Source organism: Coregonus lavaretus (genome assembly GCF_964263955.1).
Source record: "Coregonus lavaretus genome assembly, contig: HAP1_SCAFFOLD_774, whole genome shotgun sequence".
Classification (NCBI taxonomy): Eukaryota; Metazoa; Chordata; class Actinopteri; order Salmoniformes; family Salmonidae; genus Coregonus; species Coregonus lavaretus.
In genome coordinates this window covers 186,081-247,221 of record NW_028159628.1, presented here as the reverse complement: position 1 = coordinate 247,221, position 61,141 = coordinate 186,081, and the positions used below count along the sequence as shown (strand labels likewise).

The following is a 61,141-nucleotide window of genomic DNA, read 5'->3' as shown; positions in this document are numbered from 1 at the left end:
AAAGATAAAACAGTACATCATATAACATCATTACACCACTACCTATCTACAATACAAAAACGTATAATACCACCATACAACAATACCACAATGTGTGCGTATGCATGTGTCTGTACCTTTGTGTGTGTCTCTTCACAGTCCCCGTTGTTCCATAAGGTGTATTTTTACCTGTTTTTAAAATCTGATTCTACTGCTTGCATCAGTTACTTGATGTGGAATAGAGTTCCATGTAGTCATGGCTATATGTAGTACTGTGCGCCTCCCATAGTCTGTTCTGGACTTGTGGGCTGTGAAGAGACCTCTGGTGGCATGTCTTGTGGGGTATGCATGGGTGTCCGAGCTGTGTGCTAGTGGTTTAAACAGACAGCTCGGTACATCCAGCTTGTCAACACCTCTTACAAAAACAAGGAGTGATGAAGTCAATCTCTCTTCCACTTTGAGCCATGACAGATTGACATGCATGTCATTAATGTTAGCTCTCCGTGTACTTTTAAGGGCCAGCCGTGCTGCCCTGTTCTGAGCCAACTGCAATTTTCCCAAGTCCCTCTTTGTGGCACTTGACCACACTACTGAACACTAGTCCAGGTGCGACAAAACTATGGCCTGTAGGACCTGCCTTGTTCACAATGTTGTTAAGAAGGCAGAGCAGCGCTTTATTATGGACAGACTTCTCCCCATTTTAGCTACTGTTGTATCAATATGTTTTGACCATGACAGTTTACAATTCAGGGTTACTCCAAGCATTTTAGTCACCTCAACTTACTCAATTTCCACATTATTCATTATGAGATGTAGTTGAGATTTAGGGTCTAGTGAATGATTTGTTCCAAATACAATGCTTTTAGTTAATGGAAATATATAGGACTAACTTATTCCTTGCTACCCATTCCGAAACTAACTGCAGCTCTTTGTTAAGTGTTGCAATTATTTCAGTTGCTGTAGTAGCTGACGTGTGCCTTGCAAAAGTATTCATCCCCCTTGGTGTTTTTCCTATTTTGTTGCATTACAACCTGTAATTTAAATTGATTTTTATTTGGATTTCATATAATGGACATACACAAAATAGTCCAAATTGGTGAAGTGGAATGAAATAAATAACTTGTTTCAAAAAATTCTACAAAATAAATAACTGAAAAGTGGTGCGTGCATATGTATTCACCCCCTTTGCTATGAAGCCCCTAAATAAGATCTCGTGCAACCAATTACCTTCAGAAGTCACATAATTAGTTAAATAAAGTCCACCTGTGTGCAATCTAAATGTCACATGATCTGTCACATGATCTCAGTATAAATACACCTGTTCCTGAAAGGCACCAGAGTCTGCAACACCACTAAGCAAGGGGCACCACCAAGCAAGCAGCACCATGAAGATCAAGGAGCTCTCCAAACAGGTCAGGGACAAAGTTGTGGAGAAGTACAGATCAGGGTTGGGTTATAAAAAAAATATCAGAAACTTTGAACATCCCACAGAGCACCATTAAATCCATTATTAAAAAATGGAAAGAATATGGCAACACAACAAACCTGCCAAGAGATGGCTGCCCACCAAAACTCACGGACCAGGCAAGGAGGGCATTGATCAGAGGCAACAAAGAGACCCAAGATAACCCTGAAGGAGCTGCAAAGCTCCACAGTGGAGATTGGAGTATCTGTCCATAGGACCACTTTAAGCCTTACACTCCACAGAGCTGGGCTTTACGGAAGAGTGGCCAGAAAAAGCCATTGTTTAAAGAAAAAAATAAGCAAACATGTTTGGTGTTCGCCAAAAGGCATGAGGGAGACTCCTCAAACATATGGAAGAAGGTACTCTGGTCAGATGAGACTAAAATTGAGCTTTTTGGCCATCAAGGAAAACGCTATGTCTGGCGCAAACCCAACACCTCTCATCACCCGAGAACACCATCCCCACAGTGAAGCATGGTGGTGGCAGCATCATGCTATGGGGAAGTTTTTCATCGGCAGGGACTGGGAAACTGGTCAGAATTGAAGGAATGATGGATGGCACTAAATACAGGGAAAATCTTCCAGAGATTTGAGACTGGGACGGAGATTCACCTTCTAGCAGGACAAAGACCCTAAGCATACTGCTAAAGCAACACTCGAGTGGTTTAAGGGGAAACATTTAAATGTCTTTGAATGGCCTAGTCAAAGCCCAGACCTCAATCCAATTGAGAATCTGTGGTATGACTTAAAGATTGCTGTACACAAGCGGAACCCATCCAACTTGAAGGAGCTGGAGCAGTTTTGCCTTGAAGAATGGGCAGAAATCCCAGTGGCTAGATGTGCCAAGCTTATAGAGGCATACACCAAGAGACCTGCAGCTGTAATTGCTGCAAAAGGTGTCTCTAGAAAGTGTTGACTTTGGGGGTTGAATAGTTATGCACGCTCAAGTTGTATGTTTTTTTGTCTTATTACTTGTTTGTTTCACAAGAAAACATATTTTGCGTCTTCAAAGTTGTAGGCATGTTGTGTAAATCAAATGATACAAACCCCCCCAAAAATCCATTTTAATTCCAGGTTGTAAGGTAACAAAATAGGAAAAATGCCAAGGGGGGTGAATACTTTCGCAAGCCACTTGTTGAGTCATCCGCATACATAGACACACAGGCTTTACTCAAACACCATTTGATCAAACACCATATCTGGTCAAACACCATTTGATCAAACACCATATCTGGTCAAACACCATTTGATCAAACACCATATCTGGTCAAACACCATTTGATCAAACACCATATCTGGTCAAACACCATTTGATCAAACACCATATCTGGTCAAACACCATTTTTTCAAGAAGTTTACTAAGGGTTGGTAACAGGCTGATTGGTCGGCTATTTGAGCCAGTAAAGGAGGCTTTACTATTATTAGGTAGCGGAATTACTTTTGCTTCCCTCCAGGCCTGAGGGCACACACTTTCTAGTAGGTGTCACGCCCTGGCTCTGGGGACTCTAGTATGTTGAGCCAGGGTGTGAGTTTTCATGTGTGTTGGTTCTAGTTGTTGTATATCTATGTTGGCCAGGGTGGCTCCCAATCAGAGACGGCTGTAGCTCGTTGTCTCTGATTGGGAGTCATACTTAGGTAGCCGTTAGGCATTCATTCATTGTGGTTTCTTGTTCGTGTTGGTTTGTGTTTGACCATTGACTGTCACGTTATCGTTTTGTTGTTTTGATCGTGTGATCATTATATAAATAAATATGTTCGCATTCAACGCTGCGCCTTGGTCCTCCTCTCTCACCGACGAGCGTGACAGTAGGCTTAAATTGAATGTATGGCAAATAGGAATGGCAATATCGTCCGCTGTTATCCTCAGTAATTTTCCATCCAAGTTCTCAGACCCTGGTGGCTTGTCATTGCTGATAGACAACAATCATTTTTTCACCTCTTCCACACTCACTTTACGGATTTCAAAAGAACAATTCTTGTCTTTCATAATTTGGTCAGATATACTTGGATGTGTAGTGTCAGCGTTTGTTGCTGGCATGTCATAACTACATTTGCTAATCTTGCCAATGAAAAAAATCATTAAAGTAGTTGTCAATATCAGTGGGTTTTGTGATGAATGAGCCATCTGATTGCCTTTTTTCCTATCATTCTTTATATCATTTATTTTTGTTTCATAGTATATTTAACTTTTATTTGTATTTAGTTTAGTCACATGATTTCTTAATTTGCAGTACGTTTGCCAATCAGTGTGGCTGCCAGACTTATTTGCCATTCCTTTTGCCTCATCCCTCTAAACCATAACATTTTTAAATTCCTCATCAATCCGAGGGGATTTAACAGTTTTTACAGTCATTTTATTAATGGGTGCATGCTTATTAGTAACTGGAATAAGCAATTTCTTCAAATGTGTCAAGTGCAGCGTCTGGTTGCTCCTCATTACACACCACAGACCTGCAAATATTATTTACATCATCAACATATGAATCACTACAAAACGTATTATATGACTTCTTATACACTATATTAGGCCCAGCCTTTGGAACTTTGGTTTTCCTAGATATGGCTACTATATTGTGATCACTACATCCGATGGATTTGGATACTGCTTTAAATACAATTTCTGCAGCATTAGTAAAGATGTGATCAATACATGTTGATGATTTCACTCCTGTGCTGTTTGTAACTACCCTGGTAGGTTGACTGATAACCTGAACCAGGTTGCAGGCACTGGTTACAGTTTGAGTGGGCAGCTTGATGAGAGCCAGTCAATATATAAAATCGGCCAGAAAATATACTTCTCTGTTAATATCACATACATTATCAAGCATTTCACAAATATTATCTATAAAAGTGATTCCAGCAAAGCGACAGTAATATTTTAGCCAGATGTGTAATGCCAGTAGCCTGCTGAATCTTTCACACCTGCGGCCCAACGATGGTACAGGACCTGAAATGATTGGCCGTGTTTTTGGAGTCTTTTAACACTAAAATCAGTTATTTAAAACAGCCGTGTGATGTCCTGTACTCGTGCTCCTGGGTAGCACAGGGTTTGGTCTGCCATAACACCTCTGCCACACCACCTGTTATGGTCTGCCGTAACACCTTCTTAAAGAAGAAGAAGAAGTCTATGGGAACTAGATGAGCTATTATTAACTAGCTAGCTAGCTAATCCTTCACAATTAAGAGGACATAAACAAACAGCTTTTAGGCCAAGTGTCCTTTATGTCTTGTAATTTCACATTTGGACTGAAACAACTAGCTAGCTAGCATGATTATATAATGTCTATCACAGCCAACTAGCTAGCTAGCATGATTATATCATGTCTACCACAGCCAACTAGCTAGCTAGCATGATTATATCATGTCTATCACAGCCAACTAGCTATCTAGCATGATTATATCATGTCTATCACAGCCTACTAGCTAGCTAGCATGATTATATCATGTCTATCACAGCCAACTAGCTAGCTAGCATGATTATATCATGTATATCACAGCCAACTAGCTAGCTAGCATGATTATATCATGTCTATCACAGCCAACTAGCTAGCTAGCATGATTATATCATGTCTATCACAGCCAACTAGCTAGCTAGCATGATTATATCATGTATATCACAGCCAACTAGCTAGCTAGCATGATTATATAATGTCTATCACAGCCAACTAGCTAGCTAGCATGATTATATCATGTCTATCACAGCCTACTAGCTAGCTAGCTATATGAATGATGCACTGAAATTAGCTACTCTCAAGGGACCACTATTGGTCGCTAGCTAGCGAGGACATGAAATGATGGCAAAGTTGTCCCTTTTCAGGTTTAGAAGAAGTGACTGCTAAATGCTAACTCCCGTTCGTTTAAGCTGGTTAGCATAGCTAGCATACAGAAATCATTGATGGTAGTCAGTCGTTTTTAACTGTAATGCAGTTGATTGGTAACGATGACATGAACATGTGTTGGGGTTGACATCCATACAAGCGTTATACTCAAAACAATTTTTTAGGGGGTAGACTAGCTTTAATATTGCAGATAGATTGTGGCTTCAATCAGTGTAATTGTCTACATCATTTCCAATCCCCCATATTTTTTTGTTTGTAAATATATATAATATATATATATATATATAGATTTAAATATATATATATATATATATATATATATTTCCTTTATTATTTTCCCCAAACCCTACCACCCCTCCCCTAATTGGAGTAAACGAATGAACAACAACACTTAGGCTTCTACTTCCAGCTTATTCATAATACATACATTTTACGGACAGTATATTTTACAAAAGTTATCTTTTGTTTGTTTTTAGTCCCATCCTTCAGCTACCCTCAACTACTCCCATCTGTCTCTGAACACCATCCAGTTTATATTTCTATTTGCCATATATTTTTCAACTGTGCTGTGATGTAGACACATTTTGCTTGGGGTGAATGAGGAGACTCAGGATCTTTTCCCCCACGGCCCTTCACTACGTGTTTCCATGGCAATTCCATTGTTTTGGTCAAGTTCCATTGACCTCTTTACCGCATCTATGAATAGCAACATTTGTTTTGCAGTTGTCTAAATTGCCCAGCTCTCAGACCTGTGTCTGTCTGTCTGTCTGTCTGTCTGTCTGTCTGTCTGTCTGTCTGTCTGTCTGTCTGTCTGTCTGTCTGTCTGCTAGCTTGTCTGCCTGTCTGTCTGTCTGTCTGCTATCATGTCTGTCTGTTATCCTGTCTGCCTGTCTGTCTGTCTGTCTGTCTGTCTGCTAGCCTGTCTGCCAGCTTGCCTGTCTAGGAGTTTCAGATGTGCCTGGAGGAGTGGTGCTGGCTAACTGGAGTGCAACTTTACTGGAGCACATGTAGTATGAAGGTAAATTAATGTCATAAGTGTACAAGCATGTAAAGTATGAGTTGCCATGTAAAGTATGAGTTGCCATGTAAAGTATGAGTTGCCATGTAAAGTATGAATTGCCATGTAAAGTATGAGTTGCACATGTAAAGTATGAGTTGCACATGTAAAGTATGAGTTGCAGTGTAAAGTATTAGTTGCTGTGTAAAGTATGAGTTGCACATGTAAAGTATGAGTTGCCATGTAAAATATGAGTTGCACATGTAAAGTATGAGTTGCACATGTAAAGTATGAGTCGTCATGTAAAGTATGAATTGCCATGTAAAGTATGAGTTGCCATGTAAAGTATGAGTTGCCATGTAAAGTATGAGTTGCACATGTAAAGTATGAGTTGCCATGTAAAGTATGAGTTGCACATGTAAAGTATGAGTTGCCATGTAAAGTATGAGTTGCCATGTAAAATATGAATTGCCATGTAAAGTATGAGTTGCACATGTAAAGTATGAGTTGCACATGTCAAGTATAAGTTGCACATGTAAAGTATGAGTTGCCATGTAAAGTATGAGTTGAACATGTAAAGTATGAGTTGCCATGTAAAGTATGAGTTGCCATGTAAAGTATGAGTTGCACATGTAAAGTATGAGTTGCCATGTAAAGTATGAGTTGCACGTGTAAAGTATGAGTTGCCATGTAAAATATGAGTTGCCATGTAAAGTATGAGTTGCCATGTAAAGTATGAGTTGCCATGTAAAGTATGAGTTGCACATACTAGGGGGCTAGGGTCAGCTTGTCTTATCTGGACCCAGTGCAGACAGATCTAGTGATATGGACTGGTGGGACCTGACCCTTGATCAGCACTCCTGGTGTAATGTGTATCTTAGCCCCTTCACTAATGCCCCCTTGCAGCTTCTACACATCAACATGCATCTTCAAACCCGTCTAGACTTTGAGGGTGATGTGGTTGGCCATTTTTTTCCCCCAGTGAGATATTGATTGTCCCTTCCCTTCCCCTCCCCCAAACCATTTTATCTCCCTCCCTCTCTTGGTTGCAGACTTCTTCCTGGTTAACCTGATCCTGTGGGTGGAGGGCTTCTTGGCAGCCATCCCCTTCACCACGCTGGTGGCCATCTTGGCTTTGTGGTTTGTGTCCCTCACCATCGTGGGCGCCTAGACTACTTCAGCTTCATGAGGCCTGTGAGTTTCACCTATCAATCGCACTGTCTGCATGAATAACTCTTTCAGGTCATCTTACATCATGTGAGTTTCACCTGTGAGTTTCATGTGGTTCCATAGAGAACTGCTATGAGTCAACTGTGTTGGGGGTGTGTTGTGTAAGGGATAGAGAGGGGTCAAATAGAGGGGGTCAAAGAGAGAGGGTCAAAGAGAGGGGGGGAGAGCGAGGGTCAAAGAGAGAGGGAGAGAGAGGCTCAAAGAGGGAGAGGCTCAAAGAGAGAGGGAGAGAGAGGGTCAAAGGGGGAGAGACTCAAAGAGAGAGGGAGAGAGGGGGTCAAAGAGAGAGAGAGAGAGAGAGGGAGATGGAGAGGGTTAAAGAGAGAGGGAGGGAGGGTGAAAGAGAGAGAGGGAGAGAGAGGGTCAAAGAAAGACGTTCAGTGAGAGACAAAGGGGATGACATTAAGGAGATTCAGATGGAATCCCAGCCTAAATGTTTCAAATGAACAATTAGAACTTTGAGGTTCCCTCTATATACGTTTCATATAATGTGATATAATAATATTATTGAAAATAAAATAAAACCAGTCTTTGAAAATTTACTTTTTGTCTGAAAATAAAATTAAACATTATCTCAACTGCGTTTCAAACTCCAGTCAGCAGATGGCGCTGTGGGTCTTTCAGGCAAGTCTGCCAGAGTGTGACGTGGAAGTGAACTGGACGCTTCTTTCAACAACAACAGCTAGTCTGTCGTCACTAGTTACCACAGTCACAAAGTCATAATTATGGCTAAACCCCGCCTATTTCTACAACGTCTGTTCTTAAAATCGGACTTAAAATCTAACCTTAACCGCATTGCTAACCTTATGCCTAACCCTGACCTTAAATGAAGACAAAAAAGGAAATGTTTGTTTTCATGAATTTTTACGATAGCCAATGTTAGCTTTGTGGCTGTGGTAACAAGTGACAACCCAGTCATGTTATTTTATAGTTCAATGACAATGGTCAGCCACCTCGGTAGCTTGATGGCCGAAACATTGAAGATCTTTAGACGCTTTCGTGTATATTAGCCACTGTGTTTTAAACCCACTTCTGTCGTCTAGTTAGTTATCCCATTTAATTTCATATTTACGGTGTTGTTGTTATTGGTCAGCTAGCTGGCTGGTTAAGTTAGCACTAGCCTAGCCTAGCTAGCTAACATTCCCGACCATGAGCTCACTAAGCTACTCTCCTCCTGCTAAAGAAGAGGAGGTCTGCTGGACGGAGAAAGAGGGTCTGTGGCTGAACGTTGTCGTGAAAGAGGAGAAGGAAGAGGAGGATGTCACAGCAAAGAAAGAAGGGGAGGAAGTTACAGTGAAGGAAGAGGAGGAAGTTACAGTGAAGGAAGAGGAGGAAGTTACAGTGAAGGAAGAGGAGGAAGTTACAGTGAAGGAAGATGAGGCTGTTACAGTGAAGGAAGATGAGGCTGTTACAGTGAAGGAAGAGGAGGATACCGTTCTTGGAGTGAAGGAGGAGGGAGAGATAACTGTCATATTGGAAGAAGAGGAGGAGATTGGAGATCTGATTAACACCAGTAAGTCCTGTCTTAAAAACAGAAGCACAACACTGCAGTTGTTGAACTAAAGGACAAGGTCGTGGGGGTAACGGAGTCACACTCCCACTATCAAATAAAATAAAATCAAGCTTTATTTATACAGCACATTTCAGACAAGCTAAAAAGGTGTGTTTTTAAGAGCTATTTTAAAAATGTCCACAGTTTCGGCCCCCCTCAGGTTCTCTGGCTATTCCAGAGGCTGGGAGGCATAGTAACTAAAGGCTGCCTCTCCATGCCCCAGAGGCTGGGGGCATAGTAACTAAAGGCTGCCTCTCCATGCCCCAGAGGCTGGGGGCATAGTAACTAAAGGCTGCCTCTCCATGCCCCAGAGGCTGGGGGCATAGTAACTAAAGGCTGCCTCTCCATGCCCCAGAGGCTGGGGGCATAGTAACTAAAGGCTGCCTCTCCATGCCCCAGAGGCTGGGGGCATAGTAACTAAAGGCTGCCTCTCCATGCCCCAGAGGCTGGGGGCATAGTAACTAAAGGCTGCCTCTCCATGCCCCAGAGGCTGGGGGCATAGTAACTAAAGGCTGCCTCTCCATGCCCCAGAGGCTGGAGGCATAGTAACTAAAGGCTGCCTCTCCATGCCCCAGAGGCTGGGGGCATAGTAACTAAAGGCTGCCTCTCCATGCCCCAGAGGCTGGGGGCATAGTAACTAAAGGCTGCCTCTCCATGCCCCAGAGGCTGGGGGCATAGTAACTAAAGGCTGCCTCTCCATCCCCCAGAGGCTGGGGGCATAGTAACTAAAGGCTGCCTCTCCATCCCCCAGAGGCTGGGGGCATAGTAACTAAAGGCTGCCTCTCCATGCCCCAGAGGCTGGGGGCATAGTAACTAAAGGCTGCCTCTCCATGCCCCAGAGGCTGGGGGCATAGTAACTAAAGGCTGCCTCTCCATGCCCCAGAGGCTGGGGGCATAGTAACTAAAGGCTGCCTCTCCATGCCCCAGAGGCTGGGGGCATAGTAACTAAAGGCTGCCTCTCCATCCCCCAGAGGCTGGGGGCATAGTAACTAAAGGCTGCCTCTCCATCCCCCAGAGGCTGGGGGCATAGTAACTAAAGGCTGCCTCTCCATGCCCCAGAGGCTGGGGGCATAGTAACTAAAGGCTGCCTCTCCATGCCTTAAATTGCACCACCATCTAACCCTGCACCTATACACTAAAAACCCACCAGGCCATCCCAATACTTTGGCCCTAAACGATCCTACACCAGGCCATCCCAATACTTTGGCCCTAAACGATCCTACACCAGGCCATCCCAATACTTTGGCCCTAAACGATCCTACACCAGGCCATCCCACTACTTTGGTCCTAAACGATCCCCCACCAGGCCATCCCACTACTTTGGTCCTAAACGATCCTACACCAGGCCATCCCAATACTTTGGCCCTAAACGATCCTACACCAGGCCATCCCAATACTTTGGCCCTAAACGATCCTACACCAGGCCATCCCACTACTTTGGCCCTAAACGATCCCCCACCAGGCCATCCCACTACTTTGGTCCTAAACGATCCCCCACCAGGCCATCCCAATACTTTGGTCCTAAACGATCCTACACCAGGCCATCCCAATACTTTGGCCCTAAACGATCCTACACCAGGCCATCCCAATACTTTGGCCCTAAACGATCCTACACCAGGCCATCCCACTACTTTGGCCCTAAACGATCCCCCACCAGGCCATCCCAATACTTTGGCCCTAAACGATCCCCCACCAGGCCATCCCAATACTTTGGCCCTAAACGATCCTACACCAGGCCATCCCAATACTTTGGCCCTAAACGATCCTACACCAGGCCATCCCACTACTTTGGCCCTAAACGATCCCCCACCAGGCCATCCCAATACTTTGGCCCTAAACGATCCCCCACCAGGCCATCCCAATACTTTGGCCCTAAACGATCCCCCACCAGGCCATCGACCTGGGAGGATGGAACCCCTTCCCTTAAAACAAAAAAGAACGGCTAGAGAAGAGGGGAAGAGAGCGTCTTTCAGCGGTCCTTTTGCATTTATTGATGGAAAGAAGATCGATTGCCATGACTACAAGTGAACGTCTCAATCTGACTTGAGAGGACTGACTGACTTACACGCTGTGTTCTCAGGTATATTGCTACAATGAATTGAAGTCGATGTGGTCCTACTCTTTCTAAGTCAAATGAAAACGCTAACAGTTTGCTAAATTTTCTCATGAGTAAGTCGATTGTCATTATTAGATTCACACTGTTTTATATCACCAGGTTCGTAAATGTTGTGAAAACGGGTTCATCATATTGATCACAACTACCTCGTTTTACAGCCTGGTCTCATAGACTAGACGTAACATAGTAAATGTAAATGTTGTGAAAACGGGTTCATCATATTGATCACAACTACCTCGTTTTACATCCTGGTCTCATAGACTAGACGTAACATAGTAAATGTAAATCCGGACACTGAAATTATATACTTAACACTGGAATCTCCCTTAAACATTTCTGAATATATACACTACCAGTCAAAAGTTTGGCCAAGAGTGTGCAAAGCTGTCATCAAGGCAAAGGGTGGCTATTTGAAGATAATCAAATATAAAATATTTTTTGATTTGTTTAACACTTTTTTGGTTAGTACATGATTCCATATGTGTTATGTCATAGTTTTGATGTCTTCACTATTATTCTACAATGTAAAAAAATAGTATTTCTGCTTTGATCAGTCTCTATACTTCCACATCCCATGAAAGCAACATTATTATTTAAAAAAACATGATTTGAAGCTTTACATCATTAACAAAAATTGTTATATGGTTTTTAGTTATAATAATAATAATAATAATAATATGCCATTTAGCAGACGCTTTTATCCAAAGCGACTTACAGTCGTGCGTGCATACATTTTTGTGTATGGGTGGTCCCGGGGATCGAACCCACTACCTTGGCGTTACAAGCGCCGTGCTCTACCAGCTGAGCTACAGAGGACCACTTAGTTAAAGTAAGACAGACTGATATGATTGAAATATCTATGGTACCACATCATATAACTTATATTATTACAACCAACTCATGTCTGATTTCAAATGATGAAGAGGACAGAATCAAGACAGGGATCATTTTGATCTGGATTAAATGTTCTATAGAAACTGGCCACAGGTTATTGAAGCAATAAGGCATGACAACCTGTGGATTATTGTGAATAACACACAACTAAGGGCTGATCTATTGTGCCCTATGAACTGAAAATTGACAAAATAGTTCCAATTCATAAAGCTGACACAGGCACACATCATTCTACTGAATTAGGTACTGATTAGGTGATCACATTAACCAAATCTTATTTAACGAGGAAAAGTATAAAAACCACTGCTGTGGTTATCACTATCCTCTTGCAATAGAATCAGCTGGATGACAAAAACAGTGCTAATAGTACCTCAAAAGTAATATTAATCAAAAAATAACTATTGACCATGCCACATTTTTGAGTGAGGAAAAGAAGGGTTCAATTCTGGCTTTACTGGCAGAGGGATACAGTGAGCGTCAGGTTGCTTCCATCCTTAAAATTTCAAAGACGGCGGTTCATAAGAACAAGGTCAAGCAGCAGACATTGGGGACAACAAAGCTACAGACCGGCAGAGGGCGAAAACGACACTCTACTGACCGGGATGACCGCCAACTCATTCGAATGTCACTCAAGAACCGTAGGATGACATCAAGTGACCTACAAAAATAATGGCAAACGGCAGCTGGGGTGAAGTGCACGACGAGGACGGTTCGAAACAGGCTCCTAGAAGCAGGGCTGAAGTCGTGCAAAGCTATAAAAAAGCCCTTCATCAATGAAAAGAAAAGAAAAGCCAGGCTGAGGTTTGCAAAAGACCATTAGGATTGGACCGTAGAGGACTGGAGTAAGGTAATCTTCTCTGTGTCCAATTTTCAGCTTTGCCCAACACCTGGTCGTCTAATGGTTAGACGGAGACCTGGAGAGGCCTACAAGCAACAGTGTCTTGCACCCACTGTGAAATTTGGTGGAGGATCAGTGATGATCTGGGGGTGCTTCAGCAAGGCTGGAAACGGGCAGATTTTTCTTTGTGAAGGACGCATGAATTAAGCCACGTACAATGTTGTCCTGGAAGAAAACTTGCTTCCTTTTTGTCTGACATTGTTCCCCAACTCTGAGGATTGGTTTTTCCAGCAGGACAAGGCGCCATGCCACACAGCCAGGTCAATCAAGGTGTGGATGAAGGACCACCAGATCAAGACCCTGTCATGGCCAGCCCAATCTCAAGACCTGAACCCCATTGAAAACTTCTGGAATGTGATCAAGAGGAAGATGGATGGTCACAAGCCATCAAACAAAGCCGAGCTGCTTGAATTTTTGCGCCAGGAGTGGCATAAAATCACCCAACATCAATGTGAAAGACTGGTGGAGAGCATGCCAAGACGCATGAAAGCTGTGATTGAAAATCAGGGTTATTTCACCAAATATTGATTTCTGAACTCTTCCTTAGTTAAAACATTAGTATTGTGTTGTTTAAAAATGAACATTCACTTATTTAACATTTACATTTACGTCATTTAGCAGACGCTCTTATCCAGAGCGACTTACAAATTGGTGCATTCACCCTATAGCCAGTGGGATGACCACTTTACAATTTTTTTTTTTTGTGGGGGGGGGGGGGTAGAAGGATTACTTTATCCTATCCCAGGTATTCCTTAAAGAGGTGGGATTTCAAATGTCTCCGGAAGGTGGTGAGTGACTCCGCTGTCCTGGCGTCGTGAGGGAGCTTGTTCCATCATTGGGGTGCCAGAGCAGCGAACAGTTTTGACTGGGCTGAGCGGGAACTATGCTTCCGCAGAGGAAGGGGAGCCAGCAGGCCAGAGGTGGATGAACGCAATGCCCTCGTTTGGGTGTACGGACTGATCAGAGCCTGAAGGTACGGAGGTGTCGTTCCCCTCACAGCTCCATAGGCAAGCACCATGGTCTTGTAACAGATGCGAGCTTCAACTGGAAGCCAGTGGAGTGTGCGGAGGAGCGGGGTGACGTGAGAGAACTTGGGAAGGTTGAACACCAGACGGGCTGCGGCATTCTGGATGAGTTGTAGGGGTTTAATGGCACAGGCAGGGAGCCCAGCCAACAGCGAGTTGCAGTAGTTGTAAAGTGGTTATCCCACTGGCTATGGGGTGAATGCACCAATTTGTGAGTCGCTCTGGATGGGAGCGTCTGCTAAATGACGTAAATGTGCCCTTGAGCAAGGCACTTAACCCTAATTGCTCCTGTAAGTCGCTCTGGATAAGAGCGTCTGCTAAATGACTAAAATGTAAATGTAAATGTAATCCAGGCGGGAGATGACAAGTGTCTGGATTAGGACCTGTGCTGCTTCCTGTGTAAGGCAGGGTCGTACTCTCCGAATGTTGTAGAGCATGAACCTACAGGATCGGGTCACCGCCTTGATGTTAGCGGAGAACGACAGGGTGTTGTCCAGGGTCACGCCAAGGCTCTTCGCACTCTGGGAGGAGGACACAACGGAGTTGTCAACCGTGATGGCGAGATCATGGAACGGGCAGTCCTTCCCCGGGAGGAAGAGCAGCTCCGTCTTGCCAAGGTTCAGCTTGAGGTGGTGATCCGTCATCCATACTGCTATGTCTGCCAGACATGCAGAGATGCGATTCGCCACCTGGTTATCAGAAGGGGGAAAGGAGAAGATTAGTTGTGTATCGTCAGCGTAGCAATGATAGGAGAGGCCATGTGAGGATATGACAGAGCCAAGTGACTTGGTGTATAGCGAGAATAGGAGAGGGCCTAGAACTGAGCCCTGGGGGCAGTGTTTTTCTTTGCATTATTCGAGGTCTGACAACACTGAATCTTTTTTTGTTATTTTGACCAGTTGTCATTTTCTGCAAATAAATGCTCTAACTGACAATATTTTTATTTGGAATTTGGGAGAAATGTTGTCGGTAGTTTATAGAATAAAACAAAAATTTTAATTTCACCCAAACACATACCTATAAATTTCACCCAAACACATACCAGAGAAACTTATATATATATATATATATTTTTTATGTTCAAATGCCTCTCCTGTGAAGTAGTGACGCGCGACATATGCCTCGTTGCCCTGAAACAAGTCACATTTGGTTGAAATGTTGTCTTGAAGACAACGTTAATTTGCTTTGACTCTAGTGTTCCATTTGTACATCTGCATTTGCGGGACACAACATAAAATAAACCAAGCCGTGCATCACACAGTTCTGCTCCCAGAATTCCCTCTTTCCCTCCATCACACAGTTCTGCTCCCAGAATTCCCTCCCTCCCTCCATCACACAGTTCTGCTCCCAGAATTCCCTCCCTCCCTCCATCACACAGTTCTGCTCCCAGAATTCCCTCTTTCCTTCCCTCCCTCCCTCCCTCCCTCCCTCCATCACACAGTTCTGCTCCCAGAATTCCCTTTCTCCTCTGTGTCTCCCTCAGCTCCTCCCTCTACACAGGCGTGCTCTGTACGCCTGTAGAAATAAATGGCTATAAAAACATATCTAACTGATGGGATACACAAGATACATTCCTTGCCAAGTCATGACAGTTGTGTCACATTCTAAATGGACCGGTTGGCTGAAGTAGGGAAATATGCGTTCCAACAATGAGCTGCAGTTTAGGAATAATTGCGTCATTTCCCACTTAGACTACTTTTCGGTTGTCACTAGTTATCACAGCCATAAAGTCAACATTGGCTATATATTTAAAATTAATGATTTGTTTGTTTTGTTGCTTTTTGGTCAATTTAAGTTTAGGTGTAAGGTTAATAGTGTGGTAAGGGTTAGGTTTAAAATCTGTTTTTAAGAAGAGAAATTGTAGAAACGAGCAGGGTTTATGACTTTTGGTTTGTAACCCTGAAAAATGTGTCTTTCAACTTGCCAAATTGAGCCCCATTTCAAATTATCACTCTTTAAGAATAACGGTTCTGTTCTATTTTATTCTGTTATCTGTTACATGTATTTCTTTCTATAAAATGTGTGTCTTGACTGTGATAAGGGCTCGAGAAATAAGATCTGCATCTTGTCTGCTAAATTAACAAAACAAGGCTATGCCATTGCACAGCCTTTCTGAAGATTGTGTTCCATTATATAATATAACCAGTTGATATTACAGTTTCAATAAATGAATCTTAAATGGCACTTGTTTTTTTATTGACTGAATATATATATGAGGCAATTTAGCAATTAGGATTCGTTATCTTTAATGGTTATGATAAATTAGGCGTTGTTGCTCACTGTTGGCATATAGATAAATGCGCAAAACAATTTCCAGCGTCGCCCTTATTCTAAATTTTTTTTTTTTTTAAATAGCTTTTCTTTTCATTCGAGTACTCAACATTTTTTATGTGAGTACTCGAACAGTCAAAAAAAAGGTCAAATGCCCATCTCTAAAACGGACTATACAACTACAAGTAATGATTGAAGTTAAACGGACTGCAAGTAAATGTCTTACCTGGGATGAAATGTTTCAAATCAGATTTTAAGTCTGGACTAATAGTGAAATACTTACTTACAGACCGGACCGTTCCCAACAATGCAGAGAAAGAACATGGAGAAATAATAGCAAGGTAAATCACGTAATAATAAAAGTAATAATAGATACACAACGAGTAACGATAACTTGGCTATATAATCTGGGTAGCAGTACCGAGTCCATGTGCAGGGGTACGAGGTCATTGGGGTAGGTATGTACATATAACTAGGGATAAAGTGACAGATTATAAACAGTAGCAGCAGCGTATGTGATGAGTCGAAAAAGAAAGTGAGTGCAAAAAGGGTCAATGCAGATAGTCCAGGTAGCTATTTGGTTCACTATTTTAACAATTTAGCAGTGTTATGGCTTGGGGGTAGAAGCTGTTCAGGGTCCTTTGGGTTACAGACTGGGTGCGTCAGTACTGCTTGCCATGCGGTAGCAGAGAGAACAGTCTATGACTAGGGTGGCTGGAGTCTTTGACAATTTTGAGGGCCTTCCTCTGACACCGCCTGGTATAGAGGTCCTGGATGACAGGAAGCTCGGCCCCAGTGATGTACTGGGCCGGACGCACTACCCTCTGTAGCGCCTTGCGGTCGGATGCCAAGCAGTTGCCATACCAGGCGGTGATGCAACCAGTCAGGATGCTCTCGATGGTGCAGTTGTATAATTTTTTGAGGATCTGAGGACCCATGCCAAATCTTTTCAGCCTACTGAGGGAGAAGAGGTACTGTTGTGCCCTTATCACAACTGTGTGGGTGTGTGTGGACCATGATAGATCCTTAGTAATGTGGACCTCTCAACCCGCTCCGGCCGGGATGTCCTTGTCCCATCGCGCTCTATCGACCCCTTGTAGCGGGCCGGCGCATGCACGCTGACTCGTGTCGCCAGTTGTACAGTGTTTCCTCCGACACATTGGTGCAGCTGGCTTCCGGATTAAGCAAGCAGTGTGTCAAGAAGCAGTGCGGCTTGGCAGGGTCGTGTTTCGGAGGACACATGGCTCTCGACCTTCGCCTCTCCCGAGTCCGTACGGGAGTTGCAGCGATGGGACAAGACTGTAACGGGAGTAATAATGTAATTGGATGTCACGAAATTGGGGAGGAAGAAGGGTTACAAAAACAAACAACTACAAAAACATTTGGAGATTGTGAGGCCCATTTTTTGTTAAGGTGATGCATATCTGTATTCCTAGTCATGTGAAATCCATAGCTTAGGGCCTAATTTATTTATTTCAATTGACTGATTTTCTCATATGAACAGTAACTCAGTCAAATCTTTAAAATAGTTGCATGTTGCGTTTATATTTTTGTTCAGTATACTTAATGGAAAATAAACCTGGTAAACATCTCGCAGCCCTCACAAAACGAATACACACCTAACCAGTTATAATTTCATAAGATAAAAATACAAATGCGTTAGAAACAAAGCGGTTAACAACAATAACAATTTTTTTTGCTTTTATGAAAATCTATATAAATCAGAATTAAACAACAGTTGGACTGATCCTTCTTATACTCAAAAACCCTTAAGCAATTATCAGCAGACAAAAAAATTATCAATATAAATAGAGATCACGCAAAAATAAATATTAGACACTGTTAACACATTCGCAAAGAGAAAAGCACCAGGAATGGACAGTTTAGAATAAGAATAGAATAGAATTCTAGAATTCATAGAATTCTATTTAACATTTTTGAACAAAGTTGCCCCCCTATTTAAACAGATGACAACACGTCACTCAACTCAGTACTTCCTGGTTCCAAGTCAATACTTCCTAGTTCCAAGTCAGTACTTCCTAGTTTCAAGTCAGTACTTCCTAGTTCCATGTATCAAACTGTTATTTCAGTTATATCGGGAAAATCTGGAGAGTTACAGGTTTAATAAATTGTGACAATAAAATAACAACAAAGCTCATAAATAATAGAATGGCGAAAGTCTTACCACTCTTGATACATATCAACCAAACAGGGTTTATAATTTTAAAAAAGACACTTACAAACAAATACAAGAACATGTTTCAGTTTAATACAATACGCTAAAAAACTAAATATAGATGTATCAATAATGGCTGTTGATCCCAAAAAGGCTTTCGACCGTCTTGAAAGGCCTTTTCTATTCAAAACGTTGGGTAGCTTTCAACTTTCTAGCTGAAATAATACATTTTATAAAAAATATTGTATAAATGTCCTGAAGCAAAAAATATACGCAAATAATACATTATCTGGTTAAATAGCTTTAGAAAGGGGCACAAGACAGGGATGTCCTCTCTCCCCTCTCCTGTTTGAACTGGCAATTGAACCGCTTGCAGAAAGAATTAGACAGGACCCCAAACGTAACAGGTATCAGTATTGGTAAACATGAATATAAACTAAACTTATTTGCTGACGATTTCCTGATATACCTGACCAATATTGAAAACTCAATGCCCCACTTGCTAAAAATATTTTCAGAATGGCAATAATAACTAATGAGCTACAGCAGTCCTTTAAGAGGACCACAAAAATATTAAATACTTAGGATGCTTAGTAAATGACAACAAACAACAAATAAATAAAGATAACTTTATTCCATTACTCAACAATATGAAAGCAGATCTAATTCAATTGAACAATATTCCATAAATCTTACAGGTGGAATAAACCTCTTCAGAATGGCATGGCTCCCAAAGTTTGTATATTTATTCTCTGTAATACCCCATATACCAATTACCCCACCGAAGACATTCTTTTAAAAAAGTATACTCGGGCATAACAGACTTTATATGGGCAAATAAAAGTCATAGAATTAAAAAGGGAAAGTTTTACATCTTCCTCAGTCTGAGGGGGGTTTTAACCTCCCAGACTTGGAATTGGATCAACTCACCACCCAAGGCTAGTTTATTTTCAAAAGATCAAGCTAAGAACTTTAACAACCTTTAATAGTTAAGAACACTATAACAATATGGAAGAAAATGAAAGAAAATGAAACGTATTCTACAATAAATAATATCACTCCCTAAAAACACACCCCTAAGGAACAATCCTTGGGAGGCTTTTTAGAATTTACTGATACATTTGGTCCACATGGAAAACTAAAGGCATAGAAAACCGTAAATGACTTGGTAATAGGAAATACATTTATTTCCATGACAGAATTAAAAAGCAACTTTGGACTGACCAATGTAGATATTTTCAAATACATGCAACATTAAAGGTTTGATATCAGGAAAATGTCGATTTGAAATATTTTGGACATCGGAGCAGTCTTGAGGAAATCCTATTTGAGTCGGAAAAGGATATTCCTATGATAGGTAAGATATAGACAAAACCTTGCAGAAAGCCTTATGAGGGACTTTTCTTTTAACCTTTTATTTAAACAGGGAGTCACCATTGAGACCAGGGTCTCTTTCACAAGGGAGCCCTGCACATAACATTTACAAGACCAAATCAAATCAAAAACAGACTACAATACCAGCACAACCTATCACCATCCAGAACAACAGCCACTTCCTCAGCAACTAGTTTCCCTATCAATATTTTAATTGTCCGTGTATTTTGCAGTTGGTTCCAGCAAGTCTGGATTAAACGTCATAAGAACACTGTTTTTATCATATGGAGATTTCATTTAGGTCTCTCTGTTTAACCAAATACTCTGTTTGTCTTTGGCAGGAGAGAGACCAGACTCTGACAGTGGAAAGGGTCCATCAGGGGAACAAGACCTAGAGACGCCCAAACCAGCGAGACCACACTCCTGCTCCCAGTGTAACAAGAGTTTTAAGTGGTTATGTAAGCTGAAAAAGCATGAGAAAATACACACAGGAGAGAAGCCTTTCCAATGCTCCCAGTGTGGAAAGAGTTTTACCCAGTTAGGGACCCTGAAAAGGCATGAGAGAATACACACAGGAGAGAAGCCTTTCCAATGTTCCCAGTGTGGAAAGGGTTTTACACGGTTAGGGAACCTGAAAAAGCATGAGAGAACACACACAGGAGAAAACCCCTTACAATGCTCCCAGTGTGGAAAGGGTTTTACCAAGTTAGGGAACCTGAAGGAGCATGAAAGGACACACACAGGGGAGAACTCTTACCATTGCTCGCTGTGTGGAAAGGATTTTACCAAGTTAGGGAGCCTAAAAGTACATAAAAGAATACACACAGGAGAGAAACCTTTCCAATGTTCCCAGTGTGGAAAGGGTTTTACAAGGTTAGGGCATCTGAAGGAACATAAAAGGATACACACAGGAGAGAAACCTTTCCAATGCTCCCATTGTGGAAAAGGTTTTGCCCTGTTAGGGAACCTGAATATGCATGAAAAAACACACAGAGGAGAGAAGCCTTTCCAATGCTCCCAGTGTGGAAAGAGCTTTACACAGTTAGGGAACCTGAAGGAGCATGAAAGGACACACACAGGGGAGACATCTTACCATTGCTGTCTGTGTGGAAAGGATTTTACACGGTTAGGGAACCTGAAAAGGCATGAGAGAATACACACAGTATTTCCAATGCGCCCAGTCAGGAACAGGAGTTGGAACCAGTTCAGGGAACAGAACCTAAAACCAGAAAATAACAAAACATTTGAGGAACAGAAACAGAACCGGTAACGAAAGTGATCTCTACTGTTCTGGAACAGAACCGTTATTTTAAAAGCTTGGGAACAGGTTAATAATGTTATTTTTAAAGTAATTGCCTAGTGAAAATCTCACTTTTATAAGTTAATATTCTGTTATCATGACTTTCCCTCATGGGCTGAGGATCAAAGATGCCGGCTAGGCAAAGGTTTGAACACCCCCTTTCCTGGGGGCCAGTTTTATGACCGGTCGTAAATTCCTTGCAGAAACTTTCTTTTCCATGCCATGCAGTATTGGGAGAGGGAATTTCCATGTGAGACACAGGAAGTATTCCCACCAAGACTCCAACATCCAAAAGTGGATAATGAAACAATATCCCTACTTAAAATAATGTGGGAAATGGTCGGTGGGGACTTAAAGAACAATCATGTCAAATTCGTTACTATGTTGTGATGTCATTAAAGACGGTGAAACAACATAACTGTATCTCTGGGGGGGGGCTACACTTCCCCGTTATGAGGTTTGCATCAAATTGTTGTATAAAACAAATGATTAAGTATAATAATACTTTAGTGAAGATGACAATGTGATTTTATCATTGTAGATGAGATTATTGTTTTCCATATTGATTTGTTCCCAGTCAGTGGCCACGCCCAGATGAGCACAAACATGATGGAACGCCCCTTTTACCCCGAGTGCATAAAAAAATTAACATTAGACCAGCGGACGTGACGCATGAGCTAAACGATACAAAATGGTTTAAAACTACAACTCCATCACCAAAGGAAGACCGAGCACACTACGGTATAAACCGGCTGTTGCAAACGGTTGAATTTCTACCAGACCAGGAAGCGTGAAGCTGAAGCTACACGTTACAAAATGGTTAAGACCAGAAAGACCAGGAAAACGTGAGTCGTTAATCCACACGTTTGAAATGGAGAAAACTCTGAAACTCTCAACCTCTACACGAGGTGAAGAAGGAGACAATGTACTAGACCTTGTCATTTCGGTCTGCAGCTGGCATGTATAGTCGTCTAGAGAACTTTCACTAAAAGACACGAGTTGGGAAGGACAATCCCTCTCCGACAACCGCTGGTACATCTGAAGTAACCATTCTAACCACCACTACGACCAGAAACTCTACCAAGGACATTTGGATCTCTGGTGGGCAAACCAGAGTCATCAACTCAACTATCGAGGACAGCTACACGTAAATACATGTTGCATTTCTAATACAAATGAGCTTTTAGTGGGGGTTTTAAGCATTTGTATTTCCGTGTAGCGTAGTTTCCATAGTAACCACGATAGTTTGAATCTCTGTCTCTCCCTTCCACTCTGAACCTCCTTCTACCCAAACATTCATGCTATTGTTAGTCCAGTCCACTAGGGACCTGTTTTCATTGTATTACGTTAGTAATCAACAACCTGTGTGTGTGTGTTTGTATTTTGTTGTTATTTAGTTAGTTATATATAATAATTAAGCCAATTTGTGTATTGCTGATTCATCAATAAGGTTAGGGTTCTTGCAGGTTCAAGGTTTATGCGAAGTTCAGAATGAGACTGACAAGAGGTAATTATTTAATAAGTGACTTATCGATATATATAACATATATCTTCTAAGAGTTTAATTCGGGAGATGGTAACTCGTTAAACAACTTCTTCCGTGGTGCCCCAAATTCCTAATGAGTTTTCTGAATATAAATAAAATGTGGAACGCCATTAGTGAACGTTCATTATATACATACATCTATGTATCGTTACATGTAGGAGCATTATAGAGCTAGATGCTTATTTTTGATACTATCTGTTTGTTTGACTGAATTAATAAGAAATTGGCTTAACCTTTTCACACGTACCAACAAACAGGTGTGATCATTCTACAGAGGTCCCTGCAGCGTACGCTCAAACCGGTGTGATTAGAACGCTTATTTAGAACGTCCAGTTTCGATTGACGCAACAGTCATAATTTGAGCTAGCCACACTGTTTTTTTTCACAGAAACATTTCGTACAAACACAGTCCTTACAAAGTTATGTCCTGAATGTGACCTGTTTTATTTTTTTTTGGGATGCAAATGTTCAGACATTCACAGAAATAGCGACAGCATAACACAATCATCCAAACCGGAAAGTGTAGGCTACATTAGTCCTAGCGCTAACTGAGGAAAGATTGACGTAACGCAAGCGGTCATATTTAAATAACTCTCAGCTGACAGAAATCGCAATATGAATGAGCTAATAGCAATTACTATTTATAATTCATCACATCACGGGTGAGCTCAACATTGATCAAAATAATTGAGTAAAACACTTTCTAGAAATCGAAAGTAATCCGATTTAATAAGAGGAGACAAGATGATGAGTTTGGTCTGTTTGCAGTATGCATGTTGAAGGGGGTGTGTCGTCTACGATCATTCACTTCCCTTCATTCACTTCCGGAAGTTTACCCGAAAGACGAGTGAACCATTCCTTCACCTCATTATAACATCTTTGGTCTGACAGACGTTTAGGTGACACCCAGAATGTATTGTATAATGTCAACAAACATGGCGCCACACATAGCTGGCAAATAGCTTAGCATTAGCTCATTATAATCAGTACAACCTTCAAAAAAAAGTATTTTACACACATCATAGGTGTCCATTACAATCTATGCAATAATCGGAATGGAGCTAATGCGAGCGCCAGCCAGAAAATGTGCCAGTTTGTGCAAGAATGTCTCAAATGTGTGCGAAAAAAAAATGGGGAAGGGCTCTCCTCGAAGAGGGAAGTTTGTCCGGCTCAGTAAAGCATCAAACATAAATCGTCTGCGACACTGAAATGTGCTTCTTCTATGTGAATTAGAGGAGGCTGGAACACGCCTCAATTCAAACTGCTGTTTAGAAAATACAACTTGTGTAGAAAATGATTTGAAATTGACAAGTTGAAACAATGAATCCTATAGATAATTAGCAGGCAGCGCGTGTTAACTGTCCTGTTGCGTAACAATCACATTCTGGAACAGTGAGTGCATTCTGACATCACCTGGGGCGACCGTTAGAGATATTTGGAACTCGCGTGTGAAAAGGTTCAATGCAATTCTGTAGCAGAAGTTATGTTTTTTTTTTTTTTATAAGTTTATTCTCACTCATTAAAAATCTTCACTAATCAATCAACAGTTACTTGTCTTTGTAGGTCTTAATCCATTTACATTGTTTTTTAGTCATTTAGCAGACGCTCTTATGGTGAGTGGATACATTTTCATACTGTAAAGTTTCATGGAAATACAAAATAAAACAATTCCATCAACTTCCCGGGGTCAGTAGCTTCAGCTCAACATCTCTCTCACACACACACACACACACACACACAACACACACACACACCCCAACTGACACTCACAAGTGCCTGATTGATTATTCTCTGATAAGCTGCCCAGTAATTGGTTGAGAGAATGCCAAGAGTGTGCAAAGCTGTCATTAAGGCAAAGGGTGGCTACTTTGAAGAATCTCAAATATAAACTATATTTTGATTTGTTTAACACTTTTTTTTTTTTTTGGTTACTACATGATTCCATATGTGTTATTTCATAGTTTTGATGTCTTCACTATTATTCTACAATGTAAAACATTTTTTAAAAATAAAGAAACTGTTGAATGAGTAGGTGTGTCCAAACTTTTGACTGGTACTGTATGTTGGTCTGATGTGTATAAGGAAGTGAATCCAGATGCAGCACTGGAAGAATTTGTCAAACTATTCTTGCCAATTGTTGACAAGCAGCTGTTAAGACGTTAACTGTGAAAACTGTTAGAGCCCCCTAGATTGATGATGAATTGAACAAATGTATGGTTCAATGTAGGCCGTCATTGTAAATAGGAATTTGTCTTTAATTGACTTATAAAATAAAATGAATAAGCAAAAGAGGGGGCAAACAAGTCGGGCTGCTCAGCTGATTGGTTGATTTATACATACTGTCAATTTAGACAAGTCGGGTTGCTCAGCTGATTGGTTGATTTATACATACTGTCAATTTAGACAAGTCGGGCTGCTCAGCTGATTGGTTGATTTATACATTCTGTCAATTTAGACAAGTCGGGCTGCTCAGCTGATTGGTTGATTATACATTCTGTCAATTTAGACATTTTGTGACTGAACTTAACAAAAGTAAGAATAAATTATACAGTGGCTTGTGAAAGTATTCACCCCCCTTGGCATTTTTCCTATTTTGTTGCCTTACAACCTGGAATTAAAATTGATTGGGGGGGGGGGGGGGGGGGGGGTTGTATCATTTGATTTACACAACATGCCTACTACCACTTTGAAGATGCAAAAACAGTAATGGGCCTCAACATGGTGTTCTAACCGGACAACACAGTAATGGGCCTCAACATGGTGTTCTAACCGGACAACACAGTAATGGGCCTCAACATGGTGTTCTAACCGGACAACACAGTAATGGGCCTCAACATGGTGTTCTAACCGGACAACACAGTAATGGGCCTCAACATGGTGTTCTAACCGGACAACACAGTAATGGGCCTCAACATGGTGTTCTAACCGGACAAAACAGTAATGGGCCTCAACATGGTGTTCTAACCGGACAACACAGTAATGGGCCTCAACGTGGTGTTCTAACCGGACAACACAGTAATGGGCCTCAACATGGTGTTCTAACCGGACAAAACAGTAATGGGCCTCAACATGGTGTTCTAACCGGACAACACAGTAATGGGCCTCAACATGGTGTTCTAACCGGACAACACAGTAATGGGCCTCAACATGGTGTTCTAACCTGACAACACAGTAATGGGCCTCAACATGGTGTTCTAACCGGACAACACAGTAATGGGCCTCAACATGGTGTTCTAACCGGACAACACAGTAATGGGCCTCAACATGGTGTTCTAACCGGACAACACAGTAATGGGCCTCAACGTGGTGTTCTAACCGGACAACACAGTAATGGGCCTCAACGTGGTGTTCTAACCGGACAACACAGTAATGGGCCTCAACGTGGTGTTCTAACCGGACAACACAGTAATGGGCCTCAACGTGGTGTTCTAACCGGACAACACAGTAATGGGCCTCAACGTGGTGTTCTAACCGGACAACACAGTAATGGGCCTCAACATGGTGTTCTAACCGGACAACACAGTAATGGGCCTCAACATGGTGTTCTAACCGGACAACACAGTAATGGGCCTCAACATGGTGTTCTAACCGGACAACACAGTAATGGGCCTCAACATGGTGTTCTAACCGGACAACACAGTAATGAGCAGAACCTAAGCAATAAGTATAAAGTTATTGACAGTTCTGGGACTTTATTTATTCTCTATATACTTTGTCTTATTCAATTATCTCATTTCAAATATTTAGTTAATTCATTTAAATGGCTGGTTAAATAATGACAACAAAACATTCACATACAAGTGCACACATTACATTATTTACTTACATTTTTTTACTCCTGAACTTATTTAGGCTTGCCATAACAACGGGGGTTGAATTCTTATTGACTCGAAGACATTTCAGCTTTTCATTTGTAATTAATTTGTAAAAATGTATAAAAACATAGATCCACTTTGACATCATGGGGTATTGTGCGTAGGCCAGTGAAACGACATCTCAATTTAAACCATTTTAAATTCAACATGCCACATTGGCTTCAGAAACTGCCAGAAACCTGTTTTTACACGCACAGCGTTTGATTCTATCTGCTCTCTTCTACCTTTCCTTGTTGGTAAAGTACCAGGATGTTGTCTCTGGTTTTGACTCTGAATTTAGAGAACTGAATTTGAAAACTGAATCTGAATGCATCTGAGAAGTTGAATATATGACACTTTGGTCAACATGAAATGGTCGTTCCATACTATGATGGGATGTATGAAAATGTGATGACGTTGTTCTAATAATATTGATAAGTTGATGACATGAAGAACATTCACTAGCTCATGAATTTTTCCAATCAGTATTATTCCACCATGTCAGAAAAAACGGGTGTGGATTGTAAAAAGGATTTGATGAATATTAACAAAATGTGGAACGGCACTAGGGGACATCCATTATATACATCTATGTGTTGTTACATGTAGGAGCAGTATAGACCTAGTCTGTTCATTATATACATCTATGTATTGTTACCTGTAGGAGCAGTATAGACCTAGTCTGTTCATTATATACATCTATGTGTTGTTACATGTAGGAGCAGTATAGCGCTAGATGCTTATTTTGATACTATCTGTCTGTTTGACTGAATGAATAAGAAATTGCCTTAAATGCGGATGTGTAGAAGATGTAAAGTTTGTTTTAAATTCTTACTCATAATAAATATGCACTAATCAATCACCACATGCTCATGATAAATCTGCACTAATCAATCACCACATGCTTCTCTTTGTATGTTTTAATGTCATATTATTATTTGAAGATGCACTATGCAGAAATAGTAACGCCATTTCCTGGTTGCAGAATGTCTAAACCGCAACCGCTGTGAAATATCTTTTCCACAACCAAAAATATTGTATTTTCAGCTGTTTGAAGCTGGTGTACAAAACCAAAAGTAAAAGATGCAAAAACAAAACTTAAGGGAAACATAGAAATAGCGCACATATAACAGATCTACCGCTTCTTAGACTTGCTTTCAATGAGATTGACAGATCTACAACACATATTTCTATGTGAATTTTGGTCGGTAGCCCAAAAAGTTACATAGCTTTAATTTAATTAAAGAAATCAAAAATACACTCTTTTTTTTATAGATTTTTGTTTTGTTTTTCTTCTCAACTGCGTTTCCTACTCCAGTCATCTGATGGCGATGTGCATCTTTCAGGCGATGCTGCCATTGTGACGTATAATCTAGTGGACGGGATGCTTCTTCAACAACAACAGCTAGTCGGCACCTGGTACTACCTCTGAGAAGCCAGCAAGAATAAGGTTGTGACCTCGGGCGGTTTTCATTCTTCTGAATGGATCCGCCTTTTTCCCCCGTTTTACTGCGACACAACGTACAGGCAATTATGTAGGTTGTCACTAGTTACCACAGCCACAAAGTCAGAAGGCCCGCCTACTTGACCAATCAGATGAGGGAGTATGCCGGTTTGCAGGAAACGACAAATCGGATGAGGGACTGTGATGACACATCTCCACAGAGGAACTCTGTAGCACAGAGTAGATCAATATGGCGTTGCGAAATTGTGCATTGTGGGTAGTTTAGAAATCCGAAATAAGTTAATAAATATGTAATAAAGCAAAAACATAACTGTTTGTACTTCATAGGTAACCAGATCGTGACTACAACTAAGTTCCCAAGTCTTTAACCACACTGTTGTTACATTGGTGAGTAAAAACGAATGCTAATTTGCACCCCAGTATCTCTATTTGCACATCATCATCTATCATTCCAGTGTTAATACGAAATTGTAACTATTTTGCACTATGGCCTATTTATTGCCTTACCTCCATAACATACTACATTCGCACACACTGTATATATATTTTCTGTTGTATTTTTGACTTGACATGTTTTGTTTTACCCCATATGTAACTCTGTGTTGTTGTTTTTATCGCACTGCTTTGCTTTATCTTGGCCAGGTCGCAGTTGTAAATGAGAACTTGTTCTCAACTGGCTTACCTGGTTAAATAAAGGTGAAATAAATAAATAAAAATGCTTCCTACACTTTAACTTTTTGTCTGAAAATAAAATCTACATTTTACTCAACTTCGTTACCCACTCCAGTCAGCAGATGGCGATGTGGGACTTTAAGGCTATGATGCTAGTGTGACGTATAATCTAGTGGACGGGACGCTTCTTTCAACAGCAGCAACAGTCAGACACCTCGGTAGCTTGCTAGACAAAATAGCCCAACCAATAAATCTCGTTAGACGCTATCGTGTATATTAGCCACTGTGTTTTAAACCCACTTCTGTCGTCTAGTTAGTTATCCCATTTAATTTCATATTTACGGTGTTGTTGTTATTAGTCAGCTAGCTGGCTGGTTAAGTTAGCACTAGCCTAGCTAGCTAACATCCCCGACCATGAGGTCACTAAGCTACTCTCCTCCTGCTAAAGAAGAGGAGGTCTGCTGGACGGAGAAAGAAGCTCTAGTGAAAGAGGAGGAGGAAGAGGAGGATGTTACAATACAAAAACAAGTACAGGGTGAAGACGTTACAGTGAAAGAAGAGGAAGGCGCGTTCAGAGTGAAAGAGGAGGTGGATGTTACAGTGAAAGAAGAGGAAGACGCGTTCAGAGTGAAAGAGGAGGAGGATGTTACAGTGAAAGAAGAGGAAGACGCGTTCAGAGTGAAAGACAAGGAGGAAGCTTTCAGAGTGAACGAAGAGGAGGAAGCTTTCAGAGTGAAAGAAGAGGATGAAGCTTTCAGAGTGAAAGAGGAGGAGGATGTTACAGTGAAAGAAGAGGAGGAAGCTTTCAGAGTGAAAGAAGAGGAAGCTTTCAGAGTGAAAGAAGAGGAGGATGTTACAGTGAAAGAAGAGGAGGAAGCTTTCAGAATGAAAGGGGAGGAGGATGTTACAGTGAAAGAAGAGGAGGAAGCTTTCAGAGTGAAAGACGAGGAGGAAGCTTTCAGAGTGAAAGAAGAGGAGGAAGCTTTCAGAGTGAAAGAAGAGGAGGAAGCTTTCAGAGTGAAAGAAGAGAATGTTACAGTGAAAGAGGAGGAGGATGAGAAAGAGGATGGAGTTTGTGGGGTGAAAGAGGAAGAGGAGGAGATGACTGTCACAGTGAAAGAAGAGGAAGACGTTTTTGCCGTGAAGGAGAGAACTGTCACATTGAAAGAAGCAGAAGAGAAGCCTGGAGATCTGATTAACACCCGTACATACAGTAAGCACTATCTTAATGTCTTCCTGTTCTCATTGTCAGAGTGGACACATTGTTTGAGGACCACAACAACCTGCTACACTTGTGAGAAACAAGTTATGGTTTATTTCATTCCATTTTACGAGTTTATAGTTCCAGAATCTGAATAGTTCCAGAATATGAATAGTTCCAGAATCTGAATAGTTCCAGAATCTGGGTTTTGTCAATTTATTAATGATCTTCTGTTTGCAGCGTTCCTGTCAATGTTGAGTAAAGGACACTCACCTGATTACGCTTAGAAGTAGTCCTATAGGCTACCTCGCCTGATTATTCATAGAAGTAGTCCTATAGGCTACCTGGCCTGATTATTCATAGAAGTAGGACTATAGGCTACCTGGCCTGATTATTCATAGAAGTAGTCCTATAGGCTACCTGGCCTGATTATTCATAGAAGTAGGACTATAGGCTACCTGGCCTGATTATTCATAGAAGTAGTCCTATAGGCTACCTGGCCTGATTATTCATAGAAGTAGTCCTATAGGCTACCTGGCCTGATTATTCATAGAAGTAGTCCTATAGGCTACCTGGCCTGATTATTCATAGAAGTAGTCCTATAGGCTACCTGGCCTGATTATTCATAGAAGTAGTCCTATAGGCTACCTGGCCTGATTATTCATAGAAGTAGTCCTATAGGCTACCTGGCCTGATTATTCATAGAAGTAGTCCTATAGGCTACCTGGCCTGATTATTCATAGAAGTAGTCCTATAGGCTACCTGGCCTGATTATTCATAGAAGTAGTCCTATAGGCTACCTGGCCTGATTATTCATAGAAGTAGTCCTATAGGCTACCTGGCCTGATTATTCATAGAAGTAGTCCTATAGGCTACCTGGCCTGATTATTCATAGAAGTAGTCCTATAGGCTACCTGGCCTGATTATTCATAGAAGTAGTCCTATAGGCTACCTGGCCTGCGCACAAATGTAGGCCTATAAATGTGCCCATTTGGGGATCTGATAGTATTTATGATTGGCTTAACGCACCACCACTAATGAGCTGTAGAGCTTCTCAAATTATTATTTTTCTTCACCTCAAACAGGAAATAAACAAAGTCTGTTTTTTACATTAATTGAGAACAGCTCTCTTCCTTTCGATAATCACTCGCCGTGAAAGGAAAGAAATGGTCTTGCTCTGATCCAGTGGAAACATCATAAAATAGGACCTGATTACTTCTTATCCCTTGGCGCAAATCGCCTACAGCTGTGTCTGTTCGGAGCTCACTGGCATCGAAAACTCTGAGGGCCCAGAATATTTTATACAATGTTGCAAGTTTGCTATCGCGGGTTTCTGGCCGACCCAGTTGATACGATGTTTCAAGTTCGTTGTAGGCCATTCGTAGTCAATGGGATTGACAGGAGATTTATTTTGATTAGGAGATTTTCTACCTGCAGGCTGCAAATAATTTTTTTGGTTAGCTTTATGTTGGCTATTTTTACATAGTTGCCATATAATAATAATAATAATAATAATACAGTGAGGGAAAAAAGTATTTGATCCCCTGCTGATTTTGTACGTTTAAATGCAAATCAATTTATAACATTTTTTACATGCATTTTTCTGGATTTTTTTGTTGTTATTCTGTCTCTCACTGTTCAAATAAACCTACCATTAAAATTATAGACTGATAATTTCTTTGTCAGTGGGCAAACGTACAAAATCAGCAGGGGATCAAATACTTTTTTCCCTCACTGTATGCCATTTAGCAGACGCTTTTATCCAAAACGACTTAGTCATGTGTGCATACATTTTTACGTATGGGTGGTCACGGGGATCTAACCCACTACCCTGGCGTTACAAGTGCCATGCTCTACCAATTGAAGTTACTTTTAGATTTGTATAATCTTTATTTAGATTTAGATATAATTTGAATTAACCACAACAATTATTTTGAGATGGGAAGACGTTATTGTAAATTTAAATTAAACTGTTCTACGAAAATGTGCATATGAAAACCATAACTGGCAAGATTTCTACCGTCCAAAGAGTTTGGGCTACCCACTAATATGACCCCTCTGTGGAAAGGTGAGACTCTCACGAACATGTCGGTTTTTCTCTAGGACCTAGGCCTCACAAGACTAATCTTTAGATCCCCCTGTACCAGGCCTCACAAGACTCATCTTTAGATCCCCCTGTACCAGGCCTCACAAGACTCATCTTTAGATCCCCCTGTACCAGGCCTCACAAGACTCATCTTTAGATCCCCCTGTACCAGGCCTCACAAGACTCATCTTTAGATCCCCCTGTACCAGGCCTCACGAGACTCATCTTTAGATCCCCCTGTACCAGGCCTCACAAGACTCATATTTAGATCCCCCTGTACCAGGCCTCACAAGACTCATCTTTAGATCCCCCTGTACCAGGCCTCACAAGACTCATCTTTAGATCCCCCTGTACCAGGCCTCACAAGACTCATCTTTAGATCCCCCTGTACCAGGCCTCACAAGACTCATCTTTAGATCCCCCTGTACCAGGCCTCACAAGACTCATCTTTAGATCCCCCTGTACCAGGCCTCACGAGACTCATCTTTAGATCCCCCTGTACCAGGCCTCACAAGACTAATCTTTAGATCCCCCTGTACCAGGCCTCACAAGACTCATCTTTAGATCCCCCTGTACCAGGCCTCACAAGACTCATCTTTAGATCCCCCTGTACCAGGCCTCACAAGACTCATCTTTAGATCCCCCTGTACCAGGCCTCACGAGACTCATCTTTAGATCCCCCTGTACCAGGCCTCACAAGACTAATCTTTAGATCCCCCTGTACCAGGCCTCACAAGACTAATCTTTAGATCCCCCTGTACCAGGCCTCACAAGACTCATCTTTAGATCCCCCTGTACCAGGCCTCACAAGACTCATCTTTAGATCCCCCTGTACCAGGCCTCACAAGACTTATATGGTACAAGTTCCCCCTGTACCAGTTAAAAAAATTAATGGAAGTACACTACATGAACAAAAGTACTCTGACACCAGTGGCAGTCGGTGCCGTTTAAGATGAGGGAGGACCATTATTTATTTTTTCATGAGCATGGCCTTATTTCTATTACAGCATGTTGGATGACTGTCATTCATATTCCGTTCACCCAGTTCAATGTAACATTGATAGGTTTAGGCTACTACATGATACTGGAATTTTCCCTATACCCATTATGAGGTTGCTACAACCTAGCCTATGAATCAAAGTTTACGTAGGTGCACACAGGCCGAGAGAAAATGTTGAGATGACAGACAGCGACACATTCAATTCCGCTTTGCACACTCTTGCCTGCATCTAGCTGATCTAGGGTGTAATCATTAGTCCAAACAGTTGCAAACGAGAGTTTCTATTGGGACAAATTCAGATATGTTCATCCCCGTTCCGTTTGCTTCCGTTTAAGAAATGTTTTTCAACAGAATCTGCGGAATGAATACACCCCTGATCACACCCAAATGGACAGGAACCTTACCGGACGTTACTTGACCGTAGCCGTGACCCCAGTAAGGACAAGCCTGTTGGATTTCTGTTTTCTTTTGTTCGATACGCCGGTAAACAGCTTAGCTGTCCGGTAGCAGAGACCTGTGTAGAAAGGCTAAAAAAATGAGCTGGATTTTGGTTTGGTTTTATTGTTACTGCTGTGTTAAGCGCTGTGGTGCTTTCTGTTTCGTTCCCTGAATATAAGTCCTGTGTCGTTTCCCTTGGAGAAAGGTCCATTTTGGTCTATTCTTGTTACTCCACTCTCTGTTTAACACTCTCTCACACTCGTCAGTTGTTGGCAGCCTATGAGAACTCCCCTGAGTTTTCCCCCATGGTTGGGAAATTGGCAGCCTATGAGAACTCCCCTGGGTTTTCCCCCATGGTTGGGAAATTGGCAGCCTATGAGAACTCCCCTGAGTTTTCCCCCATGGTTGGGAAATTGGCAGCCTACCAGAACTCCCCTGAGTTTTCTCCCATGGTTGGGAAATTGGCAGCCTATGAGAACTCCCCTGAGTTTTCCCCCATGGTTGGGAAATTGGCAGCCTATGAGAACTCCCCTGAGTTTTCCCCCATGGTTGGGAAATTGGCAGCCTATGAGAACTCCCCTGAGTTTTCCCCCATGGTTGGGAAATTGGCAGCCTATGAGAACTCCCCTGAGTTTTCCCCCATGGTTGGGAAATTGTGAATAGCGACACAGATCTTAATGCTGCAATTCTTGCAATCACAGAAATGGGCTTATATTGGTGACCAAAAGTCGTCTGGCACACTGCTTAGGGGTTTCAGCAACTTTAATAACTCATTTCTAGCCTAGAATCATTCACTATACTAGTGAAAAAATAAGACAGAATATGGCTGTTGTTGCTCACTTGATGTCTTATTAAGACAATTGTCAAATAAGTTTGTAAAAGCATTTAAACATGAATTACAGACGTAAATTGATGTACAACATCATGGACATCGCCTTTTAGCTCAAATAAACAGTGGATTTCTGCTGTTGTGGGACTTTAACCATCTGTCTGACTTTGTTGTTCACATAGGAGAGAGACATGACTATGGTGGATCCTCTGGGGAGCCTCAACAACAACATGAAGCTGACGAGGCAGAGAAGAGTCTCTCCAGATCAGAACACCTCAAGAAACACCAGCGGAAACCCACAGAGAAGAAATCTCACCGCTGCTCTGACTGTGGGAAGAGTTACTCAAGATCAGATTCACTAAAAGTACACCAGAGAATTCACACAGGAGATAAATCTCACTGCTGCTCTGACTGTGGGAAGAGTTACTCAAGATTAGATTCACTAAAAGCACACCAGAGAATTCACACTGGAGAGAAATTGTATAGCTGTGATCATTGTGGGAAGACTTTTACTACATCTAGCCAGCTGACTATACACCAGAGAACACACACAGGAGAGAAACCTTACCACTGCTCTGACTGTGGAAAGAGTTTCTTTATCTCAGGATATTTAAAATCACACCAGAGAGAACACACAGGAGAGAAACCTTATAGCTGTAATCAATGTGGGAAGAGTTTTGCTCACTCATCCACACTGATAGCACACCTGAGAATACACACTGGAGGGAAATCTCACTTCTGCTCTGATTGTGGGAAGAGATGCACCTGTTTAGCAACCCTTAAAATACATCAGAGAATCCATACAGGAGAGAAACCTTATAGCTGTGATCAATGCGGGAAGAGTTTTACTAATTCAAGTAATCTGAAAGCACACCAGAGAATACACACAGGAGAGAAACCTTATAGCTGTTATCAATGTGGGGGGAGTTTAACTACATCTAGCCAGCTGACTAGTCACCAGAGAATACACACAGGAGAGAAACCTTGTAGCTGTTATCAATGTGGGGGGAGTTTAACTACATCTAGCCAGCTGACTAGTCACCAGAGAATACACACAGGAGAGAAACCTTATAGCTGCGATCAATGCGGGAAGAGTTTTACTACATCTAGCCATCTGACTATACACCAGAGAACACACACAGGAGAGAAACCTTATAGCTGCGATCAATGCGGGAAGAGTTTTACTCAATCAAGCAACCTGATGGTACATTTGAGAACGCACACTGGAGAGAAACCTTGTAGCTGTGATCAAATTTGGGGAGAGTTTTAGTGATTCAAGCAACCTAACTAAACATTGTAGAAGGAGTATTTTAATTAGTAATGTCACAATGTAGAACCCTAAACGTTTTCCACCTGTTCTATTGATTTCAGCGTGATATGGATATTATCCTCATCAGGTGGAAAAATCCAGTCTCTGAATTGAAAGAGTTCATGTGATTAATAAAAAATGATTAACAAAAAGAGTTGTGTTACACCAGGTTGTCCTCTAACCAGTGAGGTAAAAGATATCTCCCATTTCCATGTGGTTTTTAGTTGTGTTAGTTTCAACAGCAGCTGATTTCCCCCCTAATGGATATCAGTGATTTATTGCCACTTGTCAAAACAACAGTGTTTTTGGTGCTTGTGCAGTTAATAAGGTGGTTTTTTAAATAAATACAAGTACTATGATTACTATTTTGGAACATGTTTGTGTTGATAGTACATTTAATGTTTAGGTTTTCAATATACAGTTGAAGTCTGATGTTTACATACACCTTAGCCAAATCCATTTAAACTCAGTTTTTCACAATTCCTGACATTTAATACATAAAAAGTACATTTTATGTTTTCAATATATCCCAAACTGTTTCTGGATATTGGTTATTGATTCGGACACGTTAAAACTGTGTGACCTAGCAAAGACTATCCCCGACGTCCAATCTAAGTTCAGTTTTGGTTGAAAGTTGAAGAGACAACTTGAAAACAACTTAATTTCAACGTACTTGCAGCTTACACGTGGACGCAGGATAAAAAATTGGTCTATGAACAATTGTATTAATAATCTTACATCACTCCAGTATTTCTTGACAACATTCAAGTGCTAATTGTCTTTATTCAACAACTAAATAAGCATGACTCAAATCACCTACTCATGTTTCAAACATTCAGCCTGACAAAAGATACATTTGTAATTATTCCATTGCCGTTGACGTCCAATCTACTCTCAGTTTTGTCCAATCAGTCAGGACACCGAATATGCATAAGCAATGTAAAGAGTTGGGGTGAATGAGTGGGGAAAGTAAATTCTACACAAATGACCTTCATACTAACAAATAACAAATGTGTGTGCCTGAGGGGATATTAACTTTCATACAGCCAAAAGGGGTGAGAAATCACACAAATATCAATGGACAATTTGCACTAATGTAAGTTAACATAGATGATGGAACATGTTCCCTTTTGCTCACGTGATGAACTGCTAAGGGGACATAAATATTTACCATCTAAACCATGTGTGACCTCTGACCTCTCTGGCTGAGGAGGGATGGAAGGATGAATGGATCAATCAGTCAACCAGTCAGTCATATAAAGAGAGTGTTGATCAGCTTAAATATCCATCTCCCACCCATGGAGAGACCTATATACTGGATCCAGGGTTGGGTAGGTTACTTTATAAATGGAGTCTTTACAGTTACTAGTTACCTGTCCAAAAGTGTCATCAGTCACGTAACTGTTAGATTCCCCAAACTCAGTATCGTAATCTCATTACTTTCAGTTACTTTTAGATTACTTTCTACGGTAAAGCATGATGGTGGCAGCATCATCCTGTGGGATCGAGGGAAAGATGAACAGAGCAAAGATCCTTGATGAAATCTTACCTTAAATAACCCTAACCTTAACCACACTGCTAACCCTAATGCCTAAACCTTACCTTAAATAACCCTAAAAATAATTTAAAAATAACCCTTAAATTCACACAGGACACCAGATAAGACCCCTCTCTGGCTGTAGAAGTGTTCTTCCTAACCAGTCCCTCAACACCTCTCTGGCTGTAGAAGTGTTCTTCCTAACCAGTCCCTCAACAGCTCTCTGACTGAGCTCCACCCTCACTGGGTCTTCAGAGGAGAGGAAGGCTGAGGAGGGATGGAAGGATGAATGGATCAATCAGACAACAAGGACAGGACTTTGCGGACACCACAGAGTGGGCGGACATGCTGTGTGAAAGGCGAAGCTTCTGGAAGGCCAGCACGGGAGAGTTGAATAGACCTGCTGTCAGTGTGTTGCACTCTTCTTTTTCTGTGTTGTAAGAGCGGTCGGGTAGGCTTTGTGAAAAGGAAAGCTTCTGGAAGGCTGGCTGGACACAACATAGCAGGCGGCACGGGAGAGTTGAACAGAGGAGTCTGTGTGTTGCTCTTTTTCCGAGTTGTAAAAGCAAGCAGAGCAGAAGCTGGCTACTCTTTAGTTGACTGATGTAGCTGGGCAAGGTAACTGCTGTTTAACTTAACAGAACAAATACAAACTAGTGCTGTTGAGCTATTAGCTAGTGTAAATGACATGTACTGTTAATGTAGCCTTTGTTTTGTCCCGTTTCAGAAGTAGATGAACTTTGCTAGCTTTTACCAGTTGATGTACCGTTACAAATTACCCCAACCTTAACCACACTGCTAACCATAATGCTATGCTATGCTAACCATAATGCTATGCTAACAATAATGCTAACATTAGCTATTCTTTTTTGCCTCAATCACATTAGACCTGAATCAAATGATGAAACCAGCGGCCGAATGATTGAAGACCGATATTCAGATGTTTTTTTTCAGTGCAACGTGAGTTTTTTATTAGTCAGTATAGCAATGTAACGTTATTGATCTGTCAGTTTCCCCAAGCTAATTCCCTACCTTTCACACTGACACGGTAATAAACAGCTTTATGGGCTTCACTGTCGTGGTGCAGTGTCAGTACACAACGCTGTGCTCATCATGTCTTAGCAGGATCAGATGGTGTCCCAGCAGGGTCAGACAGCCAGGGAAGACCAGTCTGCGGAGCTCAGGTGAATTTTGCAGCGGTCTAAGGCACTGCGTCTCAGTGCTTGAGGCGTCACTACAGACCGAGTGGCGCAGCGGTCAAAGGCACTGCGCTTCAGTGGTGACAGTGGTGAACCTATAGGCCTTCAGTGGTGACAGTGGTGAACCTATAGGCCTTCAGTGGTGACAGTGGTGAACCTATAGGCCTTCAGTGGTGACAGTGGTGAACCTATAGGCCTTCAGTGGTGACAGTGGTGAACCTATAGGCCTTCAGTGGTGACAGTGGTGAACCTATAGGCCTTCAGTGGTGACAGTGGTGAACCTATAGGCCTTCAGTGGTGACAGTGGTGAACCTATAGGCCTTCAGTGGTGAACCTATAGGCCTTCATTGGTGAACCTATAGGTCTTCAGTGGTGAACCTATAGGCCTTCAGTGGTGACAGGGGTGAACCTATAGACCTTCAGTGGTGAACCTATAGGCCTTCAGTGGTGACAGTGGTGAACCTATAGGCCTTCAGTGGTGACAGTGGTGAACCTATAGGCCTTCAGTGGTGAACCTATAGGCCTTCAGTGGTGACAGTGGTGAACCTATAGGCCTTCAGTGGTGACAGTGGTGAACCTATAGGCCTTCAGTGGTGAACCTATAGGCCTTCAGTGGTGACAGTGGTGAACCTATAGGCCTTCAGTGGTGAACCTATAGGTCTTCAGTGGTGAACCTATAGGCCTTCAGTGGTGACAGTGGTGAACCTATAGGCCTTCAGTGGTGACAGTGGTGAACCTATAGGACTTCAGAGTGTGACAGTGGTGAACCTATAGGCCTTCAGAGTGTGACAGGTTCGTGATTCTGAAAGAACAGCAACCATAATACCAGAGAACTCATGTAGGAGAGTTCACTTTTTGTAAACCCAAAGGGCCAGTGGTGTAGTGGAGGCTATACGCAGGTATAAACCGTAAACCCAAAGGGCCAGTGGTGTAGTGGAGGCTCTACGCAGGTATAAACCGTAAACCCAAAGGGCCAGTGGTGTAGTGGAGGCTCTACGCAGGTATAAACCGTAAACCCAAAGGGCCAGTGGTGTAGTGGAGGCTCTACGCAGGTATAAACCGTAAACCCAAAGGGCCAGTGGTGTAGTGGAGGCTCTACGCAGGTATAAACCGTAAACACAAAGGGCCAGTGGTGTAGTGGAGGCTCTACGCAGGTATAAACCGTAAACCCAAAGGGCCAGTGGTGTAGTGGAGGCTCTACGCAGGTATAAACCGTAAACCCAAAGGGCCAGTGGTGTAGTGGAGGCTCTACGCAGGTATAAACCGTAAACCCAAAGGGCCAGTGGTGTAGTGGAGGCTATACGCAGGTATAAACCGTAAACCCAAAGGGCCAGTGGTGTAGTGGAGGCTCTACGCAGGTATAAACCGTAAACCCAAAGGGCCAGTGGTGTAGTGGAGGCTCTACGCAGGTATAAACCGTAAACCCAAAGGGCCAGTGGTGTAGTGGAGGATCTACGCAGGTATAAACCGTAAACCCAAAGGGCCAGTGGTGTAGTGGAGGCTCTACGCAGGTATAAACCGTAAACCCAAAGGGCCAGTGGTGTAGTGGAGGCTCTACGCAGGTATAAACCGTAAACCCAAAGGGCCAGTGGTGTAGTGGAGGCTCTACGCAGGTATAAACCGTAAACCCAAAGGGCCAGTGGTGTAGTGGAGGCTATACGCAGGTATAAACCGTAAACCCAAAGGGCCAGTGGTGTAGTGGAGGCTCTACGCAGGTATAAACCGTAAACCCAAAGGGCCAGTGGTGTAGTGGAGGCTCTACGCAGGTATAAACCGTAAACCCAAAGGGCCAGTGGTGTAGTGGAGGCTCTACGCAGGTATAAACCGTAAACCCAAAGGGCCAGTGGTGTAGTGGAGGCTCTACGCAGGTATAAACCGTAAACCCAAAGGGCCAATGGTGTAGTGGAGGCTCTACGCAGGTATAAACCGTAAACCCAAAGGGCCGGTTGTGTAGTGGAGGCTCTACGCAGGTATAAACCGTAAACCCAAAGGGCCGGTGGTGTAGTGGAGGCTCTACGCAGGTATAAACCGTAAACCCAAAGGGCCGGTGGTGTAGTGGAGGCTCTACGCAGGTATAAACCGTAAACCCAAAGGGCCAGTGGTGTAGTGGAGGCTCTACGCAGGTATAAACCGTAAACCCAAAGGGCCAGTGGTGTAGTGGAGGCTATACGCAGGTATAAACCGTAAACCCAAAGGGCCAGTGGTGTAGTGGAGGCTCTACGCAGGTATAAACCGTAAACCCAAAGGGCCAGTGGTGTAGTGGAGGCTCTACGCAGGTATAAACCGTAAACCCAAAGGGCCAGTGGTGTAGTGGAGGCTCTACGCAGGTATAAACCGTAAACCCAAAGGGCCAGTGGTGTAGTGGAGGCTCTACGCAGGTATAAACCGTAAACCCAAAGGGCCAGTGGTGTAGTGGAGGCTCTACGCAGGTATAAACCGTAAACCCAAAGGGCCAGTGGTGTAGTGGAGGCTCTACGCAGGTATAAACCGTAAACCCAAAGGGCCGGTGGTGTAGTGGAGGCTCTACGCAGGTATAAACCGTAAACCCAAAGGGCCGGTGGTGTAGTGGAGGCTCTACGCAGGTATAAACCGTAAACCCAAAGGGCCGGTGGTGTAGTGGAGGCTCTACGCAGGTATAAACCGTAAACCCAAAGGGCCGGTGGTGTAGTGGAGGCTCTACGCAGGTATAAACCGTAAACCCAAAGGGCCGGTGGTGTAGTGGAGGCTCTACGCAGGTATAAACCGTAAACCCAAAGGGCCAGTGGTGTAGTGGAGGCTCTACGCAGGTATAAACCGTAAACCCAAAGGGCCGGTGGTGTAGTGGAGGCTCTACGCAGGTATAAACCGTAAACCCAAAGGGCCGGTGGTGTAGTGGAGGCTCTACGCAGGTATAAACCGTAAACCCAAAGGGCCGGTGGTGTAGTGGAGGCTCTACGCAGGTATAAACCGTAAACCCAAAGGGCCGGTGGTGTAGTGGAGGCTCTACGCAGGTATAAACCGTAAACCCAAAGGGCCGGTGGTGTAGTGGAGGCTCTACCCAGGTATAAACAGTAAACCCAAAGGGCCAGTGGTGTAGTGGAGGCTCTACGCAGGTATAAACCGTAAACCCAAAGGGCCAGTGGTGTAGTGGAGGCTCTACGCAGGTATAAACCGTAAACCCAAAGGGCCAGTGGTGTAGTGGAGGCTCTACGCAGGTATAAACCGTAAACCCAAAGGGCCAGTGGTGTAGTGGAGGATCTACGCAGGTATAAACCGTAAACCCAAAGGGCCAGTGGTGTAGTGGAGGCTCTACGCAGGTATAAACCGTAAACCCAAAGGGCCAGTGGTGTAATGGAGGCTCTACGCAGGTATAAACCGTAAACCCAAAGGGCCAGTGGTGTAGTGGAGGCTCTACGCAGGTATAAACCGTAAACCCAAAGGGCCAGTGGTGTAGTGGAGGCTATACGCAGGTATAAACCGTAAACCCAAAGGGCCAGTGGTGTAGTGGAGGCTCTACGCAGGTATAAACCGTAAACCCAAAGGGCCAGTGGTGTAGTGGAGGCTCTACGCAGGTATAAACCGTAAACCCAAAGGGCCAGTGGTGTAGTGGAGGCTCTACGCAGGTATAAACCGTAAACCCAAAGGGCCAGTGGTGTAGTGGAGGCTCTACGCAGGTATAAACCGTAAACCCAAAGGGCCAATGGTGTAGTGGAGGCTCTACGCAGGTATAAACCGTAAACCCAAAGGGCCGGTTGTGTAGTGGAGGCTCTACGCAGGTATAAACCGTAAACCCAAAGGGCCGGTGGTGTAGTGGAGGCTCTACGCAGGTATAAACCGTAAACCCAAAGGGCCGGTGGTGTAGTGGAGGCTCTACGCAGGTATAAACCGTAAACCCAAAGGGCCAGTGGTGTAGTGGAGGCTCTACGCAGGTATAAACCGTAAACCCAAAGGGCCAGTGGTGTAGTGGAGGCTCTACGCAGGTATAAACCGTAAACCCAAAGGGCCAGTGGTGTAGTGGAGGCTATACGCAGGTATAAACCGTAAACCCAAAGGGCCAGTGGTGTAGTGGAGGCTCTACGCAGGTATAAACCGTAAACCCAAAGGGCCAGTGGTGTAGTGGAGGCTCTACGCAGGTATAAACCGTAAACCCAAAGGGCCAGTGGTGTAGTGGAGGCTCTACGCAGGTATAAACCGTAAACCCAAAGGGCCAGTGGTGTAGTGGAGGCTCTACGCAGGTATAAACCGTAAACCCAAAGGGCCAGTGGTGTAGTGGAGGCTATACGCAGGTATAAACCGTAAACCCAAAGGGCCAGTGGTGTAGTGGAGGCTCTACGCAGGTATAAACCGTAAACCCAAAGGGCCAGTGGTGTAGTGGAGGCTCTACGCAGGTATAAACCGTAAACCCAAAGGGCCAGTGGTGTAGTGGAGGCTCTACGCAGGTATAAACCGTAAACCCAAAGGGCCAGTGGTGTAGTGGAGGCTCTACGCAGGTATAAACCGTAAACCCAAAGGGCCAATGGTGTAGTGGAGGCTCTACGCAGGTATAAACCGTAAACCCAAAGGGCCGGTTGTGTAGTGGAGGCTCTACGCAGGTATAAACCGTAAACCCAAAGGGCCGGTGGTGTAGTGGAGGCTCTACGCAGGTATAAACCGTAAACCCAAAGGGCCGGTGGTGTAGTGGAGGCTCTACGCAGGTATAAACCGTAAACCCAAAGGGCCAGTGGTGTAGTGGAGGCTCTACGCAGGTATAAACCGTAAACCCAAAGGGCCAGTGGTGTAGTGGAGGCTCTACGCAGGTATAAACCGTAAACCCAAAGGGCCAGTGGTGTAGTGGAGGCTATACGCAGGTATAAACCGTAAACCCAAAGGGCCAGTGGTGTAGTGGAGGCTCTACGCAGGTATAAACCGTAAACCCAAAGGGCCAGTGGTGTAGTGGAGGCTCTACGCAGGTATAAACCGTAAACCCAAAGGGCCAGTGGTGTAGTGGAGGCTCTACGCAGGTATAAACCGTAAACCCACTTCCTTTTTCAGTGGGCGTTGCGTATTACTCATTGGTTAATCCCTACTGATGCATGTGATAGTAATGTAGTGGAGGAATACGACTTATCAATTCCAGAGCCTTCGGAAAGTATTCAGACCCCTTGACTTTTTACACACTGTGTTACGTTACAGCCTTATTCTAAAATGGATTACATATTTTTTCCCTCATCAATCTACACACAATACCCCCATAATGACCATCGTTATGTTTGTAGGAAAAGGGGGTTGCTTGCAAGCCGAAGAACACCATCCCAACCGTGAAGCGCGGGGTTGGCAGCATCATGCTGTGGGGGTGCTTTGCTGGAGGAGGGACTGGTGCACTTCACAAAATAGATGGCATCATGAGGAAGGAAAATTATGTGGATATATTGAAGCAACATCTCAAGACATCAGTCAGGAAGTTAAAGCTTGATCGCAAATGGGTCTTCCAAATGGACAATGACCCCAAGCATACTTCCAAAGTTGTGGCAAAATGGCTTAAGGACAACAAAGTCGAGGTATTGGAGTGGCCATCACAAAGCCCTGACCTCAATCCTATAGAAGATGTGTGGCCAGAACTGAAAAAGCATGTTCGAGCAAGGAGGCCTACAAACCTGACTCAGTTACACCTGCTCTGTCAGGATGAATGGGCCAAAATTCACCCAACTTATTGTGGGAAGCTTGTGGAAGGCTACCCGAAATGTTTGACCCAAGTTAAACAATATAAAGGCAATGCTACCAAATACTAATGAACTTCTGACCCACTGGGAATGTGATGAAAGAAAGAAAAGCTTAAATAAATCATTCTCTCTACTATTATTCTGATATTTCACATTATTAAAATAAAGTGGTGATCCTAATTCTGACAGGGAATCTTAACTAGGATTAAATGTCAGGAATTGTGAAAAACTGAGTTTAAATGTATTTGGCTAAGGTGTATGTAAACGTCCGACTTCAACTGTATCACAAACTGTTTTTGCATATTGGTTATTGATTTGGACACATTAAAACTGTGTTTTGATATTGTGCTATCCCACCTAGCAAAATGTCATTGAAAATAAGTTGAAAATAAGACTATGCCCGATGTCCAATCTACGTTTTGGTTGAAAGTGAAAGTTGAAAGGATGTATTTTTCAGGTCGTTTTTTCAACGACTTGAAAACAACTAAATTGAACGTACTTGCAGCCTATAAACGCAATATAAAAAATGGGATAAATAAACAAATTAAATGTATAAATAAAGCTTGATTTGAACAAATTGCAAAACTAATTAACCCAATGACCTGCTTCAACCAATCCAGTGCATTTGTGTTGAAAATGAAAAATGTTGAAGTCAACAATACGTCAAAGGATTCAACTACTGAAAACTGAAACAAACAAATGGATCAAACAGATCAATCCCACTTTTCAAGCCTGCTGAAGGCGTGGTGGCCTTGGTAAACACTACCCCCCGCTCTACCAAGGGCATTCTTGAGGTGGTCTCCCACAGCTCTGCATATGTCATGTTCTGTGGCCGTGGTAAACACCACCCCCGGCTCTACCAGGGGCATGCTTGAGGTGATCTCCCACAGCTCTGCATATGTCATGTTCTGTGGCCTTACCGTTCCATTTCTTGACTGCCCCGCCAACACAGAAATAAACACATTTAGTAATATTATATAAAACCCTCAAAGTAATGGATATGGAGCATCTACGGCCTTAGTTACACCCGACACTTAAATGTGACTTCTGTCATCCGATCAAGCTGCATTAGGTCTGGATGCACAAAAGTCACAATGTGCTCGAATTAGGTTTAGATCTGCCAGGATGGGTTCGGAGTTTGACAGTCTGGACACAGTCCGGCCACCGAATATGCATAAGCAATGTAAAGAGATGGGGTGAATGATGGGGGAAAGTACATTCTGCACTGAACAAAAATATGAACGCATCATGTAAAGTGTTGGTCCCAGGAGAGAAACTTTACCACTGTTCTGACTGTGGAAAGAGTTTTGTTTCGTCAGGAAGTTTAAAATCACACCAGAGAACACACACAGGAGAGAAAATCTCATAGCTGTCACGATCGTCGGGAACAGATGAGGACCAAGGTGCAGCGTTGCAGGCAAACATACTCATTTATTGAGCGAAACGCGATCAAAACAACAAAGACGGTAACGTGACAGTACACGGTCAAACACAACCAACTTGAAACAAGAACCCACAAAAAACAAAGGAAAAACCGACAGTTTAAATATGGCTCCCAATCAGAGACAACCAGCAAACAGCTGACACTCGTTGCCTCTGATTGGGAGTCACTCAGGCCAACATAGAAATAGGGAACATAGATCTACACACCCTGGCTCAACATAACAGTGTCCCCAGAGCCAGGGCGTGACAGTACCCCCCCCTAAAGGCGCGGACTCCGACCGCGCCAACTAAGTACCACAGGGGAGGGCCTGGGTGGGCACTCCGCCTTGGCGGCGGATCCGGCTCTGGGCCCGATCCCCACTCCCTCTCCAACCCCCCAAAGTACCCCTGGTCCGGTCTGGCCCCGCTGGCCGGAGCCGGACTGACGACACGCACCCCTGGCTTGGTGCGTGGAACAGGAACGGACCGGACCGGGCTGACGAAGCGCACCCCTGGCTTGGTGCGTGGAGTAGCAACTGGCCGGACCGGGCTGACGATACACACCCCTGGCTTGGTGCGTGGAGCAGGAATGGACCGGACCGGGCTGACGATGCGCACCCCTGGCTTGGTGCGTGGAGTAGCAACTGGCCGGACCGGGCTGACGATACGCACACCTGGCTTGGTGCGTGGAGCAGGAATGGGCCGGACTGGGCTGGCGACGCGCACCACAGACTTGGTGCGGAGAGCAGGAACGGGCCGGACAGGGCTGACGAAACGCACCACAGACTTGGTGCGGGGAACAGGCCGGACCGGGCTGGCGACGCGCACCATAGGTTTGGTGCGGGGAGCAGGAACAGGCCGGGCCGGGCTGGCGACGCGCACCATAGGCTTGGTGCGGGGAGCAGGAACAGGCCGGGCCGGGCTGGCGACACGCACCATAGGTTTGGTGCGGGGAGCAGGAACAGGCCGGGCCGGGCTGGCGACGCGCACCATAGGTTCGGTGCGGGGAGCAGGAACAGGCCGGGCCGGGCTGACGACACGCACCACAGGCTCGATGCGAGGAACAGAAACAGGCCGGACCGTACTGGGGACACACACCACTGGCCCTACGCAGGGATCAGGAACGGGCCGGACCGGACTGGTAACACACCCCAGTACCCCTCGCCGTGCCTCCACACTTTCCCTCTCCTCTGTGACCAGTGGCCCCCTTAACCTGGCGGCCTCCTCTGCACACCCGCTGGACCGCTCCATCGCGGCCTCCTGCTGCCCCGTCGTCCACGTCGTGAGCCCCCCCCTAAAAATTTTCTGGGGGTCTCTCCTCCCCGTGGACCAGGCCTCCCTCGTTCTCGCCAGACTCTCACTCCACTGCTTCAACGTCCAACCTTTCTGCTCCTCACTTGGCTTGGCCCAGTCGAGACTCTTACTCCACTGCTCCATAGACCAACCTCTCTGCTCTTCACGCTGCTTGGTCCTGTCTTGGTGGGTTCTTCTGTCATAGGGTGCTGAAGGTAGGTGTGGTGTACGAATCAGGCGCAGGACGCAGAGGCTCAGTCCAAAGGCTTTAGTGCAAAATACACACAAAACAAAATCACAATAAGCCTGAAGGCGAATACAAGGCGCACACGGGCGACAAAATAAACGGCGCACAAAACATGTGCAAAGTAACCACTCCAAAACACTGGAGGGAAATAGTAGCTCCAACACGTAACAGAAGCGCACAAAAAACTAAGGAAAAACCGACAGTTTAAATATGGCTCCCAATCAGAGACAACCAGCAAACAGCTGACACTCGTTGCCTCTGATTGGGAGTCACTCAGGCCAACATAGAAATAGGGAACATAGATCTACACACCCTGGCTCAACATAACAGTGTCCCCAGAGCCAGGGCGTGACAATAGCTGTGATCAATGTGACAAGAGATACTCTGATAAAAGATCTCTGATTAAACATCAGAAAATTCATACATGAAGGAGTTGTTACATGAAATCCATAGATTAGGGCCAAATGAATTTATTTCAATTGACTGATTTCCTTAGTAACTTAGTAAAATCTTTGAAATTGCTGCATGTTGCGTTTATATTTTTGTTCAGTATACGCAAATTACCTTCATACTAACAAAGAACAAATGTGTGTGACAATTTGCACTAATGTAAGTTAACATAGATGATGGAACATGTTCCCTTTTGCTCACGTGATGAACCGCTAAGGGGACATAACTATTTACCATCTAAACCATGTGTGACCTCTCACCTCTCTGGCTGAGGAGGGATGGAAGGATGAATGGACCAATCAGTCAACCAGTCAGTCATATAAAGAGAGTGTTGATCAGCTTAAATATCCATCTCCCACCCATGGAGAGACCTATATACTGGATCCAGGGTTGGGTAGGTTACTTTCTAAATGGAGTCTTTACAGTTACCTGTCCAAAAGTGTCATCAGTCGTAACTGTTAGATTCCCCAAACTCAGTATCGTAATCTCATTACTTTCAGTTACTTTTAGATTACTTTCTACGGTAAAGCATGGTGGTGGCAGCATCATGCTGTGGGGATGTTTTTCAGCGGCTGGGACTGGGACACCAGTCAGGATCGAGGGAAAGATGAACAGAGCAAAGATTCTTGATGAAAACCTGCTCCAGAGCACTCAGGACCTCAGACTGGGGGCGAAGGTTCACCTTCCAACAGGACAACGACCTTAAGCACACAGCCAAGACAATGCAGGAGTGGCTTCGGGACAAGTCTCTGAATGTCCTTGAGTTGCCTAGCCGGAGCCCGGACTTGAACCCGATCTAAAATCTCTGGAGAGACCTGAAAATATCTGTGCAGCGACGCTCCCCATCCAACCTGACAGAGCTTGAGAGGATTTGCAGAGAAGAATGGGAGAAACTCCCTAAATACAGATGTGCCAAGCTTGTAGCGTCATACCCAAGAAGACTCAAGGCTGTAATCGCTGCCAAAGGTGCTTCAACAAAGTACTGAGTAAAGGGTCTGAATACTTATGCGAATGTAATATTTCAGTTTTCTATTTTTAATACATTTGCTAAAATAATTACATGTATTTTGCTTTGTCATTATTGTGTGTAGATTGATGAGGAAAAAAACAATTTAAAATATTTTAGAATAAGGCTGATTGCTTTTAGATTAATTTCCCCTTAAGAGCACAGTTTAGTACCACAGTCATAAAATCTGACTTTAAATCTCATTTTAACCACACTGCTAACCCTAATACCTATCCCTAACCTTAACCACACTGCTAACCCTAATACCTATCCCTAACCTTAACCACACTGCTAACCCTAATACCTATCCCTAACCTTAACCACACTGCTAACCCTAATGCCTAACCCTAACCTTAACCACACTGTTAACCCTAATGCCTATCCCTAACTTTAACCACACTGCTAACCCTAATACCTAAACCTTACCTTAAATAACCCTAACCTTAACCACACTGCTAACCCTAATGCCTAACCCTAACCTTAACCACACTGCTAACCCTAATGCCTAACCCTAACCTTAAATAACCCTAACCTTAACAACACTGCTAACCCTAATGCCTAACTCTTACCTTAAATAACCCTAACCTTAACCACACTGCTAACCCTAATGCCTAACCCTAACCTTAAATAACCCTAACCTTAACCACACTGCTAACCCTAATGCCTAACCCTAACCTTAAATAACCCTAACCTTAACCACACTGCTAACCCTAATGCCTAACTCTTACCTTAAATAACCCTAACCTTAACCACACTGCTAACCCTAATGCCTAACTCTTACCTTAAATAACCCTAACCTTAACCACACTGCTAACCCTAATGCCTAACTCTTACCTTAAATAACCCTAACCTTAACCACACTGCTAACCCTAATGCCTAACCCTAACCTTAACCACACTGCTAACCCTAATGCCTAACCTTAACCACACTGCTAACCCTAATGCCTAACCTTAACCACACTGCTAACCCTAATGCCTAACCTTAACCACACTGCTAACCCTAATGCCTAACCTTAACCACACTGCTAACCCTAATGCCTAACTCTTACCTTACATTGTTTTGTTTTCATGAATTTTTACTATATAGCAAATGTTGACAGCAGCTGGCCCATCTAGCGGAAATCACTCAGTTCTGCCTCCAGGACATGACTCATCACAATAAACGTCAACCTGCTTAAGAGGCATTAGAAGAAGACACATTTAATATTACCAATTGAACATCTATTGCAGGATAAATCAATGTTAGAGGTTATGTAGCTGGCTATATTAGATGTTGCATTTAACTTTATGAGTTTGTTATGTAGGCTTCTTCTAACCCATTGCTTTCTACTACAGATAATAATACGATTAGGTTATATCTTTAGGCCTACAGAAAAAAACAGTCTGTCAGATTTCCAGTCTTCAAGAATAGGATTTGGAATTATGGAAGTATAGATTAGCCAAATAGTTTTACCTGAGCATAACTCATAAACTAAGGACTTATTAACCTACTCTGTTGTTTATGATTGTGTTGTCATGGAGAACTTATTGGACTCATTGCCTCCATTTGAAAAATAAACGCTGCTATCAGAAAGACATGATTTATTTCAGCAGCAACGAAAAGTGCTATTTGCAGGGGAGCAACTTTCACTGGAGACAGGGGGGGTCATGTCCCTCCCACACTCTGAAATTGCACCCCCCCCCCCCCCCCCCCCCCCCAGTTGTATCATTGCAATGAGATACAACAAGCGGTAACGGTGTGCATTAGGACCATGTGGACGCCTCAGAGCAGTCGGCTGTTTGGAGTGTTCAGTCTGCTGGATTTAGGGCTCTGCAGACTGAGTGGGCTGACAGGCTGAAAGGTGAAGCTTCTGGAAGGCCGGCTGGACCAGCAGGAAGAGTTTAACAGAGGGAGCTGCTGTCAATGTGTTTCACTCTTTTCTGAGTTGTAAAAGCAAGCAAGCAGAGCAGAAACTGGCTACTCTTTAGTTGATTGATGTAGCTGGCAAGGTAACTGCTGTTTAACAAAACAGAAAAACCTAAAGTAGTGTTTATTCCCGGTGCTGAGCTATTAGCTAGTGTAACGACATGTAACGACATGCAGTGGGGAGAATTCTATTGTCCCCGTCAGTAGCCCAGGCTTTTACCAAAGATGGTAAAGTTCTCATCTCTGGACCACACAAGCTTTAGATTGCATTCTGCTAAGGCACTTGTCTCTCTACATCGGTCAGCTACATTGGTGAGCAGGGTGGGATCTTTTCCATACAACTTTGGGGACTGGGCACACAAATGCTCCTAGAGAGAAGGGGGAATACTGAAGTATGCATTGATGACAGTTCTACAGCCTCCATCAGATGCCCAGACTTTGGCAGAGAGGGTAAAGCTCTCAAACATTAGTTTCCCATCAGTTTTGTCTAGAATCCTACAGGCTCTTTATCAGTCTCCATGTCTTATATTCCAATGCATCCAACATTATGCCCACCATGGTATTGGTCAGCTGCTATTTGAGAACTCATCTGGTTTAGAAATCAAACTCTGGGTATCTTATTGCACAGCACATTGTACAACTGTTTTTAGAGTAGATTGTACTGCAAGGTATACTATATGTGTAGGCTATGCCATGTCGTTTCTAAACCTCCATTCTAGCAGACATGACACACACACTTATTTCTATATACATGCTTTTATTTGGGTTTCTGTGCAAAGTATATGATTGGAATGTTTCTTCAATCAGTAGATGGCAATGTTGGACTTTAAGACTAAAATCTTTGCCCACAGTCGGTGAAGAGCATGAGGTGTGGCTAACGTTAGTCAGCTTGAGCTAGCTATCGAGCTAGCGTACGAACTCTGTAGCACAGAGTAGATAAATATATGATGTTGAAAAATAGTGCATTGTGGGAAGTTTAGAAGATATCTGGAAATAAGTTAATAAATATGTAATAACCCCAAAAACATAACTATGTTTGTACTTATAGGTAACCAGATTATGACTACAACTACGTTATTACGTCTTTAAAACGTCACTGTGTTGTTACATTGGTGAGTAAAAACTCATGCTTCCTACCCTTTAACTTTTTGTCTGAAAATAAAATCTACATTTTACTCAACTTCGTTACCCACTCCAGTCAGCAGATGGCGATGTGGGACTTTAAGGCTATGCTGCTAGTGTGACGTATAATCTAGTGGACGGGACGCTTCTTTCAACAGCAGCAACAGTTAGTCAGACACCTCGGTAGCTTGCTAGACAAAATAGCCGAACCAATAAAGCTCTTTAGACGCTTTCGTGTATATTAGCCACTGTGTTTTAAACCCACTTCTGTCGTCTAGTTAGTTATCCCATTTAATTTCATATTTACGGTGTTGTTGTTATTGGTCAGCTAGCTGGCTGGTTAAGTTAGCACTAGCCTAGCTAGCTAACATCCCCGACCATGAGCTCACTAAGCTACTCTCCTCCTGCTAAAGAAGAGGAGGTCTGCTGGACGGAGAAAGAAGCTCTAGTGAAAGAGGAGGAGGAAGAGGAGGATGTTACAATACAAAAACAAGTAGAGGGTGAGGCTGTTACCGTGAAAGAAGAAGAGAAAGACGTTACAGTGAAAGAAGAGGAAGACGCGTTCAGAGTGAAAGAGGAAGAGGATGTTTCAGTGAAAGAAGAGGAAGACGCGTTCAGAGTGAAAGAGGAGGAGGATGTTACAGTGAAAGAAGAGGAAGACGCGTTCAGAGTGAAAGAGGAGGAGGATGTTACAGTGAAAGAAGAGGAAGACGCGTTCAGAGTGAAAGAAGAGGAGGCTCCCGTTTTTGGAGTGAAAGAGGAGGAGGGGGAGATGACTGTCACATCGAAAAAGGAGGAGGAAGAAGAGGAGGAAACTGGATATCTGGTTCCGGTTTCCCAAAGGCATCTTAAGGCATCCAATGGTTCTAATGATGAACTTAGCAGTAAGATGGTTTTGAGAAACCGAGCCCTGATTAACACTAGTAAGTACTGTCTTAAGAACAGAGGCACAAACTCTGCAGTTGTTGAACTGATGTGTGGTGTTAAAGGGGGAATCTGCAGTTGCTACATCCATATTTGGACTTTTAAATGATTTATATTCTTGAAGAATATAACACATGCCTCATAAGCTTAGTTCAACTGTCTTACCCCATCAGAACCTAAAATAAGCTTTTTTTACTCCAATGTTTAGAAACAATGTAAATGTAAACCAACACTGTATAGCCTCAACATGGTTAAAACTATAATGTTGATATCATGGATGGTCAGTCCTTGCATCCATAGGTCTGTCTATGAATGTGAGAGTAGTTACATTTCTCCAGCCCCATCATCATCTTATTACCAAAACAGTGGCAGAATGACAGCTTTGTAATTGTTTGAACTGCAGATTGGTTGATTGATTGATGTGGCTTTTTTAAAAGGACAACCTAGGATTTAAACAGCAACAAAATGGCTGCCCTTAGACTTGGTTTGGTAAACAGCTGAGGGATGGGGGCTGGAGAAATGTAACCACTCTCAAATTCATAGAGAAAGCTATTGTAGCAACCTTAACCCAAAACCTAGCGACCTCATCAAGAAGTTCAGACATCTTGGTATAACAGTTATAAGGTGTTGGCTTGACAGTCTCTGGACCCAGGTTTGAGTCCAGCTCAGGGCTACCCCTGGAATTCACTACACTATGAATACAAGGACTGGCCATCCATAAGGTCAAAATCACAGTTTTAACCAGATTGAGGCCATACAGTGTTTGTTTACAAACAGTGGCGTTATATGAGCTTATGTTTTGGTTTCTGATGGGGTAAGACAGTTGAAACATTTGAGGCATTTATAAGTTATATTCTTAAAGAATCAATGGCTATACGGTTTATGGGTCTTTATATATCTGCCAGTGAGGCTTTCCTGTGGGGGTCAAATTGTTGGAGTTGTTGATAAGTCATTGGATAATATTCTGCAAATGTATTTTCATTTTTATAAGTGCTGACCCTAGTCGACTGGTCGATTGTTTGGTCGGTAGGCTGTTTTGTCGACAGAGATTTTTTTAGACTGAGAGTTTTTTAGTCGAGCAGTCGCAAATACACTATATATACAAAAGTATGTGGACACCCCTTCAAATTAGTCGATTCAGCTGTTTCAGCCACAACCGTTGCTGACAGGTGTATAAAATCGAGCACACAGCCATGCAATTTCCATAGACAAACGTTGGCAGTAGAATGGCCTTACTGAAGCGCTCAGTGACTTTAAACGTAGCACCGTCATAGGATGCCACCTTTCCAACAAGTCAGTTCGTCAAATTTCTGCCCTGCCAGAGCTGCCCCGGTCAACTGTAATTGCTGTTATTGTGAAGTGGAAACGTCTAGGAGCAACAACGGCTGAACCGCGAAGTGGTAGGCCACACAAGCTCACAGAACGGGCCCGCCGAGTGCTGAAGCGCGTTCCAAACTGCCTCTGGAAGCAACGTCAGCAGAATAACTGTCAATCGGGAGCTTCATGAAATGGGTTTCCATGGCCGAGCAGCCGCACACAAGCCCCAGATCACCATGCGCAATGCCAAGTGTCGGCTGGAGTGGTGTAAAGCTCGCTGCCATTGGACTCTGGAGCAGTAGAAAGGTGTTCTCTGGAGTGATCAATCCGACGGACGAATCTGGGTTTAGCGGACGCCCGGAGAACACTACTTGCCCCATTGCATAGTGCCAACTGTAATGTTTGGTGGAGGAAGAATAATGGCCTGGGGCTGTTATTCATGGTTCGGTCCCCTTAGTTCCAGTGAAGGGAAATCTTAACGCTACAGCACACAGTGACATTCTAGACGATTCTGTGCTTCCAACTTTGTGGCAACAGTTTGGGGAAGGCCCTTTCCTGTTTTAGCATGACAATGTCCCTGTGTGTAAAGCGAAGTCCAAACAGAAATGGTTTGTCGAGATCGGTGTGGAAGAACTTGACTTGCCTGCACAGAGCCCTGACCTCAACCCCATCGAACACCTTTGGGATGAATTGGAAGGCCGACTGCGAGCCAGGCCTAATCGCCCAACGTCAGTGCCCGACCTCACTAAAGCTCTTGTGGCTGAATGGAAGCAAGTCCCCGCAGCAATGTTCAAACATCTAGTGGAAAGCCTTCCCAGAAGAGTGGAGGCTGTTATAGCAGCAAAGGGGGGACCAACTCCATATTAATGCCTCTGCTTGAAACATGCCCTGCTCTCTCCTCTTCCAGATGTTTAGTTCATTTCATTTCCGATCTCCTCTGCATTATTGTAGCCATTTGCTACAGCCTGTCAACTATGCCTCTGCCTATCCCCGTTCTCTCCTCTCTGCACAGGCTACACAAACGCCTCACACCGCGTGGCTGCTGCCTCTCTAACCTGGTGGTCCCTGCACGCACCCCACACCTGGAGTTCCAGGTCTCAGGCAGCCTCTGGAACTGCCGTTCTGCTGCCAACAAAGCTGACTTCATCCCAGCCTATGCTAACCTCCAGTCCCTCGACTTCCTGGCGCTGACGGAAACATGGATTACCACTGAAAACACTGCTACTCCTACTGCTCTCTCCTCGTCTGACCATGTGTTCTCGCATACCCCGAGAGCATCTGGTCAGAGGGGTGGTGGCACAGGAATCCTCATCTCTCCCAAGTGGACATTCTCAATTTTTCCCCTAACCCACCTGTCTATCTCCTCATTTAAATTCCATGCTGTCACAGTCACTAGCCCATTTAAGCTTAATATCCTTGTCATCTATCGCCCTCCAGGTTCCCTTGGAGAGTTCATCAATGAGCTTGACGCCTTGATAAGTTCCTTTCCTGAGGATGGCTCACCCCTCACAGTTTTGGGGGATTTCAACCTCCCTATGTCCACATTTGACTCATTTCTCTCTGCCTCCTTCTTTCCACTCCTCTCCTCTTTTGACCTCACCCTCTCACCGTCCCCCCCTACTCACAAGGCAGGCAATACGCTTGACCTCATCTTTACTAGATGCTGCTCTTCTACTAATCTCACTGCAACTCCCCTCCATGTCTCCGACCACTACTTTGTTTCCTTTTCTCTCTCGCTCTCCTCCAACACTACTCACTCTGCCCCTACACAGATGGTAATGCGCCGCCGCAACCTTCGCTCTCTCTCTCCCACTACTCTCTCCTCTTCCATCCTATCATCTCTTCCCTCTGCTCAATCCTTCTCCCTCCAATCTCCTGATTCTGCCTCCTCAACCCTCCTCTCCTCCCTTTCTGCATCCTTTGACTCTCTGTGTCCCCTATCCTCCCGGCCGGCTCGGTCCTCCCCTCCAGCTCCGTGGCTCGATGACTCATTGCGAGCTCACAGAACAGAGCTCCGGGCAGCGGAGCGGAAATGGAAGAAAACTAAACTCCCTGCCGACCTGGCATCTTTTCACTCCCTCCTCTCTACATTTTCTTCATCTGTTTCTGCTGCTAAGGCCACTTTCTACCACTCTAAATTCCAAGCATCTGCCTCTAACCCTAGGAAGCTCTTTGCCACATTTTCCTCCCTCCTGAATCCCCCCCCCCCCCCCCTCCTCTCTCTCTGTGGATGACTTCGTCAACCACTTTGAAAAGAAGGTTGACGACATCCGATCCTCGTTTGTTAAGTCTAATGACACTGCTGGTCCTACTCACACTGCCCTACCCTATGCTTTGACTTCTTTCTCCCCTCTCTCTCCAGATAAAATCCTGCGACTTGTGACTGCAGGCCGCCCAACAACCTGCCCGCTTGACCCCATCCCCTCCTCTCTTCTCCAGACCATCTCCGGTGACCTTCTCCCCTACCTCACCTCGCTGATCAACTCATCCTTGACCGCTGGCCATGTCCCTTCCGTCTTCAAGAGAGCGAGAGTTGCTCCCCTTCTCAAAAAACCAACACTCGATCCCACTGAAATCAACAACTACAGACCAGTATCCCTTCTTTCTTTTCTTTCCAAAACTATTGAGCGTGCCGTCTTTAGCCAACTCTCTTGCTATCTCTCTCAGAATGACCTTCTTGATCCAAACCAGTCAGGTTTCAGGACTGGTCATTCAACTGAGACTGCTCTTCTCTGTGTCACGGAGGCTCTCCGCACTGCTAAAGCTAACTCTCTCTCCTCTGCTCTTGTCCTTCTAGACCTGTCTGCTGCCTTTGATACTGTGAACCATCAGATCCTCCTCTCCACCCTCTCCGAGCTGGGCATCTCCGGCGCGGCTCACTCACTGGATTGCGTCCTACCTGACCGGTCGCTCCTACCAAGTGGCGTGGCGAGAAGCTGTCTCCGCACCACGTGCTCTCACCACTGGTGTCCCCCAGGGCTCAGTTCTAGGCCCTCTCCTTTTCTCCCTATACACCAAGTCACTTGGCTCTGTCATATCCTCACATGGCCTCTCCTATCATTGCTACGCTGACGATACACAACTAATCTTCTCCTTTCCCCCTTCTGATAACCAGGTGGCGAATCGCATCTCTGCATGTCTGGCAGACATATCAGTATGGATGACGGATCACCACCTCAAGCTGAACCCTGGCAAGACGGAGCTGCTCTTCCTCCCGGGGAAGGACTGCCCGTTCCATGATCTCGCCATCACGGGTGACAACTCCGTTGTGTCCTCCTCCCAGAGTGCGAAGAGCCTTGGCGTGACCCTGGACAACACCCTGTCGTTCTCCGCTAACATCAAGGCGGTGACCCGATCCTGCAGGTTCATGCTCTACAACATTCGGAGAGTACGACCCTGCCTTACACAGGAAGCGGCACAGGTCCTAATCCAGGCACTTGTCATCTCCCGTCTGGATTACTGCAACTCGCTGTTGGCTGGCCTCCCTGCCTGTGCCATTAAACCCCTACAACTCATCCAGAATGCCGCAGCCCGTCTGGTGTTCAACCTTCCCAAGTTCTCTCACGTCACCCCCCTCCTCCGCACACTCCACTGGCTTCCAGTTGAAGCTCGCATCCGCTACAAGACCATGGTGCTTGCCTATGGAGCAGTGAGGGGAACGGCACCTCTGTACCTTCGGGCTCTGATCAGTCCCTACACCCAAACGAGGGCATTGCGTTCATCCACCTCTGGCCTGCTGGCTCCCCTTCCTCTGCGGAAGCATAGTTCCCGCTCAGCCCAGTCAAAACTGTTCGCTGCTCTGGCACCCCAATGGTGGAACAAGCTCCCTCACGACGCCAGGACAGTGGAGTCACTCACCACCTTCCGGAGACATTTGAAACCCCACCTCTTTAAGGAATACCTGGGATAGGATAAAGTAATCCTTCTACCCCCCCCCCCCCCCCCCCAAAAAAAATAATAATTGTAAAGTGGTTATCCCACTGGCTATATAATGCACCAATTTGTGAGTCGCTCTGGATGAGAGCGTCTGCTAAATGACGTAAATGTGCCCTTGAGCAAGGCACTTAACCCTAATTGCTCCTGTAAGTCGCTCTGGATAAGAGCGTCTGCTAAATGACTAAAATGTAAAATGTAAATGTAGGTATTACAGACGCGTTCAGGGAGACGTTTTAAAACGTCAGTGAAGACCCTTGCCAGCTGGTCAGTGCATGCTCTGAGTACGCGTCCTGGTAATCTGTCTGTGAAGGTTAACCTGTTTAACCCCTTGGAGTCAATTGACGCAAATTTGCTTCAATCTAAGTAATTGAAGTAATCCATAGTTCGACCATCTTAAAACAATTCCATATGTCAGTTTACACCCCCTCCCCCAACGGCTTAGATTTACAGGGGTTAAAGGTCTTACTCACATCGGCTAAGGAGAGAGTGATCATACAGTCGTCCGGAAACAGCTGGTGCACAAGACTTTGTGGAGGCCACGGAGATGGCACAGTCCATCGCTCTAAGACATGTGATACATAAATTGTATATGGTTATATTATGTACCAAAAAATGATGCAACACTAATAAATCTAATATTATTTTATAACAAATGTACTTTCTCCCGCTTTGGATACTGTCGCTGTCCGCGGTTCTGAATGTAATTATATGCACAAGCACAAAACACCACATCTGTAATTTTAATCCCGTCTGAATATGCCATGGCAGTCATTTTTACATGGCAGGAGAGTAACAATTCAAGCCAGAATAACCTACTGTTTTTTGGCGAACTCCAAGGTCCTCTGGTAATACTAGTCCCGTGTGAATCGACATCCCTGTGTTTTGAGAGAAATTAGTTTGACAGGTGTTGCTCACGGTTTGATCAAGAAAACAATAACTGATTTGATCAATTTAACGAAGTGCTGCTCATAGCCTACATATGAAGGGCCTGCAAGTATCAACTTTCACAGTGGATGATTTTGTTCATATGTTTTGTGCGTATTAATATTTCTAGCCTACAATCATCGATGTTACTACTAATGTGAAAACAAGACAAAATATTACTATTATTGCTCACTTGACTGTCTTAAGACAATTGTCAAATAATTTAACAGATGTCAATTGTTGTACAGCTTCATGGTTACGCTCTGGGCATAACCTTTTACCTCAAATAAACAGTATTTCTGCTGTTGTGGCCCTTTAACCATCTGTCTGACTTTCTCGTTCACACAGAAGAGAGACGTGACTATCGTGGATCCTCTGGGGAGCCTCAACAACATCATGAAGCTGAGGAGGCAGAAAAGAGTCCCTCCAGATCAGAACACCTCAAGAAACACCAGCGGAAACCCACAGGGAAGAAATCTCACTGCTGCTCTGACTGTGGGAATATATTCAACTCTTCAGCAGACCTTAAAAGACATATGAGAATCCATACAGGAGAGAAACCGTATAGATGTAATCAATGTGGGAAGAGTTTTACTCACTCAAGCTGCCTGAAGGTACATTTGAGAACACACACAGGAGAGAAACCTTATAGCTGTGATCAATGTGGGGAGAGTTTTACTTCATCTAGCCATCTGACTATACACCAGAGAACACACACAGGAGAGAAACCTTATAGCTGTGATCAATGCGGCAAGAGTTTTACTACATCTAGCCATCTGACTATACACCAGAGAACACACACAGGAGAGAAACCTTATAGCTGTGATCAATGTGGGAAGAGTTTTACTCACTCAAGCTGCCTGAAGGTACATTTGAGAACACACACAGGAGAAAAAACACACGACTGTGGGAAGAGTTTTGTTTTGTCCCAATATTTAGAATCACACCAGAGAACACACACAGGAGAGAAACCTTATAGCTGTGATCAATGTGGGAAGAGTTTTAGTCAATCAAGCAACCTGATGGTACATTTGAGAACGCACACTGGAGAGAAGCCTTATAGCTGTGATCAATGTGGGAAGAGTTTTAGTCAATCAAGCATCCTGATGGTACATTTGAGAACGCACACTGGAGAGAAACCTTATAGCTGTGATCAATGTGGGAAGAGTTTTAGTGATTCAAGCAACCTGATGGCACATTTGAGAACACACACTAGAGAGAAACCTTATAGCTGTGATCAATGTGGGAAGAGTTTTAGTCGATCAAGCATCCTGATGGTACATTTGAGAACGCACACTGGAGAGAAACCTTATAGCTGTGATCAATGTGGGAAGAGTTTTAGTGATTCAAGCAACCTAAAGGTACATTTGAGAACACACACTAGAGAGAAACCTTATAGCTGTGATCAATGTGGCAAGAGATACGCTGGTAAAATAACTCTGATTAAACATCAGAAAGTACATACATGAAGGAGTTGTTTCATGATATCAATTAAATAATGTCACAATGTTTTAACATTGTTGTATGAGTATTTTAATGAATTTCACAATGTAGAACCATTTACATTTTACATTTTTTGTCATTTAGCAGACACTCTTATCCAGAGCAACTTACAAGTGCATACATTATTTTTTTATTTTTCATACTGGCCCCCCGTGGGAATCGAACCCACAACCCTGGCGTTGCAAACGCCATGCTCTACCAACTGAGCTACATCCCTGCTGGCCATTCCCTCCCCTACCCTGGACGACGCTGGGCCAATTGTGCGCCACCCCAACCGTTTTCCCCCTGTTCTATTGATTTCAGCGTGATATGGATATTAGCCTCATCAGGGGGAAAATCCAGGCTCTGAAATGAGTTGTGTTACACTTACCACGTTGGCGACCCACTTGAACCAAAATGCAACACTTCTAAATGTAGCTAGCTGTTTTCTACAAATTGTCCTCTGACCAGTGATGTACACATTATTCCCAGATTCCGTGTGGTTTTTGAGCTGTTAGTTTTAACAGGACGTGCAACCTCATCTCCCCCCTCGCGCAATTGATTTCAACATGATATCGATATGAGTGATGACAAATAAGTGTTGCGTTTCTCTTCGTTTTGGGGACCGCTAAATTTAAATGCATCACTCCAAAATGTAGCTGACTGTCTTCTGCAGGTTGTCCTCTAACCAGTGAAGTAAAATATATCGCCCGTTTCCATGTGTATTTTTTTGTTGTATTAGTTTCAACAGCATGTACAACCTGATTTTCCCCCCTAATGGATATTAGTGATTTATTGCCACTTGTCAAAACAACAGTGTTTTTGGTGCTTGTGCAGTTAATAAGGTGGTTGTTTAAATAAATACAAGTATTATGATTACTATTGTGGAACATGTTTGTGTCGATAGTACATTTTATGTTTAGGTTTTCCATTTATCACAAACTGTTTCTGCATATTGGTTATTGATTTGGACACGTTAAAACTGTGTTTTGACATTGGGCAGTATCCCACCTTGCAAAATATAGTTGAAAAGAAGACTATGCTCGAGGTCCAATCTACGTTTGGTTTTGGTTGAAAGTTAAAGTTAAAAATATGTATTTTTTAGGTCGTTGTTTCAACGACTTGAAAACAACTTCATTTCAACGTACTTGCAGCCTATAAACATGGACGAAGGATAACACATG

At 43.6% G+C, this 61,141-nt stretch overlaps 1 protein-coding gene across 2 annotated transcripts; it reads left to right on the top strand.

The window, feature by feature from the left end:
• Positions 1-8,576: 8,576 nt before the first annotated feature.
• Positions 8,577-34,443, top strand: LOC311122626 (uncharacterized protein). Of its 2 annotated transcripts, XM_084196968.1 has the most exons (3): positions 8,577-9,022; positions 20,157-20,273; positions 34,389-34,443. In XM_084196968.1, coding segments are annotated over exons 1-3 (483 nt in total). In that variant the 5' UTR covers positions 8,577-8,658; the 3' UTR covers positions 34,391-34,443. The 2 variants fall into 2 exon arrangements, with proteins under 2 accessions (XP_084053094.1, XP_084053093.1); XM_084196967.1 differs by lacking the exon at positions 34,389-34,443 and having other exon boundaries at positions 20,157-21,449.
• Positions 34,444-61,141: the final 26,698 nt, after the last annotated feature.

Coding starts and splice junctions, on each gene's coding strand:
- LOC311122626 (XM_084196967.1), top strand. CDS start 8,659: ATGAGCTCACTAAGCTACTCTCCTCCTGCTAAAGAAGAGGAGGTCTGC. Junction 9,023..20,156: donor TGGAGATCTGATTAACACCA/GTAAGTCCTGTC, acceptor TGTCTTTGGCAG/GAGAGAGACCAGACTCTGAC.